General features: G+C 34.6%; 2 long non-coding RNA genes across 2 annotated transcripts; both read right to left on the minus strand.

The window, feature by feature from the left end:
* Window positions 1–30,708: 30,708 nt before the first annotated feature.
* LOC110445516 lies at window positions 30,709–33,446 on the minus strand. Its single transcript, XR_002462369.1, has 4 exons — window positions 33,340–33,446; window positions 33,096–33,160; window positions 32,030–32,317; window positions 30,709–31,619 (listed from the first exon to the last, which is right to left on the minus strand). It is a non-coding gene; the product is annotated as an uncharacterized LOC110445516 (long non-coding RNA).
* Window positions 33,447–53,399: 19,953 nt separating this feature from the next.
* LOC110445517 lies at window positions 53,400–55,256 on the minus strand. Its single transcript, XR_002462370.1, has 4 exons — window positions 55,145–55,256; window positions 54,876–54,940; window positions 53,818–54,093; window positions 53,400–53,411 (listed from the first exon to the last, which is right to left on the minus strand). It is a non-coding gene; the product is annotated as an uncharacterized LOC110445517 (long non-coding RNA).
* Window positions 55,257–69,137: the final 13,881 nt, after the last annotated feature.

Here is a 69,137-nt window from a genome sequence, read left to right on the forward strand (position 1 = left end):
CCACAGTACGCTAAAGAGCATAGTTACATACACTAGGAGATGATGTGGCTCCAAACAGATGGACTGTCATCCTAAAGATCTTAGGTTCGTGTTCAGTATTACCATTTTCCAACCCATAAAACATCAAGTAGTCTCTCTTGTCCTCTGGAACTTAAACTTGGTAGAACATTGTTTCGATATCTCCAAGCACTGCGATTTGCTACCCACGAAATCTTATCAGTACGCCAAGGAGATCGTTAGTGAGATCCGGTCCATGAAGTAGGTTGTCGTTCAAGGAGATTCCCTGATACCTTGCTGAACAATCGAACACCACTCTAATCTTGTTCTTTTTCTTGTGGTATATTCCATGATGGGGAATGAAACAAACTTCCCCGCTTTCACAATCCTTCGGTGCAGGATCGGCATACCCCTTCTCCTGGAGGTGTAGTCCTCCTTAAACTTTGGATCTGATTGGAACTTGCTCTTGATGCTACGAAGTCTCCTTTTAGCCATTGCTGAGTTATCTGGCAGAACAATATATCATCGCTCTTGTCATTAATCAGACGTTCAGGAAAGTCCAAGTCATAGACCTTTTCAGAATTGATTCTATGCAGTCTTCTGACTCCTGAATATGTACTCGGTTCACATTTGCACTACCACTGTCTCTGAGAAGATTCCATGCTGCCCAACCTAACTTATTTTTTGTTGCGTCCGGTGACTCACTGGGTCCGGTAAGTATTTTTGTAGGCGCATAGGCATACAGTATATTACCACCCAACATCAATCCTATTTCCACCTTTGGTTCAGCTAAAGATATTTCTGATAGATGCTCCCATTTCGAAACTTCCTTTTGTGTAGGTATATGATTTCTCTTTACAGGCATTACCTCCTTCGTGAATACCTTCGATAGGTCAACCAGATCCTTCGGATCCAGATCACAAACCTGTAGGCTGCTAACAGAAGACGTAGTCATTGTGTAGGGCTCACCCAAAGTGCTTAATGTGAGCTCTGTCTTCCTGCCATTATCTCAGAGTTGTCTCATTACAGATTCTGTACAAAATGAAGCAGTACTTCCTGTATCCAAGAAAGCATATGTCTCTATACTGTGAGGCTTATTCTTTAGCTTAACCCTTACTGGGATGATGGCCATGGCACAATACACGTCTCCGGCCCCGGTGCAAGTGAGTCTTATCAGAATATTTGTAAGGGTTCTGTGAGTGTTCTTTATCAGCAGTTGATATCTTTGAGTCGTCATGCAAGATAGAGGGGTGACACTTTCCACACGTATTGCATGTTAGTCGCCTTTTGCATCTATTTGACAAGTGACCTCTCCTCAAGCATCCAAAACACAAACCCTTTTCCTTTAGATGGTTATATCTTTACTACAGACCTTTTGCCACGATTTTCTTGCATGTCTCCAGTAAATGAGATTTCAGATCACAGTATGAACATTCACTATGGGACTCCGACTTTGTTGTAGAAACTTCACTCGTAGCATTCGCTATTTGACTTATCTTGTTCTTTCCGAAAGGACGTTTTGATGAGTTATTTGTCTGGGTCATTCACCTTCTTAGCTTCAGCCTTTACAAATTGTGTTAAATCCTTGAATCTCACTCGTTTTTTAGATTCCTTCAATTTAAAGAATTGGCGTCTCCAACGGTCAAGCAGGTGGAAGGGTGGTTGCAGCATCAACCTTTTGATATATTCCAGGACGTTACTAGAATCAGCTCCTACAGCGTTTTGGCATTCAACCAGGAAAAGTGCAAACTCGTCGAGGGCTTTGGCGTCCCCTGCACGCACTGATGGCCAGTTTGATGCTTTTCTGATAAAGGCAGTAGCTATTACTTTATCGTCCCCATAGCGCTCTTCCAGTTGTTGCATAGCAGCTTTGTAAGTCCTATCACCTCTAAGGTGGCCAAATCCAGTTACCACATTATGTGCTTCCTCTTGGGTAAGTTGTTCCAGGTAGTTCATTCTTTCGTCATCATCTTCTGTATTACATAAAGTGTAGCTACCACTTTGGCATTGAACTGACGAATAAATCTTTGATAATCCAAGGGGTCACCACCAAATTTCTTAATTTCCGTTACCGGTTTTCGCAGGTGTTGTACGACTCTCTGTTTCATATCAGCTTAATTATTAGGTTCAGAGGGAATTGATCCTATAAAAGGTGGTGGTGGGGACTCTTCAACGCGTTACTCCATGAGGCTGGAAGGGTGGTGTGTTGCAGTAGGCCCAGGGGAGGTAAATCTGGGTTCGTCTATCAACTGTGGCACTGGTCTTACAGGTGTGGCAAGATTTTCAGTTGATCCATATTTTACCAGGACTTCACTTACGGCTTGAGACACTGCTATGTTAGTGCCAAGTTCTAGTTCTTCTTCTTCGGGCTTCAGGGCTAGCTTTGCCATCTCAATTTCTTTCCTCTTTGACATGTACAATTTTCTAGTCTGGAATTCTACCCATTTTTGTTCTTCAATTCTTTTTATCGAAGCATAGGAACTGGCCCTACTTTCATGAGACATTCTCGAAATAACTGAAATATTGTCCTCTATGCCTTCTTTCCATACTGTACGGACTTCCTCTTTAAGTCTGTCTGCTTCAAATTCTTTATCTAAATTCACTGTTTCACTAGGAAGGAATTTCTGTCTCTCTAACTGGTTCTCGAGGGCCTGCTTGCTCCTTTTCGTGATACAATTATCTATATTCAACTTAAATTGGCGGGTTGAACTATTACTTTCCGCAAACCATTTACTGAATCCTTCTCATTTGTTTCAATTTGGGGAGAAAGTATCTCATAAAGTTCAAGGAACCGTTCGTATACTTGCATCCACAAACAATATTTCCTTCGAACAACAGCTAAGGGCTCGTCGTCATCTTCAGTAGTCTATGTGAGATAATTTTCAGAGATTTGTTTGTTCTTTTAATCTGATCCATTTGGTACTCAATACCTTTCTCGGTATTTTTTCTCGTACGGTTTGTTTCTAAAACATACCTTTGGTCCGATTCAGCTACGACAGACCCTGTTTCCTTACCGACCTTGCTGTTTGTCTTTGTCAGCATTGTGGAGATACGTTAATGTAATGCAGATCTCATCTTTCTAATAGAACAAACGACGCCAATTCGTATTCAGTTGTTGAACAGATTGACTGTAATAACACAAATTATAAAGTTACACATGTGAATCATACAAACGCATTGCATTATATAACAAGCTAACATGCACACAAACAAATTTATCGCAATGAAAATGACTTGTTGAACTGTATGTCACCTATCGTTTACAATCATTAACGTTATGTCATTAAACAGTCCGATATATCACAATTGTTCATGTTTATATTCAGTAACCGTATCGTTTCCACTGTGAATTGAGATCACAATATGCTTTGCGGCCATGTTCCCATCGAACATCCCATAATCAGGGCGAGAGTAAAATTAGAACAAAGTCCGGAATTACTAAATTTGGTACAGGATCCTTCCTTGATCTGGATTGCCTAAATAGTCCAATACAGACTGGTTCTACTGTATGTTTTTGTCTCTTATTCTGTTATACGTTCTTTCCTAGAGGGATACATCAGGTGATGCCTGCAACGCCTTTCCTTCCGTAGCCAAGCATTATACCTCTTGTTGTCTTTTCAATTTTAAACTCAGGTTACTTTTGTGTCCTTAAGCCACAACCCTCTCCACAGAAATTGCGCTTATGTTATAGGATCGGTTCATATGAAATTAATAAACTCGTTCAATAAATTCAATATTACATGAACACTCGTGTCAGATCCTCTATGTACTGCGCATCAAAACGCTGACACTATGCTGGAATAAAAATGTACGAAATTCTTGCCTCGTGTAATTTAATAATGCTTTCGGCAGTTTAAATAAGTATGTGAATGGAGAAAGAAATATACATTTTGCAGCAAATTCGTAGTAAGTAAACTTGCAAAACGATTAAATTGTTTCGGTACAAATACATTTCTCTCTTGAGCAGAATGATATTCTGACGCCGAACCAATCTTTTTTAATCGCCCTGACAAATAACATTTCAAAATACCAATGAAGCCAGTATATTTTAAACATTTTCTATAAATCAAGAGATTCAATTGGATGGCAAACGCGTTTCTTTCCCGAGACTAATTCTAGGATTTCATTTTATCTCGCTAAAGCATCCATAAAAACAAAGCTGTTCAATACTTTTAATCAATCTCATATAACACGAGACCTCATTTGTTGCATTTACTATCACATTACCAATAACGTGTGGACATGTGTTCTTATAGGTTGTGCAGGAGATCGCGCAAATGCTTTTCACAAAGACGTCCGGAGTTTGATTTTCTGATCGCATCTTAACCTAGTTCCCTTCCAGACTCCGGTGTACTTAGGGAATAATCCTACTGAATTTTGAAATTTGTAGTGGTATACCATGATCATCGTGATCGCAAATTAAGGTTTACCGTCGACCCGGAGTAGAGCCAGTAAAACGGGTATATAGGATCGTATAATCATGACATACCGCAGATTTCAAAAGTTAGTAACATCATCCCCATTCCTATTCATATTAGCTAAAACCACTCAAATAAACGATGATTTCAAGATAATTCTGAGCGTTTTCTTTCAAATCTGGGTCATTCTGCCGTCAATTATTTTCGCTAGAAATATATTGAGTTTAATAAAAAAAAAACATGGATAAACAGCATATTTCCAAACGAGGTCATGATGGTAGACATAAAACTCCATTAACAAACATCTTTTGAAACCCTGTGTTGTATTTGTACTACATAGCTGTATCTAACTAAATAAACTCCCCTTTCTGGCCCCTTGACCCGCCCGTACAATACTAACTTACCAACACTACTCTCCCTGTGGCTGACCTGGTATTGGCACTGAAGTGGTTGCTTGCTAGACCCTGATTGTTGCCAAAGACTTAACCCACAGTCTGTTTTGGTGCCTGAGATAAATTTGTTGTAAAAAATAGCTAAAATGTAATCCTAACACTAGGAATATTCTTTCATCAACTTGCCATAAATGTCTTCTTTTTTTATTTGTCTAGCAAATACCATGTAACCGAAATGAACAGGTACTTTAAATGCAAATATGTGCAATAGCTAGAAAATGAAAAAATAATGACTAAAAACCAAAACAGGATGTACAACATGATGTATTATAAACTATCATTCCGTATGTTTCGAAACGAATACAATTTAATTATGCCACACATTGTTTAAGAAACTCAATTATGCTTCACTCGCCCTATGTGAAAAAGTCCTTTTTTGATTATCAATCAGTTTTATACATTGTCATTATCATTTCCAAATGATCAGAATTCTTTGAAGTATTTAACAGGCTTGCGGTAAGTGCCTATTTTCTAATTTGCCATGACGTTGTTTCGGAAAAATATGAATACTTCACAAGCTTAATAGCAGGTTAAACATGATTTTCTTAAATTTACAAAGATCAGTAAATGAACCCGTAAAATGGTTAACTAAATTGTTGCATCATTCCTACAACTATTCGCACGAGGGAAAACAATTTGAATAGGGTATATATTGGGTACATTCGGCGTTCAAAACAATTGACTTTCAACAAATTGTTGCGCTTTTTAAAATTATGTATGGATATAAAACCTTTATCATATTTACAGTACCAATGCCCCTTATTTTCAACACCATTTCCATTGTATCCACGTATGTCTTACATTGTACTAAGTATTTCTTACAATGTACCCACGTATGTTTTACAATGTACCCACACAGGTCTTACATTGTAGCCACGTATGTTTTACATTGTTACTACACAGGTCTTACATTGTACCCGCGTGTGTTTTACATTGTACCAACACATGTCTTACAATGTACCCACACATGTCTAACATTGTACCCACGTATGTTTGACATTGTACCCACACATGTCTTACATTGTACCAACATATGTTTTACATTGTATCAACATATGCTTGACATTGTACCCATGTATATGTGACATTGTACCCAAGTATATTTGACATTGTACCCACGTATATTGTTTACATTGTCCCCCCGTTCTTAGTATGTCTTACATTGTACAAACGTATATTTGACATTGTACCCACATATATTTGACATTGTACCCATGTATATTTGTTTCCATTGTCCCCACGTTCTTAGTATGTCTTACATTGTACACACGCATATTTTACATTGTCCCCACGTTTTTAGTATGTCTTACATTGTACAAACATATATTTTTACATTGTCCCCACGTTCTTAGTATGTCTTACATTGTACCCACGTATGCTTTACATTGTACCCACGTATATTAGACATTGTACCCACACATTAAGGATGTCTTACATTGTACCCAAATGTGTCTTACATTATATCCACGTATATTGTTTACATTGTCCCCACGTTCTCAGTATGTCTTACATTGTACACACGTATATTTGACATTGTACCCACATATATTTGACATTGTACCCATGTATATTTGTTTACATTGTCCCCACGTTCTTAGTATGTCTTACATTGTACAAACGTATATTTGACATTGTACACATATATTTGACATTGTACCCATGTATATTTGTTTACATTGTCCCCACGTTCTTAGTATGTCTTACATTGTACACACTCATATTTTACATTGTCCCCACGTTCTTAGTATGTCTTACATTGTACCCACGTATGCTTTACATTGTACGCACGTATATTAGACATTGTACCAACACATTAAGTATGTCTTACATTGTACCCACGTATGTCTTACATTGTACCAACATATGCTTTACATTGTACCCACGTATATTTGACATTTTACCCACATATATTTGACATTTTACACATGTATATCTTTTACCCTGTCCCCACATTCTTAGTATGACATTGTACACATATATTTGATATTGAACCCAAGTATATTTTTTTACATTGTCCCCACGTTCTTAGTATGTCTTACATTGTACACACGCATATTTTACATTGTCCCCACGTTCTTAGCATGTCTTACATTGTACCAACATATATTTTTACATTGTCCCCACGTTCTTAGTATGTCTTACATTGTACCCACGTATGCTTTACATTGTACCCACGTATATTAGACATTGTACCCACACATTAATTATGTCTTACATTGTACCTACGTATGTCTTACATTATATCCACGTATATTTTTTACATTGTCCCCACGTTCTCAGTATGTCTTACATTGTCCCCACGTATATTTTTTACATTGTCCCCACGTTCTCAGTATGTCTTATATTGTCCCCACGTATATTTTACATTGTACCCACGTATATTTTACATAGTATCCACGTATATTTTGCATTGTACCCACGTTCTCAGTATGTCTTACATTGTTCTATGTCTTTCATTGTACACACGTTCTCATTATGAGACATTGTACCCACACATTAATTATGTCTTACATTGTACCTACGTATGTCTTACATTATATCCAGGTATATTTTTTACATTGTCCCCACATTCACAGTATGTCTTACATTGTACTCACGTATATTTTACATTGTCCCCACGTATATTCTTTACATTGTCCCCACGTTCTCAGTATGTCTTACACTGTACCCAGGTATATTTTACATTGTACCCACGTATATTTTACATTGTACCCACGTATATTGTACATTGTAACCACGTATATTTTACATTGTACCCACGTATATTTTACATTGTACCCACGTTCTCAATATGTCTAACATTGTACCCACGTATATTTTACATTGTACCCACGTATATTTTACATTGTACCCAAGTATATTTTACATTGTACCCACGTTCTCAGTATGTCTTACATTGTACTCACGTATATTTTACATTGTACCCACGTATATTTTACATTGTACTAATATATGCTTTACATAGTATCCACGTATATTTTTTACATTGTCCCCACATTCTCAGTATGTCTTACATTGTACCCACGTATATTTTACATTGTACCCACGTATATTTTGCATTGTACCCACGTTCTCATTATGTCTTACATTGTACCCAGGGATATTTTACATATTCCCACGTATATTTTACATTGTCCAACGTATGTCTTACATTGTACCATCGTTCTTAGTATGTCTTATATTGTACCCACTAATGTCTGACATTGTACCCACGTATATTTTACATACTCCCACGTATATTTAACATTGTACCAACGTATATTTTACATTGTCCCACGTATTTTACATTGTACCCACGTGCTCAGTATGTCTTACATTGTACCCACGTATATTTTACATTGTTCCACGTCGGTCTTACATTGTACACACGTGTTCAGTATGGTTTGCATTGTACCCACGTATATTTTTTACATTGACCCCACGTTCTCAGTATGTCTTACATTGTACCCACGTATATTTTACATTGTCCCACGTATGTCTTACATTGTACACACGTGTTCAGTATGTCTCACATTGTACTATGTCTTTCATTGTACACACGTTCTCATTATGTCTTACATTGTACCCAGGTATATTTTACATTGTAACAACATATGCTTTACATAGTATCCACGTATATTTTACATAGTACCCACGTATATTTTACATGTTCCAACGTATGTCTTACATTGTACCATCGTTCTGAATATGTCTTATATTGTACCCATGTGTGTCTTACATTGTACCCACGTATATTTTTACATTGTCCCCACGTTCTCAGTATGTCTTACATTGTACCCAGGGATATTTTTACATTGTCCCCACGTTCTCAGTATGTCTTACATAGTATCCACGTATATTTTATATGATATGAAAAATCTACATACGGGAGACCGGTGCAAGTTCGGCCATCCCTTACATTGTCCCCACGTATACTTTCCAATGTACCAACATATATCTTACATTGACCCCACGTATTTTACATTGTATCCACGTATATTTTACATTGTACCCACGTTCTCAATATGTCTAACATTGTACCCACGTATATTTTACATTGTCCCACGTATGTCTTACATTGTACACACGTATTCAGTATGTCTTACATTGTTCTATGTCTTTCATTGTACACACGTTCTCAGTATGTCTTACATTGTACCCACGTATATTTTACATTGTCCCCACGTACTCAGTATGTCTGACATTGTACCCACGTATATTTTACATTGTCCCACGTATTTTACATTGTACCCACGTGCTCAGTATGTATTACATTGTACCCACGTATATTTTACATTGTCCCCACGTACTCAGTATATCTGACATTGTACCCACGTATATTTTACATTGTCCCACGTATGTCTTACATTGAACACACGTGTTCAGTATGTCTTACATTGTACTATGTCTTTCATTGGACACACGTTCTCATTATATCTTAAATTGTACCCACGTATATTTTACATTGTCCCACGCATGTCTTACATTGTACACACGTGTTCAGTATGTCTTACATTGTACTATGTCTTTCATTGGACACACGTTCTCATTATATCTTACGTTGTACCCACGTATATTTTACATTGTCCCACGTATGTCTTACATTGTACACGTATATTTTACATTGTCCAACGTATGTCTTACATTGTACACACGTGTTCAGTATGTCTTACATTGTACTATGTCTTTCATTGGACACACGTTCTCATTATATCTTACGTTGTACCCACGTATATTTTACATTGTCCCACGTATGTCTTACATTGTAGACACGTGTTCAGTTTGTCTTACATTGTACTATGTCTTTCATTGTACACACGTTTTCATTATGTCTTACATTGTACCCACGTACATTTTACATTGTAACAACATATGCTTTACATAGTATCCACGTATATTTTACATGTTCCCACGTATATTTTACATTGTACCAACGTATATTTTACAATGTCCCACGTATGTCTTACATTGTACCATCGTTCTGAGTATGTCTTATATTGTACCCATGTATGTCTTACATTGAACCCACGTATATTTTTACACTGTCCCCGCGTTCTCATTATGTCTTACATTGTACTCAGTATGTCTTACATTGTATCCACGTATATCTTACATTGTACCCATGTTTATTTTACATTGTACTAACATATGCTTTACATTGTACCAACGTATAATTTTAGGTTGTACCGGCGTTATCAATATATCTTACATTGTGCCCGCGTTTATTTTACATTATACCCACGTATATTTTACATTATACCCACGTATATTTTACATTATACCCACGTATATTTTACATTATACTCACGTATATTTTACATTGTCCCACGTATTTTACATTGTACCCACGTGCTCAGTATGTCTTACGTTGTACTCACGTATGTCTTACATTGTTCCCATGTGCTCAGTATGCCTTACATTGTACCCACGTATACTATACATTGTTCCCGCGTATAATTTACATTGTTCCGACGTTCTCAGTATTCTTACATAGTTCCCACGTATAGTTTACATCATTTCCAAGTATGCTTTACGTTGTTCCAACGTATGTTGTACATCGTCCCACGTATGTTTTGCGTTTAGCCCTATATTTTACTATAACTGACAACTTTCCAGCAAGTGCAATTTAACAGATTATATGATAGGCTTCAGCAAATCATAGCCGACACAATTCCCCCGGGATGATAGGTAAAACCCTTTCCCGGCTAGGGGATTGTATTCCCGAGACCTGGCTTTGTAAGTTTCATGATTTCTTTCTGGCTGCTTAAATAGATTTTCGAGATTTCCATTAAGACCCCGATTGTAAGGGAATATAGTGCATTATTCCTTTAGTGACTTAGGAGCTTCTCTCCTATCTCCAGGCACGTCCGTCATTTGTTGTTTAATGTAAACATACAAACTGTTAGCAGCATCGTGTAGATCCTAGACGATGATAAGTGACACGGGAATCGCAATTACCAGCTAGAACGGTTAATGGAAACCTACAACGAATGCTAAAGGTCACACACTTTCACACTTTCTTACTTATATAGAAGCAGTTTACACACAGGATCGATTCAATGATAACAATATAGAGAGGAAGGTATACCCTGTGTCATGGACATAATCATGTCTTCTTGATCACCATGCACAAGTTACGATAATTAGTACAACCTCTCTGATCGATTTCAGTCTGAGTGTCGCCGAGATCGGAAAAGAATTCGTGTTTGTTTCTTCCACCAATTATCCACCAATTACAAATGGGTGTAAACGAATTCATGCACGTATCTCAAACAACACTGCATTAAAACCGCGGTATATGTTAGAAAGGGCACAACAGTACCCGACATTTAATCTTTTGTAATAGTATTTCTGTTACTAAATATCTTTTACACATGATAAAATTTACGGCAATTCAACCCAGTTTATTATCACTTCTAGACAACTCCTTTTAGTGTTTTATTTTAAAATGACATTCGGCCTTGCGAAAGACGCCTGTAATTGATATTTCTACCAAAGCAATATACGTGTCTTTAACAAATTGTAAACATTCTGGGGCCAAAGTCTATTTGATACGTTCCTGAATGGATATCTACAACAGATTGATAGTTCAGCAATATGTAAAATCAATACCTACCTGTATAAAAGCTAATTACTTTCTTCTCGAAAGTTAATAGCGATGTCTCTAAACCGTCCGTTGTACACTCTTAATTACTACTACAGTGTATGATGACAAGGTTGATATAAAACCCGTTCAAACGACGCAACATGTTGATATATTACCTATCTGTCTAAGTAACCTTCTCAGACTACAAAGTATCATAAATCATTTTATTCTAGATGAAAACCTCTGCTCCCTCAATAGCCGCAAATTACGACTTATTTACATTTGTAGGTGTAACAGGAGATAAATTAAAACATATTTGCTGGTACAATATACATTGTACCTTGTTGGGTGGTACAATGTATATTGTACCAGCAAATGTGTTTTAATTTATCTCCTGTTACACCTACAAATGTAAATAAGTCGTCCCGGTCTCCCTATTGTTATGTCGGTCTTAATCTCATTAGAGCTTGTGTTTTATTGTTATTCCTCGACTAGCCGACTTTAAATAAAGTTTATCTTATCTCATTCTGAAAGTTGTATTCTAAATCAGTAAATATCAGAGATCAACAATAGATACGCTCTTTTAAGGCTTTGCCTTTTCATATTATATGTATGACCAGAACCATTAGTGCACGTCTTAACCGAAGTAACTGATTTAAAAAGATGTACCCGCCTTGGTTCTAAAATTATTTTCACAATAATGTGTTACATGTACTTCGTAAAAATCTGTGTTACTATAGTTTTTCTGTTCGTGCTGCTTTGTTTTTTGACTTTGTCCGTGTGTGTTATTCTTACTGGTGTAATTTTACAATTTCTTTCTGCTTTGTACATTTTATCCAAATTACTGTTGATGAACACCTACTTTGATTTATCTTAGGGCTTGGACTGTGATGCTGCCATATAACTTATCTTGTAACGGCTACCATAGACGTACATATATCATTGAAGATCAGGTACAATCACTCTTACAGAAATCCTACAATCGTTATTAAAGAGGTGCAATCCCCATTCCATGCAACCTCGATGAAAAGTGTCTTGCTGATAGATAAATGCAGTGTTGTTCCTGCACCACATGAATTATTCCGTGTTATTCGCTATAAACAACCACATATTTTTGTACCTCTTTTTCCCCTTCACCCTTAGCATCAGGAATCAAGACCTTTAACCACAGTATAGCTTTCTCTGTTGCTAATCCTGTTGTCACTTTGTATCATTGTCCGACCATGCTATTTTTTCTTTTTTTGTGTATGGTTAATCATGTTATATGTTGTGTGTATATGATTAACTATGTTATATTTGTCTCTGTATGATTAACTATGTTATCATTTGTTATGTATGATTAACTATGTTATCATTTGTTTCTGTATGATTAACTATGTTGTAATTTATTCTGTATGATTAACTATGTTATCATTTGTTTCTGTATGATTAACTTTGTTATCATTTGTTTCTGTATGATTAACTATGTTATCATTTGTTCTGTATGATTAACTATGTTATCATTTGTTTCTGTATGATTAACTATGTTATCATTTGTTTCTGTGTGATTAACTATGTTATCATTTGTCTCTGTATGATTAACTATGTTATATTTGTTTCTGTATGATTAACTATGTTATATTTGTTTCTGTATGATTAACTATATTATCATTTATTTCTGTATGATTAACTATGTTATCATTTGTTTCTGTATGATTAACTATGATATCATTTGTTTCTGTATGATTAACTATGTTATCATTTGTTTCTGTATGATTACCTATGTTATCATTTGTTTCTGTATGATTAACAATGTTATCATTTGTTTCTGTATGATTAACTCTGTTATCTTTTGTTTCTGTATGATTAACTATGTTATCATTTGTTTCTGTATGATTAACTATGTTATCATTTGTTTCTGTATGATTAACTTTGTTATCATTTGTTTCTGTATGATCAACTATGTTATCATTTGTTCTGTATGATTAACTATGATAACATTTGTTTCTGTATGATTAACTATGTTATCATTTGTTTCTGTATGATTAACTATGTTATCATTTGTTTCTGTATGATTAACTATGTTATCATTTGTTTCTGTATGATTAACTATGTTATCATTTGTTTCTGTATGATTAACTATGTTATCATTTGTTTCTGTATGATTAACTATGTTATCATTTGTTTCTGTATGATTAACTATGTTATCATTTGTTTCTGTATGATTAACTATGTTATCATTTGTTTCTGTATGATTAACTATGTTATCATTTGTTTCTGTATGATTAACTATGTTATCATTTGTTTTTGTATGATTAACTCTGTTATCTTTTGTTTCTGTATGATTAACTATGTTATCATTTGTTTTTGTATGATTAACTCTGTTATCTTTTGTTTCTGTATGATTAACTATGTTATATTTGTTTCTGTATGATTAACTATGCTATCATTTGTTTCTGTATGATTAACTATGTTATCATTTGTTTCTGTATGATTAACTATGATATCATTTGTTTCTGCATGGATAACTATGTTATATTTTGTCTGTGTATGATTTATTATGATTTTCTGCAATCCTTTAAATGCCAATCTTCTTCGAGGTCAGCTTAACACCTCTACGTGGAATATGGACTTGTTAATATTGACATGGGAACAATAGAGCATGAAGTAAAGATTTCCTATTGGAACAACATCTGAAAAATATTACTAGACATACAAAATGGGAAAATAACTAGTTAAAGACGAGCCGGACAATCACACAAAGCAGCATTGTCTACACCCTACATGTATGGCCACTTCGCCGACAGATCAGTTGTGCTCATCGTATGGAAATGTTAATTATCGTTTGGTTTTGTATTACTAACAAAACATTATTAATTGTAAACAATTGTTTAACTGTATCACAAAAACCTTTCTGTTCACTTGAACTCATTGATCGACATTTGATTGTATAGTCTAAAGGATCGAAAGCGAGAAACCCTGTGTACATTCTGTCCATGGATGACCCTGTGTCGAATTTAGTTGACTTATATTGACTTCAAAATGAAACAGATACTAAGTGCAACTAAACAAAGTGAATAACTCTCACAAACGCGGGATGTGTAGTTCGTGAACTTTCAAAGTAGGCGGGAAGAGCCCTGAAAGTTATCACGTTTACATTTATCAGTTCTCGTGGTTTATCTTACTCTGTGTTCACAAATCTGTATCAATATTTTGTAGAACCGATTCTGTTTTACTGTTCTGTTTTTGGGGTTAATCCAAGCATAGATTAATAAATGATATACAAAATAGAGCAATGCGAATGTATCTGGGTGTCTCAAGGAATACTTCAAACATCGGTAAGAGAGGTGAAATGGGATGGATGTCCAGCTTTGCTAAGCAGCATGTCGAAGTAATTTGTTGTGTAAACTAAAATCAGTTAATGATTACAAACTTCTGTACAAAGTGTATCAATGGTCTTAAAGAAATGGAAAACAATTGGAAAAGAAAGCGTTTAAAATTGCACAGAAATACAATGTAGAACATTTGATAAACACTACTTCGAATACTACTCAGGCAGTAATGCATGATATTATAAAATGATTTTTTTTAGAATAGATGAGCAATCTTGGTTTAATGAGCTTTGGAAAGACAGTCGTCAGCAAAACGGAAATAAATTAAGGACTAACAGGTTAATTAAGAAAGATCTAAAACCAGAATGTTATATAATCAGTTTTGTTCCTAGAGAAAAATTGAGATGTGGTAGCCTACCTCTCCATAGTGAGACGGGGCGCTACAATAGACCTGTTACACCTTTAGATGAACGGACATGTAAATATTGATCTCGAGAGATTAAGGTACCGTTGTAATAGAACATCAAACTCTCAGTTAGCACTCATATTAAAATGAATGATCAAGCATTGGCGTGTTACATAACATAATCATTTCTTGCTGACATTCACATTGGCTATGATTTCCAACTAAATACTGCTCATTGATACATGTTCGGAGGAAACAAGTATATTTTCAACTTATCAGAAATTTTTCAGAGCTCTACCTTGTCTTTGTGAAGATGTTCTGCTACTGTTTGTTATATTACATGTAGTTAATTGATATGGGAGGTTTCTTAATTGTAAAAACTTTAAAACAATTTCTTAGTTGCAATAAGAAACAATGAACATTTGATGAAGTCTGTTGTTTTGTGTGTTTCAATAATATTCAAGTTGGTGTTAGCGAAACAAATGCGCATTGTTAAATACAATTTCAATATAAAAAAATGTATAATATTTTTCTTGTCATATCTTGTTCTAATAGAAAATTGGCACATTTTCTTGACAGAAACCAGTTTTCTGTTGTAAGGATTCATGTGTTGTTATTACCAAAGTGTTTTTCTATTTTTCAGGAAGACTTTCAATTCAAAAACGAAATCACTTTTATTGTATATGCAATTTTCCACAAGTATGATATTACGGTTTCTAAGACAGTGTCAACCAATAACAATAGTGTATCGAGGAAACAATGTACAACCAAGAAACAGACAGACAACTTCAAAACTAAACAACGACACTTTTAGCTTCACAGGACACATACGTCCCGGTCGTATAACAAAGCTGACTCATCAACAGTGATATTGAGACCAAATTGGTTGTTATTGAAACACACGTAAACAAAAGGCTTTAAACCAAACGTTCTTTGTTTCTCATTGTAATTAGCTAGCACGTGTTTGTTTGAAATTCTGTATAACCCACAGGGGAGAGTAAAATCAGGAAAATATCATTGATTTATCTTTTGGCAAAACATCTAACCAAACTCGGCTAGGATTAACTACAGCCACTTTTCTAAATATAATGCCAACCCCTTTTTGTTCCATTTTTTAAAGAAATCCGCGACTTAATAAATCAAAGTCAAATCATATCGTGGTCCTCTCTATAACAAACGAGAGAGAAAATGTATTTGGCAGGGACTGTGAAATCAATATTACAAGATAAAAAGAAATAAATCACCAGCGGCATGTCTCTTCGACAGTGTGCTAGCTATGAGAACAGCCGGATGTCCGACGAGTCTTATATATCCAGTTATTTAACGGCATTGTAAGGAACATCATAATAAAAATAGGCAAGTAATAACCTGAATCTGAAACTGGATTTACAAATAATCAGCACAGCATGATAAGTCTTACTCTTCTGTTATGGTAACACTGCTTCTGCAGTGGAAACTTGACCATAAGTATGAATGGATTAAATGAGAGGAAACAAAATTGGCTGGGTTAGAAAGATGGTTTGTCAGACTGACTGAAAACTTGCCTAGGAGTATGGATGATTTGATTGAGTGGGGCTCTAAGACTGGATGTATCGATGATTTGACTGATTTGGGGTTGAAAAAAAGTAAGAATGGTATCACTGAGCGTTGGCCGGACTAGAATTATGGATGATATCACGGATTGCGTGCTGGATTTAAAATATATATGATATCACTGAATGTTGGCTGGACTAGAACTATATAGGGTATCAATGAGTGTGGGATTGACAACAGATAATAAAGAACTTCACCGAGTGTGGAACTGGTCTAGAAATATATATGATTTCTATTAGTGTTTGTTGGACTAGAATTATCAGTATTGCATTGAGTGGGGCTGTCCAAGGACTGTCGATGATTTCGACTAAATAAGAACCGGACGGGAAGTATAGATGATTTAACCAAATGATAGATGGACCAGAAGAACGAAGTAAGGGATTAAATTGAAAATTGAATGAAAATAGGAACAGTTTACTCAGTCGGAGCTGGATATGACTAACGGATGATGTGAACTATAGAAGTTAGACTGGAACTATGGCTGCTTTTACTGAATTTTTGAATAGTTTGAATGGAAGTATGGAGGGTTAGACTGAGGTGACAGAATTTACAACTATTGACAACAGTCATTTAATGAATAGGTTTCCAGTGAATAAAAATCCAGTATCAATCGTAATAGAAATATTTGCCATCATTCCCTTATTACACCTTTAATCACAAGATTACACAGTCGAACTCCACGTCACTTGTTGTGAGGCCCGTCAATATTAGACAGACAAGGACCAACTGTAATTAAGATATTGTTGATGAAAAACGATGACCGGAACATAAGAGACACTGCAACGAAGCAATTAACACATGCAGCACCGAAACAAGGAGAACTGATGCCTCTTCTGCTTCATCAAAGACCCCTAGTATGTAAGTCAAGGTAAAATCCTATTAATGTCACGTCTTCAATTTGCGAACAAGGAAGTAACAAGGAACGACAAGGCACACAATGAACATAATAAAAGACGTCGACATTAATAAAGTAAAAGGAAACAGAATAACTCCTAATAATTTTATGACGGAGAGTATCAAACGTGCCGCTAGCCCCCATCAAAATGCGTGTGCCGAAAAACGTATCTCTCTTTCTGTAGACCTCCATGTTCGTTGAAGGTGCAAATTCCAATTATCAACAATTTGCTAGCATTTCCAAAATGCTTTTTGTCAGACGTTAATCAATTTTCAAAATAGGAGCTTGCATATCAGTAACAAACATAGTAATGTCGATTATTGAGAAACTCGAGGTAAAAGGGTGCAAATGTTCAAACCGACACATCCATTAGTTTATGATTAGGTCAAAGTGACGGGAGGTGTTAAGCGCTAGCTTGATTAATTTCTCGGTCATTTAACAATAATAAATGGTAACAATTGTAATTGGAATATTTTCCAATTTTCATTACACCAATTATTTCAAGCTACACAGTCGACTACCACGCCACTTGTAAGGCAACTCAAACATGATAATGAAAGACAATGACAGGAACCTTGGAGACACTGAACACATATTTTGTTTCAGTTTATCCTACGTTCCTTTACCTTAGGCCCCACAAAAAGGAGACGTGATGTCAAATGTTCAGAAAGTGTTTCCTGTAATTTGTGTCGACTCATAATGACATATTTAGAAACATGTAAAAAACCATTACAACCTATCGGCGAACCTAAGGGAAAATATTATACAACGAACAACGAAAATGTATGCAGGAATTCTTGAAAAATGCAAGGGTAATGCGACTAGATGATTCAGAAAGTAAGGCCTCTGCTGCTTTATCAATGACCCCTGCTATGTAAATCAAGATCAAATCCAAGTAATGTCAATTCTTCGATATGAGAACTAGGAAGTAACACGGATCAACAAAGCACACACAAATGAACATAATGCAAAAAGTAGATAGTTATCAAGCAAAATTACCTTTTGTCAGACGTCAATCAATTTTCAAAATATTTGCTTACATATAATATGCATTTATGGAAAGGTCCAGCATTTAGAAACACGAGGTCAAAGGGTGCGTTTGTTCAAACCGACATATATTTTCAGTTCGTTATTTATTCAAAATGACGGAAGATGTTAAGCGCTATTTTGATTAATTTCTCGCTCATTTAATAATAAAAAATAGTAACAATTGTAATGGAAATAATGTCCCACTATCATTACACCATATATTACTAGATACACAGTCGACCTCCACGCCATTTGTTGTAAGGCAACTCAAACAAGATAATGAAAAACAACGAAATGAACTTAGGAGACACAGAAACAAATGAATTAACACATTAGACCCCACAAGAAAGAAAACTGGTGTCAGATGGTCAGCAAATGTTTCCTGTAATTCGTGTCGACTCACAATGATATATTAAGGTACATGACTACTGTCACAAGAACCTATGCCGAGGTGTGAACACTACTGAACTAAAAATCGGTAAAAGTAAGGCAAAATATTATGCAACGAAATTTTACACAGATATTCTTGAAAAAAAGCTAAGGAAATGAGACCAGATGTTGCAGAAAGGTAGACGTATTCTGCGTAATCAACGACCCCTGATATGTAAATCGAGGTCAAATTCAAATAACGGCACGTCTTCGATTTGAGAACCAGGAAGTAACAGGAAACGACAATGCACATAAATGAACATTAAAATGTATTCAAAAACGTCGATATTCATAAAGCAAAATAAGAAAGAATATTTCCTAATGAATTTACGACGGAGGACATAAAACGTGCCGCTTGTCTTTATCAAATTGCGTGTCTCGAAAAACCTATCTCTCTTTCTGTAGACTTCCGTGTTCGTTGGAAGTACAAACTTCTATTGTAATGATGAGTGCACACATGACTTAAATGAGGGCCACATAATGAATCAGTAAACCCCTACCGTATATCCTATTGGATCCTATCCAGGACGGCCGGGGTTTTCTCGGGGTACTCCGGGTCCAACAAGATTGATTTATATAAGTTGCTATCATTTGTTCATAAAGCCAAGAAGTACATTGATGTGCAGTAAAAGGAAATATCCTTTCTTGTCATACATTGTATCAAGGCTTCTATTGATGAGTACATCGAACAAGTAGAACTGATTGATCCTTAAGATTGAGAAACACTAAATAGTAGCAAATAATGATATCAAGGATGGTGTATTTAGACGTTAAATCAATGATGAACTAAGGTTATATTTACAGTTCCACATTGTTCACTATGTAATAACCTCACGAAGTAGCGGCAGTATTGTATCATACATAGTAATTTTACTGTTTTAGATAACAGATATTGCTTTTCAACACAATAATAGTATTTTCATTAAATAATTGTATGTGTACTGTTCTGTTATGTGATGACGTCAATAGTAAAATTATTATTTTATTATAAAAAAAAACTTGCATTAACATATTGGCGAGCATGAGTGATCTGCCCTTGAACTAAGGTACATGGTTGATTTTTGCTCTGCCAGAAAATCATTTTTACTTGTCAAAAACAGTGAATAACATATTCAGTTTTACCATCTTACAATTGTGGTTATACAGCGTATGTTGAAGAACGCCAAAAATTAGATAGAGGAAGTAACAAGAGGTGAGGAAAAAGAGAATGAATATTCAAGCGTTGAACAGAGTGAGCGGGGAAAATGGCAGCGAACAAGAACAAAGATTAGTTTCATGTGCCGATATTGTCAGGCCCTCATCCTACCAACCAAGAACAGTGAAACCCGTGTTCATAAAGGAAATTTACTTTTTGGGACTAAATCCCCACCTAAAGAAAAATGGCTAAACCATGTAGAGCTATACAAGAACATTTCCAAGGTAATTCCAATCGAATGCCTTGTGGGGTTACAAAGAGTCCGCGGGATGTGGAGGATATATCTTGATAACGAACAGTCAAGAGCTGGTCTCATTACCAAGGGTCTTGCTATAAAAGGGAAAGCAGTGAGAGTGTACGCGACAAACCCAAGCTATCCATTTTTGGACGAAGCAAACACCACCATGGTTCGTGTCAAGAACATTCCTCTGTCTGCTGAAGATGGTCAGATAAAAAGATTTATAGCTCTACGCGGTTGTGGAGTTGTTAACATGTACAGAGAAAGACTGAGAGTTGATAGCTTTCTCACAAACTGCGAGACTGGCGATCGGATTGTTATCGTAAAAAATCTGAAAAGCCCGCTGCCTCCAGTAATGGAGATTGGAAAATACAGGGCCATCATCAAACACAGAGGTCAACCAAATGAGAATGCGACATGTGGCAATTGTCTACAAAAGGGACATTATGCCAAAGAATGTACAAATGAGAGAGCTTGTAGAGAGTGTAAACAGTCAGGCCATGTAAAGGCAAGTTGTCCCACACTCTGGGCTAACGATGATCAGTCGGAACACAATAATACGGATGATGAGGGAACATCTACTGACAGTGGCTCTGGTAGTGACGAGGATGATGATGACAAACAGATCAACCTTTATGTTTGTAGTTATAGACATACAAGCAGGTCAACCTTTATGTTTGTTGCTATAGACATACAAACAGGTCAACCTTTATGTTTGTAGTTATAGACATACAAACAGGTCAACCTTTATGTTTGTAGCTATAGACATATAAACAGGTCAACTTTTATGTCTGTAGTTATAGACATACAAACAGGTCAACCTTTATGTTTGTAGTTATAAACATACAAACAGGTCAACCTTTATGTTGGTAGTTATAGACAAACAAACAGGTCAATCTTTATGTTTCTAGTTATAGACAAACAGACAGGTCAACTTTTATGTTTGTAGTTATAGACATACACACAGTTTCACCTTTATGTTTGTAGTTATAGACATATAAACAGGTCAACCTTTATGAGTGTAGTTATAGACATAAAAACAGGTCAACCTTTATGTTTGTAGTTATAGACAAACAAACAGGTCAATCTTTATGTTTGTAGTTACAGACATACAAACAGGTCAACCTTTATGTTTGTAGTTATAGACATACAAACAGGTCAACCTTTATGTTTGTAGTTATAGACAAACAAACAGGTCAACTTTTATGTTTGTAGTTATAGACATACACACAGTTTCACCTTTATGTTTGTAGTTATAGACATATAAACAGGTCAACCTTTATGTTTGTAGTTATAGACAAACAAACAGGTCAACTTTTATGTTTGCAGTTATAGACATACAAACAGTTTAACCTTTATGTTTGTAGTTATAGACTTATAAACAGTTCAACTTTTATGTTTGTAGTTATAGACATACAAACAGTTTAACCTTTATGTTTGTTGTTATAGACTTATAAACAGTTCAACTTTTATGTTTGTAGTTATAGACATACAAACAGTTCAACCTTTCTGTTTGTAGTTATAGACATACAAACAGTTTAACCTTAATGTTTGTTGTTATAGACTTATAAACAGTTCAACCTTTATGTTTGTAGTTATAGACATACACACAGGCCAACCTTTATGTTTGTAGTTATAGATATACACACAGGCCAACCTGTATGTTTGTAGTTATAGACAAACAAACAGTTCAACCTTTATGTTTGTAGTTATAGACTTATAAACAGGTCAACTTCATGTTTGTAGTTATAGACATATAAACAGGTCAACCTTTATGTTTGTAGTTATAGACATACACACAGGCCAACCTTTATGTTTGTAGTTATAGACAAACAAACAGGTCAACTTTTATGTTTGTAGTTATAGACATACAAACAGTTCAACCTTTATGTTTTGAGTTATAGACATACAAACAGGTCAACCTTTATGTGTGATCTTTGATATACCTTGATCTTGACTTACCATAAACTGATGGCATAATCAGAGCAGAAAAATGGATTTTAATCAAATGATTTTTATTTTTGACTCAACGAATATGTACAGCATGGTTATCCAGTTTTCAGATATGTTGGTATGTTGATCGCCCTATTTAAGATATTAGAATGTGCAGTCACGGTCGGATCCTCGACTGAACACTGAACCAACATTAACCCTAATGGCCATTTAAAAGCACTTACTTCTCGATTTGTATCGAATCGATATAAATGTCAATCAATACAGAGATTGTCTTAAGGAGCTGGTTTGTTCTATGTACACTGTAGCTTACATGTACACAAATGTCAGCTAACGCTTTTCGAGGCATGTGCATTCTCTGACGAGAACGCTTGGTAAATTAACAATATGAACTTAATTTTAAAAAAAAGTAAATTAAAAAGGTGAATATAGCTTTAGTCTTTGTATTTCATTAGACATGACAGCTACGACACATCAACGGTTTTCTAGTCATGCTTGCTGTTACAGTGTGCATGGCAACAGGTTAACGATCTGTTAAACACTTTTACGTGGTTAACATCAGCGATAAGGCAGTGTTACGACACTATTAACGAAGGAGACATTACAAGTGTGATCTCAATTTAAAGCCATTAATGCAATAAAAGGCTCCAACAACCAAATTTACATAGTTGGAATTTTTAAAATGCGACAATATGTTGAAAGCAATATTCAAATGTGATTGTAAATGTATTTTCTCTTTAATTTTGTTATATTTCTTTTAAAATAAAGCGATTATCATACTTGTTTCTTTTAAATAATGATTTACGTTGTTATCATTCAAAAGCACATGTACATGTATGTGGTTGTGTCTAGGAGATTGATATTTGGCTACAAACACTATCAAATGTTCTGCTCGCAAAAAAACCCCAACAGATTTGCTCGACCTGCCTCGTTGTTTATCTTGGTCCCCAAATTGCAGAAGAATCCTTCTTTACCGTGTTGTATCGCTGGCTGTTTTCAATTATCAATCAATCATTAATGAAGCCATTAGCAAAGCTTCTCTTTTCCAATTTTAAGAGTCACTGAATCAGAGATACAATCGCACTGCGACAGAGTGTGATTGAGAAGTGGAATTTTAAGAGTGTGTATTATAATGTACTCAAAGGATTAATAATCCATAACATCATATCTAAGAAATATCTTTTCCTTTAGAATATCCAACGTTTCCACTATGTGCAATGCTAGACACCCCAATAAATTGAAGAATGAATGCTTTCTTTTTTTCGATATGAGAGCTTACAGTTCTCAGTTCACACACCCGCAATAAGCGACATATAGACAATGTGTTACACAATCCTAATGCTTATCTCCCACCAGGACAGGCCTCAAAATGAGTAAACACTTGACCGAATATGGACGGAGTTAAGATATTGCTGATAAATGAAATAATAAGCAAATCCTTTATAATGTCTGTATGATATGGACTGAGTTAGTATATTGGCGTTAAATGTGACAAATTACTTATTCCTGTAGAATGTCTATAACATATGGCATGTTCAACTTATAGCTGATAAAAGTAACAAATAAGTTTATCCAGCAAAATATCTAAACTATTTTATATAATATGGACTGGGCTACTTTATAGGAGGTTAAATGTTGCAATGTTACAAGCAGGTGTATGCTGTAGTATGTCTGTATAATATGGAATGGGTTGATTTATTATTTCATGCATATCAAACAACTACTAATTAACCCGATCCTAATTACAAACACATTCTGCGTGCTTAATATGTTTGGAACCTGTCTTATTGTGACATGTCTGTATAACGTGGTTTTATTTCATTTACGTTAATGTTGTTACATATATTAGAATAGTAAGTCCGGTAAAATTTCTATTCTATGTATAGACTCATTCTTTAATATTTGCAATTGCCACTGTTTCTGAATCGATAACGTAAGAGTAGGCAAGTCTGTTTATTTCTCAATAACTTGAGTGTAGAACGTGATCCAGTGCTCACCGCGTATGAATATATGTAAATATGGGCAGACTTCTTTCCGCAAACCTTGTGTCAATGTTTACAAACAAACGCTAACTTTTACACTACCGTGTGTTCGAGACACCAAATGATGTCGGGTTCGAGACAAGACAGATCATGTTCATGACCGGTCATAAAATTAAGCTTGTGTCAGAGGCTACAGTCGTGATTGTTCGTCGATACAAAAACGCTCCACCAGCTCCCCTCTCTCATCTTTGAGTGTCTGCACAGAAACGATGGCCAAGTTATCGTTCCTAGTACAAATCTAGTTTACTTACAAACAGCAATTTTAATAACTGCACATTCAACTTCCACCAGGCCTAGGCTAGTCACTAGGCCTATCGCTCGACGACATGGCAGCACTCTCTAATTCCCGCCTTTGGGCTCATCACTTTTTAAAAATGGACGTCCGCAGTCATTAGTATTTTACCCCAGTACCTCAATTTCATACAAATATATTATTTATTCCATTACCTACTAATACAATTAGGAAGATATTATATGAAGTTAAATATGGATATTTTTGATTTGAATAAAAATATTGAAATGGAGGAACTTTTTTTATTTGTTGTCACGGATAAAGTAGGCGGAGTTTAGTTGTCTGTCAACGGCTTTTGCGAATGGCTGTTTCGCATGGATTAACATGATGTCAAAATAATTTTGAACGCAGATTACACAAGGTAAATGCTTGTATGCGCCTCTTTTAATGGTGTTATTGTTAAAAGAAAATATTGTAAATATAAGGATTAACCTTATATTTTGTTTAGTTTATGAGATAATAAATCCAATGGAGCAGTCGGTAAATTGTTCGTAAACGCGACCTTGTGCTCCATTGGATTTATTATCTCATAAACAAAACAAAATAAAAGATTAATCCTTTAATAAATGTAGCTGTTTAAGATTCAGAGAGGCTTAAGAGCTTTGATAAGAAATATAACTTACACGCTTCTGTTATTGAGAAAAACATAATTTTCATATGTTTTTTACAAACCATATTAATATATAATATGTGACACATGAATCACACAAATGAGATTGCAAATAAAAATGGATTCTTCTGACACTTCTTTGTAAAGCCTCACAAATAGTTGTGTCCGTACGGCACTGACTTCATTTTCTTTTGTAATTCGATAGAATGTGTCGTGTAAAAGGAAATTATTATTTATAAAAGTATGAATATGTAAAATGTTTTATCTAGTTGATATGTTGAACAGAGCCGAATACACACATAGAGGTTAATCGAATACACAAACTCAACACCACGATTAAATTAAACCAACTGTATACAAATCTCCGACTCTGAGCCATTCAGGGTGGCTTGTAAGGAAAGAACATGTACGTGTACCCTATTGTGATCAGTATCAATGACGTTTTAGTGAACATCTATGTTTTTGTCGTTTTTATATTAAAATACGAAACTTATTGGATTATATATGATTGCACAGGGAAGAGACAGAATCATTTAGAAAATTAACGGAAATATAGTAACCGTTAGTATGTACAATTGGAATATAGAAGAAGTAACAATGACATGAAATAGCTGTTAAGAAATAATACTAAATTCTGAGAAAAAAATATTTCTAATAATGAGCGTGTCAATTTGTTTGCAAGCTCGTTATGTAAAAACAAAAAAAGAAAAGTAGAAGAAACACTTTCCAGAAAGGAAAACAGTTTTGAACATTAAAACTTGTTACTACTTTGACGTTATTGTTTAACCTATTTGTGCAACAGTAAATGTAGAAACCATAGTAGTTTGACAGTATTAGAGTTACTGTTCTCTCTGTTGTTAATGTTGTTTTCAGAGAGTCATTTTTTGGTGAGGAAACACATAACAGTGGAATAATACAAACATGTTTTATGGCAGTGGTCAAGTTATTGTCCGCACATCCTTGCGATGTAGTATAGTTTTGTTATCTACAAGATAGGAAATGATTTATTGAGTCAATACGTGAATGTGAACCGTCATATTATCTTTCCTTGCTCTAGTCAGAGGAGTAGTAATGGTTTATACCGATTCCTTTAGGGTTCTTCGAACAAATACCCTCGAGGAGTAGGAACAATCTAGCCAGATTGGACAAGCTGATATTAATATAGCTGATCAGCACACTTTGATATAGTTGCCATCTCGGTACTATGCATTCATATAGTATACGACTTGGTATGTTTAATTCCAATAATTTTGTTCAGATAATAAATCAAATAGTAATATGGTTGTCAAACTTGATGAGCATATACATCTTGAGGAGTCCAAAACGTGGTTAATATGACCAACATTTGCGTTTATACTTTGACAAAGTACTAAAGACAACAGGAAACTGAAACCAGTGTTGATCGTTCAACGGGAGATAACTCGTAGGTTGATGACTTATGTTATTTCTTTTCCAGTATATCATCTACATGGGCAAATTACTTTAAATTATGTTCAGTCATTCCGTAAATTGATAACCCATATTTTTTATAATATGACTTACCAAGTTCATTTTGTGCCTAAAATCGAATTATTATTGCATATTATAATTGAAAACCACTTTACATTCACTCGGCACTGTATGACAAAATTCAACTTCATATTACATTAAAGCATATCGAATCGCAAAATGACACTATACGGCCGAATAAGATTTGATATTGAAGAGCTACTGCAGATTTTGAAAGATGGAAACATCATTAATATAATGAAAAGGCTATTGTTTTGACTAGGATAGAATTGGACAATTCGTCTCAAATTGATATAACGATGATATGTTGAATTTCTCAAAATAAACAAAATATTGCTGAAAAAACAGTTATCATAAAGGAAATTCCATTATTGTTTTTATCTCAAGTTATTGAAATTGATAACGGGATATAACAGTATTAGTTTGCCAGTTTGAGAAAATGGAATTAGTAACGGTTGTATAGTGAAGAAGTCAAACGATGTATCCTTTTTTGTCTCCGAAAATAAGATAAATAAGGTTCGCAAGATTTTACTTGCAAGTTTCATTTTAACAATTGATTATGGTCGGAATTTGATAAGTCTCTAATATATTATCCACTATCTATATTTATAAAACCCAATGTATCAGGCCCGTGTAAAAAGGCTTCCGTTGGTGAATCATGTTTATCTATGAGTGTGATTGATCCCTGCGAAACTGTACCAATATCTATGAGTGTGATTGATCCCTGCGAAACTGTACCAATATCTATGAGTGTGATTGATCCCTGCGAAACTGTACCAATATCTATGAGTGTGATTGATCCCTGCGAAACTGTACCAATATCTATGAGTGTGATTGATCCCTGCGAAACTGTACCAATATCTATGAGTGTGATTGATCCCTGCGAAACTGTACCAATATCTATGAGTGTGATTGATCCCTGCGAAACTGTACCAATATCTATGAGTGTGATTGATCCCTGCGAAACTGTACCAATATCTATGAGTGTGATTGATCCCTGCGAAACTGTACCAATATCTATGAGTGTGATTGATCCCTGCGAAACTGTACCAATATCTATGAGTGTGATTGATCCCTGCGAAACTGTACCAATATCTATGAGTGTGATTGATCCCTGCGAAACTGTACCAATATCTATGCGTCTTTTTCAATGTATGAGCTGTTTCTTTCAGACAACGGGAAATCTTTTAATTGAATATTGATAAATACACAATGTATCCATTCCAAAGGTGTTTGTTCATTTGTCATACATGCATCATCCACTTTTTGTTATTCTATGATAAGTTGATACTACCTGCGTGTTGGTCTAAAAATAGAACGCGAAATACTATCAGGATCACATAGGATTTTTAACAGGTGAAGCTGTAACCTGAAAGGGATTAAGCGATGAATATTCACAGAAAAAATGTCTTCTTTATTTCTTAATTTAAACTCTCCATGTAACCATATTCAACATCGAATAAAGCCGTTATTCAATTCAATTGTCATCAATGATTTCTTCTGACAGATATTTATTCTTGGGATTAAAAGAAAAAATCATGATGGATGTAACTTTTATCACATGCCTATGCAATCACACGATAGTAATACATCATTTTGTCAGATGTGTTTTCTGTCTGCTTGTATCACACATGTGCGATACAAGATCCCGTTTCACCACAGTAGCCGGAACTACTTTTTAGGGGAATTCCCTCTACTGACAACGCTAAAAATAGCCTGGTATTTGTATTGAACGTTGTACATGTACGTTGTCTATAGTGTTTAAATATTTTTTTTATTTTTATTTTTATTTTCATATTGATAATAAATGACAAACAACACAATAATAACATGTCTTATGCCTTTATTACCAAAGAAACAATATTTACCTCCGTCTGTCGTCTGCTATTCACCGACACCACTGACGGCTGCTTGAAAACAGTATGGCACTTCGCCTGTAAATTTCGAGATTCTTCACGATTTGCTGATGGGTAATACGGAAATGGACAGTGATGAAAGCTTTGACACAGAAAGTGCAACCGAGGTCATGAGTTCCCCGCTTCGGTATCAAATCATCCCATTCCCGTTGTGACCCCCAGCCCAGCGCCAGTCAATCTTTGCCACCCCCTCAAATCCCTGACCCTGCACAACTTGAAATGCCATCGGTAGACCTTCAGTCTTACACGTGAGTGATATCCGATTTTAGGAACTATATTTTAAGTAAAAATGACGGATCTCAATATGAGCCTGACACGTTGACTAGTTTCCATCGGGGAATTGATAGGCATTTGAAGAAAATAAACTATCCATACAACATTACCATATCCGATCTTTTCACAACCAGCCGTCAAGTGCTCAATTCACGGAGAAAGGAATTGAAACAAAAGGGTCTGGGTAATCGTCCTAATAGAGCAGAGCCTGTCAGTGCCAACGGGGAGGTGAGTTTGTGGCAATCTGGCCAATTAGGGATGGATAATCCTACTACCTTACTGAACATCGTGTGGTATAACAACACAAAACGTTTGGGATTCAGGGGGTGCGACGAAAACAGACAGTTAAAGTGGGGCGATTTGGGACAAAAAACAGATGAAAAAGGAAAAAACTACATTGAATTTGAGGAAAGGTCGACCAAAACACGAGGGGGTAATTCTACTCACCACAGATCATTTAATCCCAAGCTATTCGAAAATCCAGAAAATCCATCCAGGTGTCCGATTTAGGCATACACGTTGGATTCAAAACACAGGCCACAAGAGATGAACGGTGATGAATCTCCATTTTACCTCGCCGTCAATCAAAATTCGAAAGGAAAAAAGTGGTTTAAAAACCAACCGGTCAGACGGAAAAAACTTGCAGTGATGTTGAAGTCGATGGCCAGCAACGCTGGTCTTGTTGGGAAAAAAACAAATCAGTCCTTGCGAAAAATCCTGTGCACGACTCTTCTACATTCTGGCGTTGCTCCAACAACAATAATGCAACTGTCTGGCCACAAAAATGTCAACAGTGTTAACAATTACGCGGTAGCATCTATGGCCCAACAACGGGAAATGTGTGAACTATTACAAAATGTCCAAACGACACAAACGACAACGTCTAGTCTTGTACCACGTGCGACTGTGTCTCGACCCCGACAGATTGAACAGTTTCAAATTCAAAATGAAAATGTCGCACCTGCCATGCCTGTGTCCCGGTCAAGGCCAATTGGCGAGAAAGACGTTAAAAATCTAGCCACTGGTATGTTTTCCGGAGCAACTATCACAGGTGGAACATTCAACATAAACTTCCAAATATCGTCACAGTCGCGCACAACATCACATTCATCACCTTCAACGAAATACCGACGAATACTGCCAATTGTTGACTCAGATGATGAAGATTTTATCTAGATTTCTTGTGTTTTCTGACCTTGGCGCGTGACGTCACTCAGACTCAGCGCGTGCTGTGACGTTGCGAGACTTTGGGAGAATTTGTAATGACCGACATTTAAACTTACATGAATACACGTAACTTTATGCCATTAAATGTGTTGCATTTGAATTATTCTTTGTTATTTTGTATTTAACCATTAATATTTAAAATGTTGTACAATTAAAGGTACAGTTCAGTCTTAAAAAGTCTCTTATCATTCACAGGTCCTGTGAACCATGCAATGACTTTTTTAAAGCCATGCAATGATATTTCTTTTAAGAATTTGTTTTCTTTATCACAGAATTATCAAAAAAACACATCAATGATACAAAGAATGTATTACATAAAAATAAAAGAAATACATTATCATAAAAAACACGAAGAGAATGCCATTTATTTTTTTAATAAAACACAAGTTTCTTATAAAAAAATCCTGGCATTGCGTCGACCTGTGTGCCGATGGAAAACGACAAAAAGAGGAAAAACATAAAATGTGCATTTAGTCATATCAGATAAAATTCCTAATTACCAAGGCTACAATAGGGTTAAGTCATGTGATAAAAGAAAAACCACACATATGTGTTGATCTGAGTATTCGGATCGCACTCGTTTGTGGCGCGGAGGGAATATATCACTCGTGCGAAGCGCACTCGTGATATATTCCTCCGCCACCACAAACTCATGCGATTCGAATACTCAGATCAACACATATGTGTGGTTTTGCCTATGTATCCAATAAAACTCCAACATTTACGGCGTACTGTATGTCCCCTCTAATATTCTAGTTAAGATAACTCTATCTTAGGTTTTCTTGTTGCGACGCAAGATAAAACTGTATACATATTGTACAATTAACACAAAGTTCCTAACAGCAAATGTACAGTCGCTATCATGAAATTACATTAGGTATCTTTATACTTTTCATTTCTATTGACATCTCCAAAGTTCGTTATCACTTTCTTCCATCGGCTGTGAGATGTGTATTAAAGGATAAAACCTGATCTTCTATTTCACTTCCAGCTATCCTTTTCTGTTAATTTTTATTATATAAATTTTGTACATTCTTTTTAAAAACGATTATAACATGACAAATATATACATTTTAAGTTTGCATTGAATAAGAAACAATATTATGACAACCTATTTTATAAGCGCAGAACAAAGAACAGAATGGAAATATCATATGTATATATACGATAAGAGTTTTATTAGATAAACGTTATGAGGAATATGAATTTATAAATGAATATATGCATGAAGTCGTTGACATGGATTTTCTTATTTTCGGCCACAGGTATCTGAAAAAGACAAACCCTGAATGAGTAACGATATAGTAATTCATGGAATCATTGTTGTTTTTCACAATAGATAATGCTTTGATTCTCGGCCGTTTACTGAGAAAAAATAATAGTGTCATCTTTTATATCAGAGCATTTTTACTTTATTTTGACTCTAAAACAACATGATTAATTTAAAAATATAATTTATATTATTTTTCTGTTTTAGATAAAGTGATGTTAAATTATCCCAGTATTATATTCTTATTGACTCATGAGAGCTGGTTCAATAAATGTACTGAATTTCTAATTTTGATTATCTTGACACATATGTCATCCATGTGTGTATTCATATTTCCGGTAAACAATATACAATATTTATAGTGTTTTTTTCTCGGATCAATTTTTGTGCAGTAAAATGAGATAAATACCTTTTTGCCATAATTGCTTGTCTCTACATCAGTATTCCCTGATCTGTCTCCGTCTGTGTGCTATTCTAACACGAGACCTTCTGCCTCCCAACATGTCTCTCCTCCTGTCTCCCCACCTGTCTCCCCACCTGTCTCCCAACATGTCTCCCCTCAAGTCTCCCAACCTGTCGCTTCTACGTCGGTTCCAATCTCTTCCAAAGCTATCCCTGTTCCAACGATCGTTTTCCAAGTCCCAGCTATTTCCTCTTCTATTTTCATACAAGGAAAATCGCCTTCTTCCGTAGGTTTCTGTAATTATTCCAATTCGGAATTCATGACACGGGTTGTTGTATAGTTTGAATCGTGTTTTGTATACGTTTTCAGATAACTGTATTCATCTACGTAATTATTTTTTTCAAATTGTAACAAACAGCAACTAACATTAAAGCAGACAAACTATGTATGATTTAATCAATCTATGTATCAATTGTGTAGATTGCAGTTGTACATGATAATATAACGCAAGGTTAGTAAAAACTCGAATAAAACAAAATAGCTTTAATATTTCTAAAAAAATCAAATGTCATTACCTATACATAAATGCAGTAAGCTATCAGATTGTAATTACGTTTATATGATTCCCTAGAATCTCGATATTCATCTTCGGTTTATTCTTTTTAATGAATCCCAGCCTTATTGTCAAAGCCGGTCTATTTTGAAGGCATTTTAGTCAATAAGCTGTGTACAACTTATTTTCTAAGTCGTAAAACTTACGACAGATCATATATAAATATTGGTAGACACACAAGGAACAATGAATTTGCAAATGCATGTTGTTAAAATTAGAGCTTTCTGGTGAAAATAAGCAATGTCTATTAAGAAATATTATTTCTATTTGGAAACAAGGCCTATTTTCAAAACTGACTTATTTTCGAAATATGTTTGATTGCAAGGAATTCAAAGCTTCTTTTTATGTCTAGCCTTTTTCGAAATTTTAATATTACAATATATATAGCACACGGTAATGTAGAGTGGAAGTGCATGGATAAGGCATGCTGAGGAAAGTGATTATACCGATAATACTTACGACATAAGACACAGGCCACTAGACAGGACAGTACGATAAGCTTCAACATCTTCAGTTGATTGATTCTGTAAATGGAATGTGATTACTGTCAAATGGAACATTGTTAACATATGCCATTTGAATATTTTTCTAAAATGTTCGCATCGATATACATTCATAATATGATTTACCCGACTACATATTTTACTATATCAGTGTATTATAATTTGCTGTGATCACACATGTCAATATTAGAAAAACTTACCTGAGCCAACGCTTTCGTTCACACTGGTTCAGTCTGTGTCAGGGCAGGTTGTGCTGGAGAACAAAGTATGAACAATTTTATACACAATATGACGAGGAAATACTTTGTAATTGTGATACATCGTAGTTCCTCAATCATTTTCATAAGGTCGCTTTTATTACGTATGTACACAGATCAACGCATTCTATAATTAGCTGATGGAGTTACCCTATTTTACCAATGACGTACACGTCGATGATAGGACGACTTTGGAGAGTAGGAGTTTATGAGGATGACAGATATCAAGTGTTAATATACATATTATTCATTTACATATAAAAGCAAGTCTTAATGTTGATAAATCGACGTTTTTGTTCCTAATTGTTATGATAGATGTATGCAGCACAATATTCATTTAAGTTCGTTATATGGAATAGAGACTTTGTTGTGTGTCAGAGTAATATGTGTTTTTTTTAAGGATGAACGTTTGTGAGGTTTAATTCGCGTTGAAATCTCGCTTTGATATAATGTAACGGGTTTTCTTAAAGTTAAAGCAATTTCATCAATTTTAAAAGCAAGCAGTCATCGTAAAAATAGTCAGTTAAACTAAATGCATATTGCTTGCAGAAGTTTCTTACAGGTTTAAAAAAATGAACAATTTGGCAGCCTTTGGATATTGCCTGGTGTGTTTTTGCACACTGTACAATGCAAAAAGTTCGCCTTTTAGACATTTTCTCTCAAAGTTTCATTGCATCGCAAATTTTAACAATATCAAGTTGATTATTGCTGTGAAAGTTTTAATTTTTCAAATTTATGAAAATAAAATGCAACAAAGTGGACAACTAATCATACAACACGGTATTCGATGACATGTATTGAGTTTAACTGTAGCTCTTTTGCTTTCTTATCACGCAAAAGATGAAAGAAAACATAAAAAACTTGTTATCCCATTATTTTGGCAAATCAAGGATGCAACAATTCCGTACGTTTACTTTTGATCTATTCAATATGGAAAGTTTGATAGCGGCACTTATTTTAACGATCGTTTTAAATGTGTCGGTATAGAAAGTGTAGGACAATTTGTATTTAAAAATTAGGAGTGTGGGAAACTTAAATTGCTTTTCTATGAATATAAAGTATACATTAAAATTTTCACTTCCTTAGTTAAAATGAAAATGTTAATTGTGAACTTTAGTGAACGCATTCGTAGAATTCTAATAACCAATAACATGATATAACATAAATTTGTTTTGTATATGTAAAATATCACCAAAACGAAATCACATATACTGTTAAATTGGCATCGTCCTTGACCGATAAAAGCAGATTAACAAATACACGAACATTGATGTGCTTTGGCTATATATATACATATATTTAACAGGTTTGGGGCAACCGGCTCGCAGAAATCATGTAAAGATGGGTTTTGCAACCCCACCATTGACCAATGTTTGGCGTTTTTTGGCAATCCCACATGAGCTAGCTGTTGTAGTTTGTAGTAGTGGCTGGCCTGCGTGTATGGTGCCATGCGTGTGTGGTGGCAGCTACTGGGTTATTCAATTTTTCATATAAATTTCCATATATTATTGATTTTATACTAAGAGCCCTAGTGTGGCTCTATTGATATTAATAAATTCAATGTCACCAACCTGGTGGCCATTTGCATCATTTTGTTGTCCGAGTTTTGCTTAGCAGGGGCATAAATATATTTATTCTGCCTTTTTATTATGCAGTTTACTCTTTTTTTTACAAAAAAAAAAAAATATGTTATGTTTTTAACTTCGCAGTGTAGTACATCATTAAAAGATAGACAAGATGTTTTTCCTGTACCCTAACAAGACATGAACAATGAATAACAATTGATAGAGGGGGGAAAGTGAGGAAAGCCCTTTTCAGGTTGCAATCATTTCCATTGATAATATTTAGTTGATAGAAGTACATGTAGTTTTGCAAACAGTAAATATATCGGACACATTCTATCATTATTGAATGTGTTATGTCAGTACATTCAATTTTTTGAAAAAAACATCTTCATTGTTTTGATAATAAAAAAAATTGGTACATCTATTAGGAAAAAGAAATCGTGCAAAGAAGTGCGATTCGCTATTTAGGATTACAGACGAAAGCACTCAATAAATACACAACAAAAACATAGTTATAGTTGTATACTTAATACATATCGTAACACAAAATTAACGTCTAGAAGCAAAATACCACATTAGTCTGATAGGTGTTAGTACTAAACATAATTTGTTGAGGCTTATAGACTAGCTATTTTTATTGGTAATGTAAAACTTGCTGTAAATCAGTAGTAATAAGGTGATACTATGTATTCCTAGTTGATTGTTAATTTCACCATACTTTAACTCTGTTGAAATTATGGATTTGTACTTCACTAGTAACAACACGTGAACTGTTTAACATGAAGTATATAAACATGGGCGCAATCGGCCTCGTTGTCTCACTGATCGCGATACATTGAAATACTCTCAAATTAAAACATATATGAAAACGTTTTGAATTCAAGTACATCAAATGATTTTCTGTCCCGCATAATACAAATAGAAAGTGTATGTATGCACACGTACATTGTGAAAGCTAACCTTATAGTACAGGTGACTGATAGATGTATGTTATAGCTCGGGGCTGTATAATAACCATAACATGAGGCTCAAATTATTGACGTCATTACACACAGATAGATATGGTCATCATCCGCGTATAACCAATAGTTGCCTATGTAGTAATTATCTGTGTTTTATAATATCTGCCGTTGCAGGCTTATTGTATAGTTTATGTTGTGTTTTGCGTCAGATGAAATAAAATAAATCAATTGGGAAGATGATTACAATGTGACCTTATCGCTGCATACATATATGAGTAGCAACCGTTCTTTGAATTTAGATAGTTCATTCTTTTACTATTCGATATCAACAAACGATATTTAGCATATCTTTGTATTTCCTGGTTGAATCACTACTACATATAATTACACAGGCTAAGGTGTAGTAATATGATAAAACTAATTAAATATAATTACAATAAGTTTATATAATAATACTATTTTTTTGTGAATGACCCTAGCGACTAAACAACGACTGGTCTGAGTACATCTTGACTAAATTAGATGAACAGACCACATGGGCTTTGTGAACAATGTTTACTTTCCGAAATATTCACAATTGAAGTTCCAATTTAATCCGCCTTGCTACTTCCAGTCGCCATTTTGTTAACAGTGGCCTTATCTCGCGCTGATGCGCGTTTGAAAGAGTTTGACGTATTGCAAAGCTTCTAAACGATCATGCCCAGAACATACTCTCTAAGGATGATGTATTTGATAAATTTACTATTAATGTTTCATTATAATTCTTTTTTGTATCACTTTCATTAATTCATAAAAGAACAAATTGATTTTTTCCCCTTCAAACTTTTTTCTTTCAAATGTTAAAACACATTTGTTTTGAAAAAATGTTCTAGTTTCGAGATTATGATCAAACGTCGTCTGCTTCGCAAACATTCAAGAAAATACTATTTACAATGTGTTGATATTGTTTTTATTAACTCGTTTGTTCTTTAAACTATCTTTAATTGATAAATATCCAAGATTTTGCATTTTATGATGTAACCGGAAGCGAAATTGATAGGAGAACGTGACCCGTAAATACCTCACAACATAATCAGGACTGTAATAATAAACAGACGTTTATCGAACATTAACAGATTAATACCGTATGTATTGAGACACTGATGTGCTAGAATACAACACAAGGTAACACTCGTTTAATCCATTGCTATCACATCAAGTATTAACTGACATTTATGCGAAAATATCAGCATTAAATGTTTGCGATCGCGCAGACCTACTTTCGTTTTACAGTTTACATACATCATTTGTACATGTCGGCATCAACAGTATACCTTAGCTTGTGTCCTTCATCGTGCCGAAGATTATACATAGTCGCATTCTAGGAAAAAGTTCGTGATTAAAAGCTTGTGTGTGTTGTTTTTTTTTATCTTACCATTATTGGATAAAAGCATAGAATCATTATTTTACGTTGAATATGTCATTTAAATTTTAACTTTTAAAACTTGTCACCTACAAATATGCGCATACCATAAAGTATTGATGACAACAAGAAATAGGACAGTCTCACAAGTCGAAGACTTACAACGACTGAAAGAACAGTGTGAACAGTGCGAACAAACATAGGTAACTTAAGCTCTCAGGGGCTTGTATTTCGACAAACATATATATATATAAATTGTAAAACATTGTAACAGTGTAAGACAAACAACAAGTTTTATCACAAGATACCTACGTTGGAAGGATTAAGATAAAGAGGCTAAATAATCATGCTGTGCAAAATTTGGCACTAAAACAACTCACTTAAAAACCAGTCCAGAGAGCAGGTGATTGAGACATAGCATTTATTTGTAACCAGGAGCACGGGTTTGGTAGCCGTTAATATTAAAAGACGTTTTTAGTATTGATGCTGCTCGTGACGCCAGTGATGTATTTTTAGCTTACAAGTTAAAGCGTCGTTATCCAAAAAGAAGATTAATGCAAATTGAAAAGTGGGAATTGCCAACAGCTCCTGTCAAAAGTCAAAAACATTCCTCTCATGTTCTTGCTCGTCACCTGGACGTTTGTAAGTTAGAACAGCTGGTCTCGCAGATGCTTAAACTATGTACACAATATATATACAGTTATACCACAGTATTGTAATTGTCTCGGTATGGCTACCAATGCGTTCCAGGTCAGGTAATAGAGTATCAATTGTATTAAATTCAAATAAAGCACCACTTCACGACAATCATGGATTCATATGGGTACAATGTTATTAAAATAACATTCATACAGTGCATGCAAGCTGAAATTAACAAATCATTTGTTTAAAATAACAAGTCATCATTTCCATGAAATTATCCAAATAAATAAGATCTTTATGTCAAAATAAACTTCAGGTTTGATTTTTTAATGTACGTCCTGTCAACAGCTATACATTGTCATTTAAGGACGGCCTCCCCCATTTGCTAGGTGCATGCGTGTGGTGAGGTTGTGCATAATTAATTTGTGTTTTGGGAGTCTGTGGTATGTTCATGTTTGTCTCCTTGTGATAGCGCAGGACTGATGCTGACTTTATAGTTTAATTTCACTTGAGCATACTGCTGAAGACACATCTTATTTTACGATCGAACCTCGTTATCTCACCATCTTCAATAGCCAAGGGTTCATAATTTAAGTTTGTACTATTCAACCTTGGCAGATTTAGCCTTGTGTTTAATTTCCCTCCCCTGCCACCTTGCATAGACACTTTACTAGCAAAACTTTAAACTTCCAAGGTTATTTCAGCACTGGTCGCCTATGTATTTCCCTTGGTTATCATTTACAGTTAGAATATGGTCAATTATCTCTACCAACTGATCATATACAAAAAAAATGTTTCTATAAGTATTGTCATCCTTTGTTGTTTTACATAAATCAGGACATAGTCGACAAGGCAACTTGTTACTGGGCGCCGCCAATATTATTTACATGCACAGGGACTTGGTATTAATTTCTAACCCTCAGTTCACATATGTGTATTATATAATGTATGATAGAAAAAAAAAATATGTGGACCATAGGATGGTAATTCATGCAAAGTCCCTGTGCCAGATTCAATAATTTGAAAGCTTGGAGAACAAGGCTAAATCTGCTAAGGTTGTTTACATGAATATGTGAATACAAAATGAACGATTGGCTAGCAAACATGAGATGTTACAGGCTGGACAGATAACGACAACAAAAACAGGCTGAAAACATGTATGGAATGTGTTTAACACATTATGAATATGTAAAATCATGATGGAAGTCCATTTTACCCAAATTACCTGACGTTATTTTCAATACTTCAGTTCATCTATATTTCCACACTGTTCTCTGTATAAGGGATAGGGATCAGTTTGTTTTTTGGGTTTTATAAATCCTTGCAACCACTTTTAAGTCATATAGATAAGAAATGTCTGCCAAATATCTGATTCTTTGACAACTTTACTACAAATATATAGCAGGAATTGAACTTTCTATATCAACTGCACTACACTTCATATTATTTGTTGACATTTTTCTGCTACAATACATGGAGTTTCCTCACAAGATGCTGATAACCGAAAAGAGTCTGAAACCTTAATCATATCTTTTAGAATACTGTGTTAAAAAAAAATGTTATACATGTATCTCTTCGATCCACTAAACATCAACAAACAACATTTAAACTCTTCATTCCCTAAATCTGTTATTAAAAGGATTGTAAACAAAAATAGATGCGTTCGCTTAAATGTTAAAATATTTCTGTTCAACATTCATATTTACAGTGGTGTTCAAATCCACTAATACATAAGTTGACATAAAATTGTACTGCAGTATTTTTTGGTCTGACTTTTGACAATAAGTCTCATCAGGGGTCATTGATCTTAGGCTGTCAGAAGTTGAAGTGGCCAAAGTTATTTGACTTTGGTGTAGAAGCATCCTAAAAATGGAAGAAAGTAAGGGCTGGATTTTCACGAACTCGAAGAGTTGTGCCCCTTTGTTTGCTTTCCTATACATCCTATTTTGGCAGTTTATCATTCATATTTTTATTTTTCCATTTGTGGCTAAAAGTTGGCCCCCTAAAGAATCAGGGATTTTCTTTCATGTCTACTACTTGGGGGACATTGAACAGACCAAAATAGATCTTCTGCCCCCATTGCAACACACTTGGGATCTTAAATCTTTCCTTTCTTTCTTCATTGTTCTGCCTTTCCTTAGTCGTGCCGCCTGAGAAGCATGGCGAACACTTAAGGATCAGTCTGTCAGTGAGACATCACACGTTGTCGTTGGCGGCGGCAGTCACATTTAAGTTTTCCAGACTTTTTTTCACCACTATTTACCATATCAATTTGTAACTTTGTATGTGGCTTAATCATAATAGATTACAGATCAAGATCCAACCACGTGCCAATATTTTATTTTTTTGCTGGAGTTACATTTATGGCCCTTCACACATTGAAAGTTCTCATAATTAACTGTTTGCCATACTTTGTTCGTTACCACTTGCCACTGGTAGTATGTGCCTTTATCATAATGGATTACAGTTAGAGTCCAAACCTTGTGTCAATATTTCATTTGTAGCTGGAGTTATGGCCCTTTGCACATAAGAAATCTCATAATTTATGTTTTCCCAGACTTTTTTTCGCTACCGCTTGCAACATCAATTTGTTACCTAATATGTGGCTTTGTCATAATGGATTACAGTTTGAGTTCAAACCCCGTGTTAATATTCCTTTTTTTGCTGGAGTTATGGCCCTTCGCACATAGGAAATTATCAAAATAAACTTTTTTTTGGACTTATTTCGCTACCTCTTGCCATATCAATTTGAAACTTTGTTTGTGCTTTATCATAATAGATTACAGAGTTGGAACTATGTATTAAAATTCAATTTTTGACTGGAGTTATGTCCCTTTTGCACATAGGAAATTCTCATAATTAACTGTTTTCCATAGTATTTGCAACTTAGTATACATGTATAATGGTTTACAGTTTGAGTTAGAATCCAGTGTCCATGTTCTATTTTGTCTGGGGTTATAGCCCTTTGCACATAGGAAATTCTTATAAGTAACTGTATTTTTTCCGTCAACACATGCACTTCCTTCTTATTGCAGTTTTCTTCTATAGGTGACACTCGCACTCATATGACCCTGGCTGTTGCGAGGACATAAGTCCCCTGATACAGTACATCCTTTGAAGTCCTTCTGTATGGCTTGATGATGTTTTCAAACCAATGGTCTGGAGCATTACTTGGTTAAGAAGACTGAATGCCGTTTAACAGAGGGTCTCTCTCATAATACTCTGGTTCCCTCGGGGGAGGAGTGGGGTCCCAAAGGGGGATTCTCCAATCAGATTTTACGTCTGTCTGTCCTTCTATCTGTTTTTAGCTCACCTGCCAAGGACAAGTGAGCTTTTGCCCTGATGCGGCGTCCGGCGTCCCGTCCCGTCGCATCGCATCCCGATTCAATGTAAACACTTAGCAACTTCATTCATTGACATATTTTGGTCAAACTTTGTACAAAGGTCAAGTGTGGGTATACTTCGGGCATCTTTGTATTTCAGGGATCCAAGGCCAAGGTCAAAATTGCTAAATCATCCCGTCCCGTCACGTCCCGTCTGGATTAAATGTATACACTTAGCAACTTCATTCTTTGACAGTTTTAAGTATGAGTATACTTCATAAATCGTTGTATTTCAGGGATCCAAGGTCACACTTGTTACATATAGAAAACCATCAACTGATTCATTCTTTCACGGATTTTGGTCAAACTTTATACATAGTCAAATATGGGTATACCCTTGTGTTCCAGAGTTCCAAGGTGCTATATTTAGAAAATCAACAACTGATTCAATTTAAACACTTAGCAACTTCATTCAATATGTTATGGAGATGGTAATAACACACAGAAAAAAACATAAATATTAAAGTCAACTTATCAACTTTAAGTGTAGAACCTTGTGTGTGTGCATGCATGGACTTTAAGCTTTTGGATAGCTTTTCAGCCTTTGATATCAAAGGTCAAGGTCACTTACTATAAATAGAACATCAGTTTGTGCACTGTATTTCGAATTCTGTTGGACTGATTACACTCAGATTTTATCGAGTCCTCCTGGAAGAAAGTGCCTGCTTGGGATAACTTTTCAGGTGCAGTGGTCAAAGGTCAGTGGGTCACTATAAGTAGAAAATCTGTTTAATGCACTAATGCACAACATCTTGATTTCTCTTGGGCTGTTACACTATTGACTTTATACAGTGCTTCCTCAAAGAAAGTGCCTGCTTGGGATAAATTTTCAGGCCCGGGGGTTAGGTCTCTATCACTATTACTCTATTATATTATATTTTGAATTCTGTTGGACTGATTACACTCAAGAATTTATCCAGTACTTTTATAAAAAAAAACACACACTTGCTTTCACTAGTGTTTGCTATATGTATACCTTACCACAGTTTCTTTTAAATCTTCAATTAACATACTTATTGAGAATAGTCACGGCGGCATTTAAAATATATATATAAATCTTATTACCGGTTAGCTTGTAATAATAATAATAATAATAATAATAATATACAGCATTTATATAGCGCCCTATATAATTTGTAAAATTACTCTAAGGCGCTTTACAACATATGGATAATAGTAATGGTTATAATTGTGAAAACAAACAACAAAGGCTTGCAATCACTTTCATACATTTAACAAGCAATGTGCACATAATTGAACAAATAAAAGGGTGGTATTTACATGACGTCTTTGCAAAGATTCTAAAATGCAGACGTGAAGAGGTGAGTTTTTATGTCCCTCTTGAACTTGGCCAGGGTATTTGACTTCCTAATAGCAGATGGTAAGCTATTCCACAGCGTAGCCGAAACCCTTCCAAAACATTTGTTTCCGTAGGTCACAGTACGAGATTTTGGGACACACAACAACATCTGATTCCGACCGCAGTGATCTTGACGGCTGATACAGGGTAAAAAGTTCCTGTAGGTACTGAGGAGCTGTTCCATTCAGTGTCTTGTATGTGTATACCAGAATTTTGTACTGCGACCTGTATCGTACAGGTAACCTGTGCAACGAATAAAGGTGTGATGTGATCTCTCTTTCGAGTACGAGTAACTAGCCGTGCTGCAGTGTTCTGGACCCTCTGCAGACGACTAGTTAGTTTGTCAGATATACATGTACTACAGAGCAGGGCGTTACCATAATCCAACCGAGAGGTAACAAGTGAATGAACCAAAATCTTGCATGCATCTGCAGTTAGAAATATACCCCTAGGTTTTTAACAGCTGGAACAGTCTCAATAGTTTTGGCACCAACCTTGAGCTGGATAGCCATTGTTTGCTGACACTCTTGGGAAAAGACGATTAGTTCCGTCTTTTCCTGATTAAGTTTAAGCATGTTGGCGTTCATCAAGATACTGATATCTGTCAGACAAGCTTCCAGACTTTCTGAGAGTGTATTTCAACTGTCCTGTGGTTTTATGACCATGTAAATTTGTGTGTCATCGGCATAGCAATGATAGCGAAGGATATGACGACGACAAATCTCTTCAATCGGTTTTGAATACATACAATATTTTCGTGGTCCTAACACCGACCCTGGAGGAACCCCGAAATCTAGTACTTTGTCATGTGAGGTGGCAGATCCGATGGCAACACACTGTCGTCGTTCAATAAGGTATGACTGTATCCAGCATAGGGCGGTATCAGTCACTCCATAAGAGTATTCCAGACGTTTATAAAGTATGCCATGGCCGATGACGTCAAATGCAGCTGACAAGTCCAGCATGACAAGCACCGCTCTGCACTTGTTATCCAGTGCAGAAGCTATATCATTAGTATGTACACGTAGGAGGGCTGTCTCAGTAGGGTGTCCCATGCGGTAGGCCGATTGCATGTTGTCATGGAGACTGTTTGCATGAAGATGAACCTCTAAACGCCGGGACACAACCTTCTTCAAGATCTTAGACAGAAAAGGCAAATTTGAAACTGGGCGGTAGTTTTTCAACTCCTCCTTGTCCTTTCCAGGCTTTTTTAACAATGGTCTGACATGTGCCTTCTTGAAAAATAATGGAACCTTTGACTCAACCAATGATTTATTCATTATTGCGGTAATCAAAGGAAGCAGTGCTTCAAGACAATGCTTTAATAGGTCTTTAGGCAGTGGATCAAGCTCACAGGACTTCGATTGCGAGGTCATGATAATGTTGCGCAACTCGTCACGGGTTTTTGGTGAGAGCTTTGTCAATGGTTCCCCATCAAATGCAATGTCAGCAGTCATGACAGAGATGTCAATGTCAGCAGAGGTGTTCACTTCGGTAATATTTTTCCTGATTGAGCTGCCTTTATTCAGAGAGTAATCACTGAACTTGCTTGCTAAGTCTTTTTCAGATTTACAGCTTGGTAGGATAATTTCACCTTTCTGTCCCATTAGGTTTTTGGCATGTCTAAAAAGTTGTCTTTTATCCTTGTCACATTCTTTGATTTTTTCCGAATAATAAGCCTTCTTTGACTGAAAGAGCAGTGAACCAACTAGCCGACATTGCTCCTTATAAATCAGTTGGTGAACGGTTAATTTGGTCCGTCGCCACTGTTTCTCTGCTTGTCTACGTTTTTGTTTTTCCAAGCAGAGATTTTCATTATACCACGGAGCATTTGGTCTCACAGTTATCACCTTAGTTTGCAGAGGTGCGTGTTTCTCTATAAGGGCTTCTATACCAAATGTGTATGCTTCAACAAGATCATCAACCCTGCCTTCAGTAGATTGAAGGGCGGAACAATACTGAATGTCATTGTTGAAATCTGGTATTGAACTTTCGCGATGTAATATCCTTTTGTATCCGAATAATAATGTTCTTAATAAACATTTCCAATGTATTGCACGTACCAACCTTACACATACATATACAAAAATGCGATAGTATACCAGGAAAGCAGATATATATGTCTATAATTTTCAATATTTGTAAGTAAGTAAGTAAGTAAGTAAGTGAGTAAAAAAAACTGCGATCTCTATTGGATTTATTGTTTGGGTTAATATAAATGAGTGGTCGGACGCATATCACAATTAAATCTAGACGTGAAAAGATGTTCGATCACCTGCCCGACAGCTTCGGTCTTATCCGGGTGTTCCGGTTTTCTCCAACATTTAGACCCTCTGCGCTTACATCTGGACCAACATGAGTGATGAATAGATGTTTGAAAACTTGTTTCATAATTCATGTAAAATAAACAAAGATTACATTTATATATTTAACCGGAGTAATAATTAAATTTAATCAGAAAATGAATTATTCAACGAATGACCATAATGATTACTAGAGCGTTAGTTATTTTGTAAATAAGTAAAATGTATGTTAACATTTGATATCTGCCATCCTCACAAACTCTTACTCTCTCGAGGTCGCCCTATCATCGACATGTACGTCATTGGTGAAATAAGAAAACTCCATCAGCTATTCACAGAATACGTTGATCTGTGTACATTTTACATTCGCAATAAATGCAAACCTTCGAACATGATTGAGGAAACTCAATGTATAACAAGTACAAAGTATTTCCTAGCCCTATTGTATATAAAAGTTGTCATACTTGGTCCTCCATCACAATCTGCCCTGATACAGACTGAAGAAGTGTAACATTTAGCGGCTGACAAAAGTACATCTCTTAAAACAAGATGAAGTCCTTGAATGACAGACTTTCAGTTTTCTTAGTGACAAATGTAGCTAGTAATAATATTGTTTTATTATTCTTTATTCATAGTCAATAACATATATTTTACATTGTAAAACAAAGAGATCTTAATACAAATACATAGTATTACAGTTACATGTGAACACAAACACAAACACACAAACATGCTTGCATGCATGCATTCATACTTAATATACATATGTTACATTACATACATACAAAACATACATAGACACATACATAAACAAATACATACATACATACATACATACATACATACATACATACATACATACATACATACGCACATAAACATTTCCACATGCACGCACGTACCGATGTACGCAAATATATACACACATACCAATGCAAATACACACACGTGTGTATATGCACACACATACACACACACACGCAGATACGTTCGTATGCTGTACGCACATTAGTCATTAAAAGTATACACTATACAATTTGACATTGAGATACATTATTCTTATATAGTTTATAATTTTGCATTGTGAGATGTTATACTTGTACAGTATATAATTTGTCATTGTGATGTGTTATAGGTATACAGTAAACAATTTGGCCTGGTGATTTGTTATCGTTATACAATTTTTAAATTGTGAGATGTAAGATACTTAAACAGTACGCTATTTCAATGTGTGATACATCATACTTATACAGTATACAATTCGGCTTTTTGTTACATGATACTCGACCAGTACACAATCTGGCTTTGTGATATATATGTTATAGTTATAAGTATACAATTTGACGTTGTGATACATTATAGGTATACAGTATTAAAATTGACTTTGTGATACATCATAGTTATACAGTATACAGTTTGGTATTGTCATATGTTATACTTGTACAAGTTTACAATTTGACATATAAATAGAGAAAAACAACAAAAATATTTTTTCTTTGTAAGAACCTGTTTGTATTCTATGCGGATGTGCACATGTATATACACTGCTACACATACACATGCTTACATACCTATACTTGCATACAGAGCTATACATGTTCACATATGATATACATATATTCACATATTAGACAGGTACTTTACACAACAAATGCATGTAACTACTCACAATCTAGGGAGATCAATGTTTTAAGGGTTGACTCATGTCAACGGTGTACATTATGCCCTTTTTGGGAGTATACACACATGTATGTTAGCAAGTTATCATTTCATCATCTATATGTACATTGTATATATTAATATGTATAAAGAGCTACACAAACATAAAAAGACAACAATATTTAATTAGTGTAATTCATTTAAGGAATGATTTTTATTTTTTCAACATTTATGAGGTCATAACAACAATGGGTTTATGGACATATTGAATGAATCGCGTTAGCGATTCATGTAAAATATGTCCAAAAACCCATTGTTGTTATGACCTCATAAATGTTGAAAAAATAAATATCATTCCTTATATTTACATTGACGAATCCTTTCAGTGGATCGATATAACAACGAATAAAACAAATAAACAGGGTTTGTTCCTGCTTATACACGGGTGCAACGCAGTGGCGAGAACAGTGTTTTTTCGCGGGGAAATGTGACACTATCGTGAGAGATCTTAGCAACCGTCAACAACAATAACACAACAAAATGTAGTTCCATATTCAATGTTTATTTGTAGCACAGGACACGTGAATACGTGGATATTTCACAAAGCACAGTTCAATAATATTTTAAGATGTAAGAATTAAGCATCTAGGTCGGTCGTTCCGAGTGAGTAGTTTTTGTAGTGTATTACTACGCAGTGTGATCAGGTTACTATCAGTTCCCACGTGCTGAGATTCTATGAACACCTGTGTTATGCATTTATGAATGTAATTTTTGTCAATGGGTCTAAGCATACAGAATGTAAATATAAGGGTATATTGGTGACCAACTATTTGAGATTCATTCACTTAATTGATAGTAATAATGTGATAGCATCCTAGTTTACCTTGTAACTTTTATATTTGTAGTCGGGGATTATCGCAATATGTCGATGTGTATATTTCACACAAAGATCCTTGGAACAGTGATAATTTATGGAAGATACTGGAACCGATGTGGAGGCGAAAGGTGGGGAGAGAGGTGGGAAGACAGGCGGTCTGGTGACAGCATAGGAAACAGATGGAGACATGAGATGTGAAACTGATGGGGAGACAAACAAGTATTTGAAAAGGTATTTATCTCAGTACTCTACACAAATTTAATCTAAAGAAAATACTTATAAAATATTAAAAATAATTTACCAGAAATTGATGACAAGTTTCCTAATGTATTTAATACAACAAAATCACTACATTTTAAAACAAGCTATTTGTATTTATAAATGTGCTTGATTTCTTGTAAACATCATTTTATCTAAAACCGAATTAATATTTATTATTTTCTTCGATGAAGAATGATGTATTTAAATGAAAATAAAATTTGAATTCCTTTGGTATGGTAAACGACAGCTATTTTTTCCACAGCAAACTGATACATAGCATAGCATTATTTATTTTGACAAATAGCAATAAGAATTTCTCGTGCACCTTACATGACGTCATGTCGCCTCATGCAAAACCACCTGACGTCAATGAGTATAGGCTCTCTTTAGGAGCTTTTTCCGTTCAATATTGTAAGGAATATGATATGCTTTGCTTCTACATGAGATACAGAGCTTAAAACGCGAAATAGTCCTTAAATAATTACCTAATCATTTATTATTTATTATTGTTCTTTTCTTTTTCAGATCCACATGGCAAAAATTGAAAAATCTATTGAAACAATTTCATTCACCCATTCATTTGTACATTCATATTCCTCATAATGTTTTGCTAATTAATTTTGTTTCTTATTTAAACATATTATTGTGTTTGTGTTCATCATCCTGTGCTTATGAAACATGGTTGTAATGATAACTTGTGTGTCGTTCAACGCAGACATTAAAATGTAAACGTTAATAATGGTGGAAGACATTTCTACAAAATAAAAATAACATACCATTAACATGCAATGAAAAACTTACTTAAACTTAGGCATCTATAAAAAGATAAAAGAAAAGAGTAAGAACTGTTGTACTATTTTAGACAATCTTCAATATTATCTTTAAGTAATTATGACTGTACTTTTTTTCCGGTAGACACTACATTTATATTTGAAGACAAATATATACCGCATTACAACAAGCTTATCTAAGATAGATTTAGCTTAACTATTTATCAGAGGAGAATTAAAGTGCGTCGGAAATGTAGTGAGGTTATTCACCACAAGTCCTTTCATCTTGATTTGAACCTTTGAACCACAGCATCATAAACTTCACCAGCAATATAATAAAAGGTTACAGGTCTGTCAAGAACATTGATGACAACTACGTTCTGAAACCTTGCCGGTAGAAGACACTTGCAAGGTAAGTAAACTGTTAACAGAACGAAATTTTGCAACCGATTCGGAGACTAAGAGTGTAATGGATAAAATCTTAACAGCATATAAAGAAAGGAAAAAAGAAAGGAAAATGTGTTAAAAACATTATAAACAAATGAAAACAAACAAAGGGGCTGTCTTCAACTATCCAACATCCCATTTTAATATTAGAAACGACTGCTGATAGTTTACCTGCAAAATAGAATCCATTTGTAAATGTTCATTGCGAGCATCACGACGTTTGTGGACAAAGTTATAGATTTTAAATACAGGGTACACCCAAGAATTTGGCAAAGTAAACAGGGGCCATACAAATAAATTAACGTAAAAGTAGCGTAACAGGGGTTTTAAACACATAAACAGGCAAAATGAATACTGATACAGGGATTAAAGCATATACACTTATATAGACCGAGGGAAGCTGATAAAAGGGGCAGTTACCTGAAAGTTACAGTTTAAATACTTGCAACGCCAACAGGTATTGCCAGGAAACTGCTTATGAAAGGATAAGGCACACACACACTCATGTACGCGAACGTCGACACTATTTATATGTTACAAAATATTATATATATGTGTTATAACGGTACCTTGTATAACATTCGTGTTCAATACAGATTGTGTGTCACACAGCAAAGTCTTTTAATGACAGAGTGTATTCAAGTTCTAGCAATAGCCAAATGTGTAACTGAGAAACTTCTAGGCAACATCTCTTCACTGTCGAAGACAAATGATGATAAAACACTTGTACTTGTACTTCGCACACCACCATTGCTCATGCCATGGCTCAAACTGCTAATGAAAGTACAAAATATCATCTAATACATTGCAATGACTTCAGGTGAAAAAATCTTAGAGGAAGGAATTGTCCCCGTGATCACTATTTTGTTCAGCACATTATGTTTAAATTGAACAATTGAACATATCATCGGTATACCAATTTAGGACATTAACACTTTCTATCCTAGTCCAAACTTTTGCCTTTTTCACGCGGTCCTAATTGTCCTTCTACTAAAATGTTAATGTAAATAGCAAGAAGGAAAATAGCAAATATATATAAAAATATTAGACTAATTTATTCAATAAGAAAACCAAAATGAAATCAAAATGAAAAACAAGTATCTCTTCAACATCGAATCTTTTTGCGGCCCTAAAAAGTCCTGGCTAATTGTCAGGTGGTTTGAGCCTGTCAAGTTCTGTCGGTTTGCCAGTATAGAAAAATGAGTTAGTAATGGTTGTGTATATAGTGAAGACGTCAAACGTTTTATCATCATTTATCATCGAATATGAGACAAATAAGGTGCTCAAGATAACACTTGGAAGTTTTCATTTTAACAATTGACTTCTGTCGGAATTTGATAAGTGTCTAATATATGATCAACGATCTGTATTTGTTTATCCCATCAATTCTGCAATACATAAGGCCCCTGTAAATAGTGCTTCCGTTAATGAAACATGTATGTAAGCGAGTATGCTTGATCCCTGCGAAACTGTACCGATATCTGTGCGTCTTTTCCAAAATATAAGTTGTTTCTTTCAGGCAAAACGTTAGTGTACGCAAAACAGGACATATTGAAGTAAAATATTGAATATTATACAATGTATCAATTCCAAAAGTGTTTGTTCATGTGTCATAAATGCATACAATATTATTTACAATTGCCTTGATTTTCCTCATAGAAAACATAAGAACAGCAACTGTGTTTACATGCCAATAAAATGGGTCAAGAACGTGACCTCGCCGGTGACGTAACAATTGGCGTAGGAATACACGTACATAAGTCAAAGGTCGCCAAGGCCCATTCAGGTTTACAAACAAAAACCACGTGTTGGTATCATCAGCCAAACGAGACATCTAAATAATGTTAAAAAAGTTTGTAAAAACTGGGGGGTTTTGTGATTGTTTTTTTTTTCTAGACTCTAAAGATGATACTTATTAAAAACAAAATAAAATATAACGATAAATCTGTGTATTGAGGGTCGTCTCCTAAACTTGGACACCTGCCAGTTTTAAATGTCGGTAACCAATTGACCGAATGATGGCTGGTGCATTTGGTAATTTCATACTATCTCTACCAGAAGAAGATAGTGTTGTAAAGGACTTGTTAGACTTCGATTTTGGAGACGACTTCGACATCTTTTTATCAACACTCCAAGCCTCGGACATGATGCCATTTGTAGGTCGCGAGGTTATGAATATTGTAGCAATTTGTGGACTCTCCCCACCGCAGACTCCTTCCTCCTCTGAAACCCATTGCAACAAATCACACGGAAACAGGTTCACCATCATCCAAAATAAGGTTCAAGATGGTTTCAGCAGATGATATGAGGAAATTTGACGACGTGTATCAGTCAGATGCGACAAAGAGAAACACAAAATGGGACATAACGATTCTAAAAGGTAAACAATAGACAGGCATGACATATAAACTAACCGGTAAATATGAATACAATTCTTGTAAATGGCGTGGTGCTATCATACAGTAGATAGACTGCTGGTCAAGTTGAGTAACACAATACAACACTGCCATTGCAATGCAGATAAATTAATACAAATTTTCTGTCAATTCATTGCCATTATTGATTGAGTATTGAATTATCCGAGTTGGCCCACACACTCACTAAGTTTTATTGTGAAGCAAAGCCAAAAGAGAAACCATCCGTTTAGCAATTTGGTTTCTCACATCCATTAATTTTTTGAGTCGAGGATTAGAGTTCCATTTCCAATTGAATATCGATTTATTTGTCTTCAGACATGACGTGAACGGTGTTGAATATGCATGCCTTTCATCCGAGAAAAGGCAAAAAAAACCTGGCAGGGATGTCTTTCCAATAATGAGCCAATGGCCGATAAACGTATGTACTCTACTAACACATCGTTGTGTCCCGTCAGACTGTTGAAAGAATTTATCAATAAAACCGATGACAACACTGAACGTCTGTTTTACACGTGCGTGAAGGAAGCCTTGAATTCGCTGGTGACCCAATAAACGTGGTATACTAATAAAGCCCTGGGTAAATCTACCTTCACCAACTTCCTCTCAGACATCTGTAAACCGGCAGGCTGTTCAAAACGCTATACCGCCCACTGTTTACGAGCATCGTGTATCAAACGCATGTCTAATGCGGGCTTCGAAACAAGAAAAATGAGTTCATATCGGGTCACAAGAATGAGGCAAGCGTGCGTAGCTATAGTCGAGACTGCTCCAATGCCAAGAAACGGTCCATTAGTGCTACACTGACATACATGAGCTCCGGCCACAACACCTCGACAATTGACACCTCTGTCTCGGCAATTGACACAAATCCTATGTCTGTTGTCCAAAATCATGCGACAGTGACACGTCCAAATTTATCTTCATTTCTCTCCTCAAAGGTGAAATCAACGTCAGGGATGCTTACAAACTCGAGTTTTTCAAATTGGACGTTTAACATTAAAATGTAGGCTCGGTTTATTTCCCACCTCGTCGGTGAAGCTGCATCACAGTAAAACTGACATTCTACATCCGCGTCTAGTTAAGTTTTGTGTGTTTGTAATTGTTGCGTAGAAACAATTGGATTTTTTTTTTTTTTGGAATTTGAAATGTCGTAACTAACGGCTTTCTTAATGTATTGTTTTGAAGATAAAACAAACTGTAAATAAAAAGATTATCTTTTAACATTTCTTTGTTTATGAAATAATAAATCAAGTTGAGTACGCTGTAAATCACACACGAACGCGAATTACCGCGTGCTCGACTTGATTTATTACCTCATAAACAAAGAAAAGTTAAAAGATAATCCTTAAATGTATGATCCAGTTTTCCATTCTTATATAAGTTGATACTTCCAGCGTTTAGATCAAGAAAGAGAACGCGAAATACTATCAGGATCACGTAGGCTTTTTAACAGGTGAAGCTGTAACCTGTAAGGGATTAAGCGATACATCTTCACAGAAGATGTATTAAGAATTTATTCTTAATTGAAAGTCTCCATGTAACCATAACATAAATGTACAGTCGTTATCATGAAATTACATTAGGTATCTTTATACTTTTCATTTCTATTGACATCTCCAAAGTTCGTTATCACTTTCTTCCATCGGCTGTGAGATTCGTATTAAAGATAACACCTTATTTTCTATTTCACTTCCAACTATCCTATCCTGTTAATTTTATTATATAATTTTGTACATTCTTTCTCAAAAGGATTCCTACAAATATATACATTCTAACTTTGCATTGAATAATAAAAAATATTATGACAGCCTATTTTTTAAGTGCAGAACAAAGAAAAGAATGACAATATCATATGTATATATACGATAAGAGTTTTATTAGATAAACGTTATGAGGAATATGAATTTACAAATGAATATATGCATGAAGTGGTTGACATGGATTTTCTTTTTTTCGGCCAAATGGATCTGAAAAAGACAAACCATGAATGAGTAATGAATCAGCAATTCATGTAATTATTGTTGTTTTTCACAACAGATAATGTTCTGATACCCGTCCGTTTACTGAGAAAACAAAATAGTTTTACCTTTTATATCAGAGCATTTTTACTTTATTTTTACTCTAAAACAACATAATTAATTCAAAAATATGATTTATATTATTTTTTTGTTTTAAGTAAAGTGATGTTAAATTATCTCAATATTATATTCTTATTGACTCATGAGAGCTGGTTCAAAAATGTGATGAATTTATAATTTTGACATCTTGACACATATGTCATCCATGTGCGTATTCATATTTCTGGTAAACATATACAATATTTATAGTGTTTTTTCTCGGACCAATTTTTGTGCAGTAAATTGAGATAAATACCTTTTTGCCATAATTGTTTGTCTCTACATCAGTATTCCCTGATCTGTCTCCGTCTGTGTGCTATTCTAACACGAGACCTTCTGCCTCCCAACATGTCTCCCCTCCGGTCTCCCCACCTGTCTCCCAACCTGTCTCCCCTCCAGTCTCCCCACCTGTCGCTTCCACGTCGGTTCCAATCTCTTCCGAAGCTATCCCTGTTCCAACGATCGTTTTCCAAGTCCCAGCTATTTCTTCTTCTATTTCCAAACAAGGAACCCCGACTTCCTCCGTAGGTTTCTGTAATTATTTCAATTCAGTATTCCTGACAAAGGTTGTTGAATAGTTTGAATCGTGTTTTGCATACGTTTTCAGATAACTGTATTCATCTACGTTATTATTTTTTTCAAATTGTAACAAACAGTAACTAACATTAATGCAGACGAACTATGTATGATTTAATCAATCTATGTATCAATTGTGTAGATTGCAGGTGTACATTATAATATAACGCAAGGTTAGTAAAAACTCGAACAAAACAAAATAGCTTCAATATTTCTATAAAAAATCAAATGTCATTACCTATACATAAATGCAGTAAGCTATCAGTTTGTAATTACGTTTATATGAAACCCTAGAATCTCGTTATTCATCTGCGGTTTATTCTTTTTAATAAAGAATCAAAGTCTTATTGTCCAAGCCGGTCTATTTTGAAGGCATTTTAGTCAATAAGCTGTGTACAACTTATTTTCTAAGTCGTAAAATTTACGACAGATCATGTATAAATATTGGTAGACACACAAGGAACAATGAATTTGCAAATGCATGTTGTGTAAATTAGAACTTTGGTGAAAAAGAAAACAATATCTATCAAGAAATATTATTTCTATTCGGAAACATGGCCTATTTTCAAAACTGATTATTTTCGAAATATGTTTGATTGAAAGGAATTCAAGGTTTCTTTTTATGTCTAGCCTTTTTCGAAATTTTTGTATTACAATACATTTAGCACACGGTAATGTAGAGTGTAAGAACATGGATAAAGCCATGCTGAGGAAAGTGATTATACCGATAGTACTTACGACATAAGACACAGGCCACTAGACAGGACAGTACGATAAGCTTCAACATCTTCAGTTGATTGATTCTGTAAATGGAATGTGGTTACTGTCAAATGGAATATTGTTAACATATGCCATTTAAATATTTTTGTAAAATGTTCGCATCGATATACATTCATAATAAGATTTACCCGACTACAGCACTGCATCAATGACAACATTACATATCTTACTATATCATCGTATTATAATTTGCTGTGATCGCACACGTCAATATTAGAAAAACTTACCTGGGCCAACGCTTTCGTTCACACTGGTTCAGTCTGTGTCAGGTCAGGTTGTATTGGAGAACAAGGTATGACCTCTTTTATACACAATATGACGAGGAAATATTTTGTAATTGTTATTCATTGTATTTCCTCAATCATTTTAACAAGTTCGCGTTTATTACGTATATTAGCTGATGGAGTTTCCCTATTTTACCAATGACGTACACGTTGATGATAGGATGACTTTGGAGAATAGGAGTATATGAGGATGACATATATCAAGTGTTAATATACATATTATTCATTTACATATAGAAGCAAGTCTTAATGTTGATAAATCGACGTTTTTGTTCCTAATTGTTATGAAAGATGTATGCAGCACAATATTCATTTTAGCTCATTATATGGTATAGAGACTTTTTTGTGTGTCAGAGTAATATGTGTTTTTAGGGATGAACTTGTGTGAGGTTTAAATCGCATTGAAATCTCGCTTTGATATAATGTAGCGGGTTTTCTTAAAGTGTTTTTGCACTCTGAACAATGCAAAAAGTTCGCCTTTTAGACATTTTCTCTCAAAGTTTCATTGTACCGCAAATTTTAACAGTATCAAGTTGATTATTGCTGTGAAAGTTTTATTGTTTCAAGTTTATGAAAATAAAATGCAATAAAGTGGACAACTAATCATACAACATGGTATTTTATTACATGTATTGAGTTTAACTGTAGCTCTTTTGCTTTTTTATCACGTAAAAGATGAAAAAAACCATAAAAAACTTGTTACCCCATTATTTTGGCAAATTAAGGATGCAACAAATCCGTACATTTACTTTTGATCTATTCAATATGGAAGGTTTGATAGCGGCACTTATTTTAACGATCGTTTTAAATGTGTCGCTATAAAAGGTGTAGGACAATTTGTATTTAAAAATTAGGAGTGAGGGAAACTTAAATTGCTTTTCTATGAATATAAAGTATACATTAAAATTTTCACTTCCTAAGTGAAAATGAAACTGTTAATTGTGAACTTTAGTGAACGCATTCATAGAATTGTAATAATCAATAACATGATATAACATATATGTATAATATCACCAAAACGAAATCACATATAATGTTAAATTGGCATCATCTTTGACCGATAACAGCACATTAACAAATACATGAACATTGATGTGTTTTGGCTATATATATAAATATATTTTATAAATCAGAAAAATGATCTTTACGGACGAAGAAATATTATATACAGAAAAATTCTTAACAACGAGTCTTTAGTACTTTCATCTCTTCTAGGAGATTCGTCAGACTGTTAAATATAAATATATATGTTTAACAGTGTTGGGGCAGCAGGCTCGCAGTAATCATGTAAAGATGGGTTTGGCAACCCCACAATTGACCAATGTTTGGCGTTTTTTGGCAACCCCACATGGGCTAGCTGTTATAGCTGCCATGTATGTGTGGTGCCATGCGTGTGTGGTGGCAGCTACTGGGTTATTCAATTTTTCATATGACTTTCCATATATTATTGATTTTATGCTAAGAGCCCTAGTGTGTCTCTTTTGATATTAATAGATTTATTGGTGGTCATTTTCATCATATTGTTGTCCGAGTTTTGCTTGTTATGAGTGCAGGGGCATAAATATATATATTCTGCATTTTTATTCTGCAGTTTACTCTTTTTTCACAAAAACAAATATGTTATGTTTTGAACTTCGCAGTGTAGTACGCACACGTACATTGTGAAAGGTAACCTTATAGTACAGGTGACTGATAGATGTATGTTATAGCTCGGGGCGGTATAATAACCATAACATGAGGCTCAAATTATTGACGTCATTACACACAGATAGATATGGTCATCATCCGCGTATAACCGATAGTTGCCTATGTGGTAGTTATATTTGTTTTATAATATCTGGCGTTGGAGGCTTAATGTATAATTTATGTTTTGTTTTTCGTCAGATAAAATAAAATAAATCAATTGGGAAGATGATTACAATGTGACCTTACCGCTGCATACATATATGAGTAGCAACCGTTCTTTGAATTTGGATAGTTCATTTACTATTCGATATCAACAAACGATATTTAGCATTTCTTTGTATTTCCTGGTTAAATCACTACTACATATAATTACACAGGCTAAGGTGTAGTAATATGATAAAACCAATTAAATATCCTTTTGTATCCTAATAATAAAGGTCTTAATGAACATTTTTAATTTATTGCACGTATCAACCTTACACATACATATACAAAAATGTGTCAGTGTGTCTGACATAAATATTGTTTATTTCATCTTCCTTTATAGGAGGTATATATTACCCATACAAATATTCTTCTTTTTGTAAAACGGTGCATATTACGATAGTATACCAGGAAAGCAGATATATATGTCTATAATGTTCAATATTTGTCAGTTAGTAAGTAAGTAAGTAAGTAAGAAAAAAACTGCGATCTCTATTGGATTTATTGTTTGGGTTAATATAAATGAGTGGTCGGATGCATATCACAATTAAATCTAGACGTGACAAAATATTCGATCACCTGCCCGACAGCTTCGGTCTTATCCGGGTGTTCCGGTTTTCTCCAACATTTAGACCCTCTGCGCTTCCATCTGGGCCAACATGAGTGATGAATAGATGTTTGAAAACTTGTTTCGTAATTCATGTAAAATAAACAAAGATTACATTTATATATTTAACCGGAGTAATAATTAAATTTAATCAGAAAATGAATAATACACCGAATGACCATAATGAACACTTGAGCGTTATTATATAAATAAGTAAAATGTATGTTAACATTTGATATCTGCCATCCTCACAAACTCTTACTCTATCGGGGTCGCCCTATCATCGACATGTACGTCATTGGTGAAATAAGAAAACTCCATCAGCTATTAACAGAATACGTTGATCTATGTACATTCGCAATAAATGCAAACCTTCGAACATGATTGAGGAAATACAATGTACAACAATTACAAAATATTTCCTCGCCATATTGTGTATAAAAGTGGTCATACTTGGTCCACCATCACAACCTGCCCTGATACAGACTGAAGAAGTGTAACATTTAGCGGCTGACAAAGGTATGAAGTCCTCGAATGACTGACTTTTCAGTTTTCTTAGTGACAAATGTAGCTAGTAATAATATTTTTTTTATTATTCTTTATTCATAGTCAAAAACATACATTTTACATTGTAAAACAAATAGTTCGTAATACAGTTACATGTGAATACAAACACAAACATGCATGCATGCATACATTCATACTTAATATACATATGTTACAGTACATACATACAAAACATACATAGACACATACATAAACAAATACATACATACCTAAACATTCCCACATGCACGCACGTACCGATGTATGCAAATATATACACATATACCAATGCACATACATACACGTGTGCATATGCACACACATACACACACACACACGCAGATACGTTCGTTTGCTGTACGAACATTAGTCATTAAAGGTATACACTATACAATTTGACATTGAGATACAGTAATGTAATACCCTATACAATTTGACATTGAGATACATTATTCTTATACAGTTCATAATTGTTCATTGTGAGATGTTATACTTGTACAGTATATAGTTTGTCATTGTGATGTGTTATAGGTATACAGTAAACAATTTGGCCTGGTGATTTGTTATCGTTATACATTATACAATTTTAAATTGTGAGATGTAAGATACTTAAACAGTACGCTATTTCAATGTGTGATACATTATAATTATACAGTATACAATTCGGCTTTTTGATACATGATACTCGACCAGTACACAATCTGGCTTTGTGATATATATGTTATAGTTATAAGTATACAATTTGACGTTGTGATACATTATAGGTATACAGTATTAAAATTGACTTTGTGATACATCATAGTTATACAGTATACAGTTTGGTATTGTCATATGTTATACTTGTACAAGTTTACAATTTGACATATAAATAGAGAAAAACAACAAAAATATTTTTTCTTTGTAAGAACTTGTTTGTATTCTATGCGGATATGCACATGTATATACACTGCTACACATACACATGTTAACATACCTATACTTGCATACAGAGCTATACATGTTCACATATGATATACATATATTCACATATACATATATAGACAGGTACTTTACACAACAAATACATGTAACTACTCACAATCTAGGGAGATCAATGTTTTAAGGGTTGACTCATGTCAACGGTGTACATTATGCCCTTTTTGGGAGTATACACACATTTATGTTAGCAAGTTATCATTTCATCATCGATCCTTGGAACAGTGATTATCTATGGAAGATACTGGAACCGATGTGGAGGCGAAAGGTGGGGAGACAGGTGGGAAGACAGGCGGTCTGGTGACAGAATAGGAAACAGATGGAGACAGGACAGGTGATACTGATATGGAGACAAACAAGTATTCGAAAAGGTATTTATCTCAGTACTCTACACAAATTTAATCTAAAGAAAATACTTATAAAATATTAAAAATAATTTACCAGAAATTGATGACCAGTTTCCTAAGGTATTTAAAATCACAAAATCACTACATTTCAAAACAAGATATTTGTATTTATAAATGTACTTGATTTCTTGTAAACATCATTTTATCTAAAACCGATTTAATATTTATTATTTTCTTGGATGAAAAATGATGTATTTAAATGAAAGTAAAATTTGAATTCCTCTGGTATGGTAAACGACAGCTATTTTTTCCACAGCAAACTGATACATAGCATAGCATTATTTATTTTGACAAATAGCTATAAGAATTTCTCGTGCACCTAACATGACGTCATGTCGCCTAATGCAAAACTACCAGACGTCACTGAGTATAGGCTCTCTTTAGGAGCTTTTTCCGTTCAATATTGTAAGGAATATGATATGCTTTGCTTCTACATGAGATACAGAGCTTGAAACGCGGAATAATCCGTAAATAATTACCTAATCATTGATAATTCATTACTGTTCTATTCTTTTTCAGATCCACATGGCAAAAATTGAAAAATCTATTGAAATAATTTCATTCGCCAATTCAATTGTGCATTCATATTCCTCATAATGTTTTGCTAATTAATTTTGTTTCTTATTTAAACATATTATTGTGTTTGTGTTCATCATCCTGTGTTTATGAAACATGGTTGTAATGATAACTTGTGTGTCGTTCAACGCAGACATTAAAATGTAAACGTTAATAATGGTGGAAGACATTTCTACAAAATAAAATTACATACCATTAACATGCAATGAAAAACTTATTTAAACTTAGGCATCTATAAAAAGATAAAAGAAGTGGGTGAGAACTGTTGTACTATTTTAGACAATCTTCAATATTATCCTTAAGACATTATGACTGTACATATTTTCCGGTAGACACTACATTTATATTTGAAGACAACTATATACCGCATTACAACAAGCTAATCTAAGATAGATTTAGCTTAACTATTAATCAGAGGAGATTTAAGGTGCGTCGGAAATGTAGTGAGGTTGTTCACCACAGGTCCATTCATCTTGATTTAAACCTTTGAACCACAGCATCATAACCTTCACCAGAAATATAATAAAAGGTTACAAGTCTGTCATGAACATTGATGACAACCACGTTCTGAAACCTTGCCGGTAGAAGACACTTGCAAGGTAATTAAACTGTCAACAGAACGAAACATTGCAACCAATCCGGAGACTAAGAGTGATGTAATGGATAAAATCTTAACATCATATAAAGAAAGGAAAAAAAGAAAGGAAAAGGTGTTAAAAACATTATAAACAATTGAAAACAAACAAAGGGGTTGTCTTCAACTATCCAACATCCCATTTTAATATTAGAAACGACTGCTGATAGTTTACCTGCAAAATAGAATCCATTTGTAAATGTTCATTTCGAGCATCACGACGTTTGTGGACAAAGTTATAGATTTTAAATACAGGGTACACCCAAGAATTTGGCAAAGTTAGTATTCTTTATTCATAGTCAAAAACATACATTTTACATTGTAAAACAAATAGTTCGTAATACAGTTACATGTGAATACAAACACAAACACACAAACATGCATGCATGCATGCATTCATACTTAATATACATATGTTACAGTACATACATACAAAACATATATAGACACATACATAAACAAATACATACATACATACATACATACATACATACGTACATAGCTTACAGGCGTAAGCACATAAACATTCCCACATGCACGCACGTACCGATGTACGCAAATATATACACACATACCAATGCACATACACACACGTGGCATATGCACACACATACACACACACACGCAGATACGTTCGTATGCTGTACGCACATTAATCATTAAAGGTATACACTATACAATTTGACATTGAGATACAGTAATGTAATACCCTATACAATTTGACATTGAGATACATTATTCTTATACAGTTCATAATTTTGAATTGTGAGATGTTATACTTGTACAGTATATAATTTGTCATTGTGATGTGTTATAGGTATACAGTAAACAATTTGGCCTGGTGATTTGTTATCGTTATACATTATACAATTTTAAATTGTGAGATGTAAGATACTTAAACAGTGCGCTATTTCAATGTGTGATACATTATATTTATACAGTATACAATTCGGCTTTTTGATACATGATACTCGACCAGAACACAATCTGTCTTTGTGATATATATGTTATAGTTATAAGTATACAATTTGACGTTGTGATACATTATAGGTATACAGTATTAAAATTGACTTTGTGATACATCATAGTTATACAGTATACAGTTTGGTATTGTCATATGTTATACTTGTACAAGTTTACAATTTGACATATAAATAGAGAAAAACAACAAAAATATTTTTTCTTTGTAAGAACTTGTTTGTATTCTATGCGGATATGCACATGTATATACACTGCTACACATACACATGTTAACATACCTATACTTGCATACAGAGCTATACATGTTCACATATGATATACATATATTCACATATACATATATAGACAGGTACTTTACACAACAAATACATGTAACTACTCACAATCTAGGGAGATCAATGTTTTAAGGGTTGACTCATGTCAACGGTGTACATTATGCCCTTTTTGGGAGTATACACACATGTATGTTAGCAAGTTATCATTTCATCATCTATATGTACATTGTATATATTAATGTGTATAAAGAGCTACACAAACATAAAAAGACAACAATATTTAATTAGTGTAATTCATAAGGGTATATTGGTGACCAACTATTTGAGATTCATTCACTTAATTGATAGTAATAATGTGATAGCATCTTAGTTTACCTTGTAACTTTTATATTTGTAGTCGGGGATTATCGCAATATGTCGATGTGTATATTTCACAAAACGATCCTTGGAAAAGTGATTATCTATGGAAGATACTGGAACCGATGTGGAGGCGAAAGGTGGGGAGAGAGGCGGGAAGACAGGTGGTCTGGTGACAGAATAGGAAACAGATGGAGACAGGACAGGTGATACTGATATGGAGACAAACAAGTATTCGAAAAGGTATTTATCTCAGTACTCTACACAAATTTGATCTAAAGAAAATACTTCTAAAATATTAAAAATATTTTACCAGAAATCGATGACAAGTTTCCTAAGGTATTTAATATAACAAAATCACTACATTTCAAAACAAGATATTTGTATTTATAAATGTACTTGATTTCTTGTAAACATCACTTTATCTAAAACCGAATTAATATTTATCATTTTCTTGGATGAAGAATGATGTATTTAAATGAAAGTAAAATTTGAATTCCTTTGGTATGGTAAACGACAGCTATTTTTTCCACAGCAAACTGATACATAGCATAGCATTATTTATTTTGACAAATAGCTATAAGAATTTCTCGTGCACCTAACATGACGTTAAGTCGCCTAATGCAAAACCACCTGACGTCACTGAATATAGGCTCTCTTTAGGAATTTTTCCGTTCAATATTGTAAGGAATATGATATGCTTTGCTTCTACATGAGATACAGAGCTTGAAACGCGGAATAATCCGTAAATAATTACCTAATCATTGATAATTCATTACTGTTCTTTTCTTTTTCAGATCCACATGGCAAAAATTTAAAAAATCTATTGAAATAATTTCATTCGCCAATTCAATTGTGCATTCATATTCCTCATAATGTTTTGCTAATTAATTTTGTTTCTTATTTAAACATATTATTGTGTTTGTGTTCATCATCCTGTGCTTATGAAACATGGTTGTAATGCTAACTTGTGTGTCGTTCAACGCAGACATTAAAATGTAAACGTTAATAATGGTGGAAGACATTTCAACAAAATAAAATTACATACCATTAACATGCAATGAAAAACTTATTTAAACTTAGGCATCTATAAAAAGATAAAAGAAATGGGTGAGAACTATCGTACTATTTTAGACAATCTTCAATATTATCTTTAAGAAATTATGACTGTACATATTTTCCGGTAGACACTACATTTATATTTGAAGACAACTATATACCGCATTACAACAAGCTAATCTAAGATAGATTTAGCTTAACTATTAATCAGAGGAGATTTAAGGTGCGTCGGAAATGTAGTGAGGTTGTTCACCACAGGTCCATTCATCTTGATTTAAACCTTTGAACCACAGCATCATAACCTTCACCAGAAATATAATAAAAGGTTAAAAGTCTGTCATGAACATTGATGACAACCACGTTCTGAACCTTGCCGGTAGAAGACACTTGCAAGATAATTAAACTGTCAACAGAACGAAACTTTGCAACCGATCCGAAAACTAAGAGTGATGTAATGGATAAAATCTTAACACCATAGAAAGAAACAAGTGAAAACAAACAAAGGTGTTGTCTTCAACTATCCAACATCCCATTTTAATATTAGAAACGACTGCTGATAGTTTATGTAAATGTTTATTGCGAGCATCACGATATTTGTGGACAAAGTTATAGATTTTAAATACAGGGTACACCCAAGAATTTGGCAAAGTAAACAGGGGCCATACAAATAAATATTAACGTAAAAGTAGCGTAACAGGAATTTTAAACACAGAAACAGACAAAATGAATATTGATACAGGGATTAAAGCAACTACACATAAACAGACTGAGGGAAGCTGATAAAAAGGGCAGTTACCTGAAAGTTACAGTTTAAATAATTGCAATGCCAACAGGTATTGCCAGGAAACTGCTTATAAAAGGATACTTGATTCTTCGAACAAATACCCTCGAGGATTAGGAACAATCTAGCCAGATTGGACAAGTTTATAATATTGTAACTGAACACCACTCAGAGAAAACCTCATACATGTGTATGGTCGTCAAATACATGGAGTCCGGTAAATGGTTAATATGACCAACATTTGTGTTTGTACTTTGACGACACGCTTTGTCTATCACCGCCTCCTTTAGCTCCTAAATGCCCCAGGAAACTGAAACCAGTGCTGATATCTTTTCCACATCTCGCAACTCTAAGAGATGTTATATACCTTATCCATGGTCCATAATACTATTTATTGTTTTTTGCCTACAAATGTAACTGCTATTTAAAAGTAAATATGTCCTCTTTGAATTGTATTCAGTTATTCCGTTAATTGATAACAAACCATATTATTTGTATTATATGACTAACCAACTTCCTATTGTGCCTAAAATCGAATTATTATTTGATACGATAATTGAAAACCACTTTACATTCACTCGGCACTGTATGAGACAAATGCTGCAATTCCAACTACATGTAACGCATTGAATCGCATAACGACCTTAACCGCCGAAAAAGGACTTGATATTGAAAAGCTAATGAAAATTTAGAAAGAAGGAAACATAATAAATGAAAAAGGCCATTGTTTGGACTGCGCTTGAGTTTGTCTCAAATTGATATACCGATAATATGTTGAGTTTCTAAAATTAAACAAAATTGCTGGAAAAAAAATCATCAAAAGGGAAATACCATTCATCTTTTTAATCTCAAGCCCTTTAAACAGATAAGAGGACATGATGGTATCGGTTTGCCAGTTTAGAAAAAGGAGTTAGTAATGGTTGTGTGTATAGTGAAGACGTCAAACGTTTTATCATCATTTATCTTCGAATATGAGACAAATAAGGTGCTCAAGATATCACTTGGAAGTTTTCTTTTTAACAATTGATTTCTGTCGGAATTTGATAAGTGTCTAATATATGATCCACGATCTGTATTTATTTATCCCATCAATTGTGCAATGCATCAAGCCCCTGTAAATAGTGCTTCCTTTATGAAATATGTATGTAAGCGAGTGTACTTGATCCCTGCGAATCTGTACCGATATTTGTGCGTCTTTTCCAAAATATAAGTTGTTTCTTTCAGGCAAAACGTAAGTGTACACAAAACAGGACATATTGAGGTAAAATATTGAATATTATACAATGTATCAATTCCAAAAGTGTTTGTTCATGTGTCATCAATGCATACAATATTATTTACAATTGCCTTGATTTCCCTCATAGAAAACATAAGAACAGCAACTGTGTTTACATGCCAATAAAATTGGTCAAGAACGTGACCTAGCCGGTGACGTAACAATTGGCGTAGGAATACACGTACATAAGTCAAAGGTCGCCAAGGCCCATTCATGTTTACAAACAAAAACCACGTGTTGGTATCATCAGCCAAACGAGACATCTAAATAATGTTAAAAAAGTTTAAACAGGTCTTTTTTTTTCTTTTTTTTTCTAGACTCTAAAGATGATACTTATTAAAAACAAAATAAAATATAACGATAAATCTGTGTATTGAGGGTCGTCTGCTAAACTTGGACACCTGCCAGTTTTATATGTCGGTAACGAATTCACCGAATGATGGCTGGGGCATTTGGTAATTTCATACTATCTCTACCAGAAGAAGATAGTGTTGTAAAGGACTTGTTAGACATTGATTTTGGAGACGACTTCGACACCTTTTTATCAACACTCCAAGCCTCGGACATGATGCCAGTTGTAGGTCGCGAGGTTATGAATATTGTAGCAATTTGTGGACTCTCCCAACCGGAGACTCCTTCCTCCCCTAAACCCATTGCAACAAATCACACGGAAACAGGTTCACCATCATCCAAAATAAGGTTCAAGATGGTTTCAGCGGATGATATGAGGAGATTTGACGACGTGTATCAGTCAGATGCGACAAAGAGAAACACAAAATGGGACATAACGATTCTAAAAGGTAAACAATAGACAGGCATGACATATAAACTAACCGGTAAATATGAATACAGTTCTTGTAAATGGCGTGGTGCTATCATACAGTAGATCGACTGCTGATCAAGTTGAGTAACACAATACAACACTACCATTACAATGCAGATAAATTAATACAAAATATCTGTCAATTCATTGCCATTATTGATTGAGTATTGAATTATCGAGTTTGCCAACAAACTCACTAAGTTTTATTGTGAAGCAAAGCCAAAAGAGAAACCATCCGTTTAGCAATTTGGTTTCTCACCTCCATTAATTCTTTTGAGTCGAGGATTAGAGTTCAATTTCCAATTAAACATCGATTCCTTTGTCTTCAAACATGATGAAAACGGTGTTGAATATGCATGCCTTTCATCCGAGAAAAGGCAAAAAAACCTGGCAGGGATGTCTTTCCAATAATGAGTCAATGGCCGATAAACGTATGTACTCTACTAACACATCGTTGTGTCCCGTCAGACTGTTGAAAGAATTTATTAATAAAACCGATGACAACACTGCACGTCTGTTTTACATGTAGGTGAAGGAAGCCTTGAATTCGCTGGTGACCCAAAAAACGTAGTATACTAATAAAGCCCTGGGTATATCTACCTTCACCAACTTCGTCCCAGACATCTATAAACAGGCAGGCTGTTCAAAACGCTATACCGCCCACTGTTTACGAGGATCGTGTATCAAATACATGTCTGATGCGGGCTTCGAAACAAGAAAAATGTCTTCATATCGGGTCACAAGAATGAGGCAAGAGTGCGTAGCTACAGTCGAGACTGCTCCACTGCCCAGAAACGGTCCATTAGTGCTACACTGACATACATGCGCTCCGGCCACAACACCTCTGACTCGGCAATTGACACCTCTGTATCGGCAATTGACACAAATCCTATGTCTGTTGTCCACAATCATGCGACAGTGACACGTCCAAATTTACCATCATTTCTCTCCTCAAAAGTGCAATCAACGTGAGGGATGCTGACAAACTCGAGTTTTTCAAATTGCATGTTTAACATTAAAATGTAGGCTCGGTTCATTTCCCACCTCGTCGGTGAAGCTGCATCACAGTAAAACTGCCTTTTTACATCCTCGTCTTGTTAAGTTTTGTGTGTTTGTAATAGTTGCGTAGAAACTATTTGATTTTTTAATAAAAATCATAAAGATAATAGTGTAGCACACAAACTTTTACATTTTTAAGATGCATATTTTTTAAAGAATTAAATAAAAGAGTTGCAATAGAAAAAATCTATTCTGTTTTGTTTCGAAGGGTGAAGAGTGGGCGAAGCCTAGCTGTTTGAGCAGCTGTTCACGCATTCACACGAATGCATCGTCACTTTCACTTTCGTATTTAACAACTTTGAAATGGCGTAACTAACAGCTTTCTTAATCTTTTGTTTTGAAGGTAAAACAAACTGTAAATTAAAAGATTATCTTTTAACTTTTCTTTGTTTATGAGGTAATAAATCAAGTTGAGTACGCTGTAAATCACACACGAACGCGAATTACCGCGTGCTCGACTTGATTTATTACATGTACCTCATAAACAAAGAAAAGTTAAAAGATAATCCTTAAAAGTATCATCCAGTTTTCTATTCTTTATAAGGTGATACTACCAGCGTTAAAAGATCTAGAAAGAGAACGCGAAATACTATCAGGATCACGTAGGTTTTTTAACAGGTGAAGCTGTAACCTGAAAGGGATTAAGCGATACATCTTCACAGAAGATGTATTAAGAATTTATTCTTAATTGAAAGTCTCCATGTAGCCATAATCAGCATAGAATAAAGCCGTTGTTCAGTTTATTTGCCATCAATGATTGCTTGTGATAGATATTTATTATTCTGGGGTTTAGAAGAAGAAAGCATGATGGATGTAACTTGTATACAATACAACTCCAACATTTCCGGCGTACTGTATGTCCCCTCTAATATCCTAGTTAAGATAAATCTATCTTAGGTTTTCTTGTTGCGACGCGATATAAAATTGTGTACATATTGTACAATTAACTCACAGTTCCTAACATAAATGTGCAGTCGTTATCATGAAATTACATTAGGTATCATTATAATCAAAGTTCGTCCTCACTTTCTTCCATCGGCTTTGAGATTCGTTTTAAAGATAACACCTTATTTTCTATTTCAATTCCAACTATCCTATCCTGTTAATTTTATTATATAATTGTGTACATTCTTTCACAAAAGGATTCCAACATTACAAATATATACATTTTAACTTTGCATTGAATAATAAAAAATATTATGACAGCCTATTTTTTAAGTGCAGAACAAAGAAAAGAATGACAATATCATATGTATATATACGATAAGAGTTTTATTAGATAAACGTTATGAGGAATATGAATTTACAAATGAATATATGCATGAAGTGGTTGACATGGATTTTCTTTTTTTTCGGCCAAATGGATCTGAAAAAGACAAACCATGAATGAGTAATGAATCAGCAATTCATGTAATTATTGTTGTTTTTCACAACAGATAATGTTCTGATACCCGTCCGTTTACTGAGAAAACAAAATAGTTTTACCTTTTATATCAGAGCATTTTTACTTTATTTTTACTCTAAAACAACATAATTAATTCAAAAATATGATTTATATTATTTTTTTGTTTTAAGTAAAGTGATGTTAAATTATCTCAATATTATATTCTTATTGACTCATGAGAGCTGGTTCAAAAATGTGATGAATTTATAATTTTGACATCTTGACACATATGTCATCCATGTGCGT

This window comes from Mizuhopecten yessoensis, unplaced genomic scaffold (genome assembly GCF_002113885.1).
Source record: "Mizuhopecten yessoensis strain PY_sf001 unplaced genomic scaffold, ASM211388v2 scaffold2329, whole genome shotgun sequence".
Classification (NCBI taxonomy): domain Eukaryota; kingdom Metazoa; phylum Mollusca; class Bivalvia; order Pectinida; family Pectinidae; genus Mizuhopecten; species Mizuhopecten yessoensis.